The sequence below is a fragment of the Pristiophorus japonicus genome, chromosome 7, assembly GCF_044704955.1.
Source record: "Pristiophorus japonicus isolate sPriJap1 chromosome 7, sPriJap1.hap1, whole genome shotgun sequence".
Lineage (NCBI taxonomy): Eukaryota > Metazoa > Chordata > Chondrichthyes > Pristiophoridae > Pristiophorus > Pristiophorus japonicus.
In genome coordinates, this window is record NC_091983.1 from 46,289,639 (window position 1) to 46,361,727 (window position 72,089).

The 72,089-nt window shown below is 44.9% G+C and overlaps 1 protein-coding gene and 1 long non-coding RNA gene across 2 annotated transcripts; one reads left to right on the forward strand and one right to left on the reverse strand.

Annotated features, from left to right (window-relative positions):
- Nucleotides 1–13,770: 13,770 nt before the first annotated feature.
- On the reverse strand, nucleotides 13,771–46,995 carry tmem18 (transmembrane protein 18). The gene is made up of 5 exons (XM_070884353.1): nucleotides 46,898–46,995; nucleotides 31,792–31,909; nucleotides 23,036–23,090; nucleotides 15,471–15,564; nucleotides 13,771–15,373 (listed from the first exon to the last, which is right to left on the reverse strand). Exons 1-5 carry the CDS (start codon nucleotides 46,973–46,975, stop codon nucleotides 15,275–15,277), a joined length of 444 nt encoding a protein of 147 aa, XP_070740454.1. The 5' UTR covers nucleotides 46,976–46,995; the 3' UTR covers nucleotides 13,771–15,274.
- Nucleotides 46,996–47,058: 63 nt separating this feature from the next.
- LOC139266760 (uncharacterized) lies at nucleotides 47,059–53,356 on the forward strand. The gene is made up of 2 exons (XR_011593762.1): nucleotides 47,059–47,188; nucleotides 52,936–53,356. It is a non-coding gene; the product is annotated as an uncharacterized lncRNA (long non-coding RNA).
- Nucleotides 53,357–72,089: the final 18,733 nt, after the last annotated feature.

The following is a 72,089-nucleotide window of genomic DNA, read 5'->3' on the forward strand; positions in this document are numbered from 1 at the left end:
AAATATCATTCTGCCCCACTGCCAAATTGAACTATCAAACTTTTCTCAAAGTATTAAATTTTAAACTTCATAGCTTTTCTTTGTATATAGACCAATATTTATAATATAGTGAAGAAAGAGTTGCCCATGGGTTAAGATATTAGTGTAACTATTCTTCTCAATTCAGGAGTTCAGGTTGGCCAGTGGTATGTAGAGAGATGGTGAGGCAGCTGACAAAACATTTTCGGGAGTGTTAAACATGTCAGGACAGTATTAAGACAGAACATAAAATAAATAAAATTTCAATTAACTAGTCGTCAATGGCTTGAAAAACAAACTGAGTGTTCTATATCTATCTATTATCACTCAGATCTAATCCTTCCTTATTTTCCTTAGTACCACTGTTATTATATTACTTATATATTGGTCAAATAGTGCATATTAACAACTGCTATGTTTTCATTTAATTTTATATACTATGACCTTCAGTAGTCTCAATTTAATTCCTAGTAGAGATTCCAAGGCATACATTCATGATAAAATTGTCCATAATTTGGTACTCAATGATAGCAATCTGACAAGATCCCTGAAACAGCACATAAAATGGCTGGTATGGCAAATGTAAATTTGGTATTAAAGATAAGGCTAGAGTGGAGACGTATCTACAGGAATACAGAGATGAACAGGAACAGTTTTTAACATTGATTGTGATGGGTAAATGACTGTTCATGCTTTCACCTTTCCATAAATTCTTGGGTTTGACCAAGCACAACACTGAATTTTGAGCCGAAATTTAGGTTCCAGTTAAATTTCTGCTAATTTGGATCATACACTCCATGTTGAGCTGGACATCAAATAATCAATCTGTAATTTTCTGAATCTAAAATGTAGCTATTCACAACCAAGTATTCATACCAAATATTTACACTTCAGTATCAGGATTTCAATCATTCAAAGCTTTAATTTAAGTCCCTTATTAATAAAGCATTAATTCTATATGCTATGCAACAGCCTGGAAATTGCATCGCCTCCGAACCGCAAGTAAATTCTCTACTTACCTCGAGCTTCGGACTCTTGTAGTCCTGGGCCTGCAGGTGTACGCCTGCGTAAAGGCCCACCGATCCAAGGTGCACATGCGGTTAGTTCGCAAGCGTCCCTGGGATCACATGGGCCAGGCCAACCGATGATAAAGGGGGAATTCTATGATGCTTTTAGGGATTCTATTTACATACAGAATTCCCATAAGCATGATAGGAATCCCCTAAAGAACACAATCACAACACTGAAATAAAAATAAATAATCACAGGTTCAAAATTAATTAAAATAGCATTTAAACATTTAAAATAAAAATTTAATATTTTGAAAAATAAATGTAAACATTTTTAACCAGAACAAAATTGATCTAAACTAATTTTAAATATAAGTGAATGTTTAAATCATTTTAACAATTTTATTTTAACATTTATTTAAATCCTTATGCCGGCAAAAGGGCTTACGCATGCTTTTACCAGGCGTAAGGGTTTGCTGGGCAAATCATATCGAAATTTGCAGCACGGAAGGAGGCTATTTTGGCCAATTGTGTCCATGCCGACCGACAAAGAGCTATCCAGCCTAATCCCACCTTTCAGCTCTTGCTCCATAGCTTTGTAGGTTACTTCAAGTGCATATCAAAGTACTTTTTAAATGTGGTGAGGGTTTTTGCCTCTACCACCCTTTCAGGTAGTGAGTTCCAGATCTCCACCACCCTCTGAGTGAAAACATTTCTCTTCAAATTTCCTCTAAACCTTCTACGAATTACTTTAAATCTGTGCCCTCTGGTTGTTGACCCCTCTGCTAAGGGAAATAGGTCCTTTCTATCCACTCTATCTAGGACCCTCATCATTTTATACACCTCAAGTATATCTTCCTTCAGTCTCCTCTGTTCCAAAGAAAATAACCCCAGCCTATCCAATCTTTTCTCATAGCTAAAATTCTCCAGTCCAGGCAACATCCTCGTAAATCTCCTCTGTACCCTCTCTAGTACAATCACATTTTTCCTGTAATGTGGTGACCAGAACTGCACGCAATACTCCAGCTGTGGCCTAACCAGTGTTTTATCAGGTAACATGCACTCCCAGGTCCCTTTGTTCCTCTACACTTCAATGTCCTACCATTTATTGTGTAATCCCTTGCCTTGTTAGCCCTCTCCAAATGAATTACCTCATACTTCTCCAGTTTGAATTCCATTTGCCACTGTTCTGCCCACCTGACCACTTCATTGATATCTTCCTGCAGTCTACAGCTTTCTTCATTTTCAACCACACAGCCAATTTTTATATCATCTGCAAACTTCTTAATCATACCCCCTACATTCGAGTCTAAATTATTGACATATACCACAAAAAGCAGGGGACCTCGTATTGAGCTTTGCAGAACCCCACTGGAAACAGCCTTCCAGTCACAAAAACACCATCAACCATTAACCTTTGCTTCCTGCCTCAGACAATTTTGGATCCAATTTGCCACTTTGCCCTGGATCCCATGGCTTTTACTTTTGTGACCCGTCTGCCATATGGCACCTTATCAAAAGCCTTGGTAAAATCCATATACACTACATCAAACGTACTACTCTCATCGACCCGCCTTGTTACCTCCTCAAAAAGTTCAATCAAGTTAGTCAGACACGATCGACTCTTAACAAATCCATGCTGAAGGTCCTTGCTTAATCCATGTCTTTCTAAGTGAAGATTTGTCCTGTCCCTCAGAATCTTTGCCAATAATTTTCCCACCACCGAGGTTAGGCTGACTGGCCTGTAATTACTTAGTCCAACTCTGCACCATCAAAAGTGATTTTCCAGCAAATGGGACAATTTGTTAAGGAGAATCTTGACACATCAGAAGTTCTGGGTTTCTACGCATACGCATCTCGCACAGAAAGCCAGAACTTGTGGGGCATTTACAACGGCTTATGCGCACACAGGGCCAATAATAGAGGAAACTGGGCACCCCTCTGAATTACGATACAGTAATTGAATTAAAACCCTTTTCTCAGTTTGAGCTTATGACAGTAAAAGATATTAGATTCTGAATTTGAATTCTATGAAAGATATTGGGCATCATTTATACAAGATCATGACTTTTTCTTGTAAACTATATGGCCCATAATTTGTGGTCTGTGGCGAAACGAAGGCAATCACTGCTGAACTTGAAGAAAGCTGCCCAGGGATCTGCATGGCGCGAACTTTAGCTTCCTTGATGTGAAATGGATTATAGCGCTTTCAAAGGGGAACTCCAGTAGAGCAGTAATGAGGTCATCAAGCTGTCTAAGCAGCTAATCACATTGAAGAATTCTCAGTCAGCAAACCAGGAAATGAAAAGCACTGATTATGTGCACTTTTAAAAAAAAATGTTAGAGAGCGAAATAAACATTAGGACTTACACGCGAATAAGGTAGAAGCTGAAATATCATGAACAAATTTAAATATACATATATAAGAATTATATAATTTTTGACAATCCACAAATATAAAATTAGTATTTCAGGCCTGAACAGTTGTTTAGCAGTCAACATGCTGTTAAAACCCCAGTTATAACTATTCCAACAAGGCTTCACACTTAATGGGGTGTTTGACAGCGATATTGGAGCAGAAATTCTTAGGTTTTCATCAGTCCTATTGATTGCCGGTCAAGGCGGGCGGGTGGGGGGGCGCGGGAGTTCCACAGCACAGCCGGTGTTGGAGCAGTGAATGACTGACCGCAACTTCAGGATTTCACTTTTAACTGCACATGTGCAAAATCCTGAAGTTGCAGTCGGTTTCAGAGGGGTAATGATGGTGAATGCTGAGAGTTCGCCATCATTACCCTTCTTAACTTTCCGGTTGCTGTCCATTACTATTCAGCAAATATGCAACAACAGCAGCATACTTTATTTTAGTAACTATAACAATGTTGTTTATCGAGTACATGACAGAACTTCAATCACTTTTGAGAGTTAAGTCTCTAAGTATAGTGGATCAGTGGTAGCACTCTTGCCTCTGAGCTAGAAGGTTGTGTGTTCAAGCCTCACTCCAGAGACTTGAGCACTTATCTAGGCTGACATTTATTTAATTTCTGTTTGTGGGACCTTGCTGCGCACAAATTGGCTACATTACAACAGCTTTGGGATATCCTGCGGTCGCGAAAGGCGCTATGTAAATGCAGGTTCCTTCTCTCTTTTATTGATATGTGATTTAAGGATCTACAATTCACTTTACTTTTAACCATATGCCTGAGAAACATTTAAGACAAATTTATCAAAGCAGAATGCCACTGGTAAACTTTACATTGTTATTTCCTAAATATATCAGTTGGGTGCAAACTTGACCCAAGTTTAAGCAACTAATACTTTTGAATACACTGTTTCCTGAGTAACAATTTATTTCCATGTATTAAATCTTTAATCAATGTGCAGTTACTTTAATGCTTTATATTGTTTGTGTAGCATCAGAATTGTACAACTAGTTCACAAAAACATACTTTAATATACTATAAGAAACCTATAATCAGCTACTTTTAATAATTCAGCAAATGTGATTTTACAGAACATGTTCCCAATAAAAATACAGAATCACTTTACTACAACAAACACCCGAAATTAAATCCTCCAAATGGCAATAAATCTTTTCGATGGAAATCAGGTCGTCGACAACAAAGACATAATCAGAATCATTCCGGACACAATTCAAGCCGAGACTAATTGAAAGATAACCAATAGTAGTCCGAATCCCGCATGATTGATGCATTCATTCCCTGATGAGACGACCCACTGTCACAAAGTGACAGGACGCTAAATTTGAAGAAGCCCCTACACGAGCAATAATGAGATTATTTAATCAGTGACATTGCGTCAGGGATCGAATGAGGAAACCTCTGGTGATGATGTCGGGGAAGGCACAGAACTACTTATCCCTTCACTGGATGGGTTCAGCAATTGGGTGAAATGTTGCACGGTCATTATCTGGAACGGAGGATCTTTCTGGACGAGTTAACAATATAGAAGCAGCATGAATAATACGAAGCAATCTACCCTGTATAGTTTTCTTAACAGAATAAAATAAAGTTCAATTCAAGTTGGTGCTTTCTTCATTTTTCTGATGCAACGTATCGACAAACCCGACTATAGTGAACAGGGAATGGTAGCATAGTGGTCATGTTACTAGATGCCAGAGGCCTGGACTAATGATATGAAGACACGAGTTCAAATCCCACTATGGCAGCTGGGGGGATTTAAATTCAGTTAATTAAATAAATCTGGAATAAAAAGCTAGCATCAGTAATGGTGATCATGAAATTCCAGATGGTTGTAAAAACCCACCTGGTTCACGAAAGTCCTTTAGGGAAGGAAAGCCGTCATTACCTGGTCTGGCCAACATGTGACTCCAGATCCACAGCAATGTGGTTGACTCTTAACTACCTGCTGAAATGGCCTAGCAAGTTACTCAGTTGTAAAAAATCCTCTGCAAAGAACAGCAGTTCAAGGCGGCAGCTCACCACTGCCACCTCAAGAGCAATTTGGGACGGGCAATAAATGCTGGCCACGCCCACAGCCCATTTGGGGGTTCGTTATAGTAAAATTCAACTTTATGTGATAATTAGTCCTTGTGTGCATGGAACTTATTTCACGTATATGGAATACAAAACCAATGGGTACTCACCCAGCTTGTGTTTTAAACAAAACAACCCACCAACTGCTTTCTGCACCAGTGAGTCTGAGGAGAAAGCACAGAAACATGTGTGCAATGATTGAGAAGTGACACAAACCACCATGCTCCACTATAAAAGTTTTCCTTTAAATATTTAGCTGTCAAATAAAAACTGTGCACTGAAAGCTGCTGGATGCATAATCATAGGCGGTCCCTCGAACAAGGATGACTTAGAAACGTAGAAACATAGAAAATAGGTGCAGGAGTAGGCCATTCGGCCCTTCGAGCCTGCACCGCCATTCAATGAGTTCATGGCTGAACATGCAACTTCAGTACCCCCTTCCTGCTTTCACGCTATACCCCTTGATCCCCCGAGTAGTAAGGACTACATCTAACTCCCTTTTGAATATATTTAGTGAATTGGCCTCAACTACTTTCTGTGGTAGAGATTTCCACAGGTTCACCACTCTCTGGGTGAAGAAATTCCTCCTCATCTCGGTCCTAAATGGCTTCCCCCTTATCCTTAGACTGTGTCCCCTGGTTCTGGACTTCCCCAACATTGGGAATATTCTTCCTGCATCTAACCTGTCTAACCCCGTCAGAATTTTAAACGTTTCTATGAGGTCCCCTCTTATTCTTCTGAACTCCAGTGAATACAAGCCCAGTTGATCCAGTCTTTCTTGATAGGTCAGTCCCGCCATCCCGGGAATCAGTCTGGTGAACCTTCGCTGCACTCCCTCAATAGCAAGAATGTCCTTCCACATGAGTTCATAGATGGGTGAGTACCCATTAGTTTTGTATTCCATATACGTGAAATAAGTTCCATGCACACAAGGACTAATTATCACATAAAGTTGAATGTTTCTATGAAGGACCCGATGTCCTGAACTCGAATTGAAGGGGTGGAAGATGCCTGTGCGTGGATTTTTTTTTAAACATGTGGTGACCGTTGCACATCAGCCACCACATGGGCTTGACAGAGCTAGGCCGTTATCCAGTGATAAGGGTTAACTAGGACAACTGGAGACCTGCTCTGCTGCACGGATTGAGTGTGCACACATATCGCAGTGTGGGCTGGTCTGTGCTGCTCCGTACCCTCATTTGCCACTCCTCCGCCACACCCAACATTCTCTGGACCTCCGCCACAGTCACCCACCGAATCTCAGCCACGATTCCTTATCGCTCCTCCACCTCGATCACTCACCACACCTCTGCCATATCCTTCCCGCTCCTCTGCTTTACCAGGGCCCCGTCGATGCTCCTGCCCACGCTCCAAACAACTATATCCTATTGTAACTTTAAGTCACCCACACGTTTATGCCATCTTTGTCGCTGAAAAAAGACATTCTGCATTATTCTCTATATACTAAGCTACCCAACAAACCTCATTTATAGGATTATTGTGGAAAACTCAGAGCATATTGTTCTCCATTCACCAATGTTAGTGAAAATGTTGCATTTTTCACTAGGATCAGCAAATCATGGAAAAGTTCAATGATGAATCATTAAGTATAAAAGCTATCCCAAAATAAAACCCAATAAGTAAATTACAAGAAAATCCAGGAAGTTTGTGATCATCACTCATAATTGGGGAGCGGATCTATGCTCAACTATTTGTGCTTTCAGCGAGGGTTTTGGCAGAGCAGTGCAAACTCTCAGGAAATTATCGCACAATGTGAATAATGGCGTTACACCATCATTTCTTGGGAGTTTAACGTCATAAAACAAATCCAACATCCTACATAAAAAATGCTGGAAACACTCAGCAGGTCAGGCTGCATCTGTGAAGAGAGAAACTGGGTTAATATTTCAGGTCGATGACCCTTTTTCAGAACATCCTAGATGCATTGCCAGTGATAACCTCAGCCTTTGTAACTCTCTTTTGCCAAACCTGCCCAATTGAGCAACATGAGGTAGTCTGAAATAATGATGTTGTGAAATGATCTCCATGGGGATCGTTAAGGTTCTGTCTAACAAGCGACATCATAAAAGCTTTCATTTAACAAGAAACAATTACAAAAAATTGAACTGTCCCAAAGTCAGAGGTCAAAGAAGTCAGAAGTCACTCCCTTATACAGAGAGTAGCAATGCAGCAGGTAAGCTGTTAACAGTTCAGACCCTCTGTGCAGGATTTTATCATCAAAAGAGATGCAACAAGAATGTGGCCGTGGATTAAAAAGATAGCATTGGTGACACAGTGGTGAAGGAGTTAAGTATCAAGCTGTGCAAAGTATTTGCAACTATACAAAAATATTTAAATAGATTTGTGTAAGTATTTTTTTTTCAGGTACTGGTCTGCATTACCACATTTATGCTATGAATGTAAAACTATTTAGTGTTAACCAATAAAAAAAAAGAGCACCATGAGGAATACCTGTGAGTGAGGAGCAGGAGGTGGACTGCAGGTAGGCACTCAACTAGCATGAAATACTGCGTTTCGCAACGCCTCCTCCCTAAAGGCCCCGAGCAACTTCTCAGCGAAAGTTGGGCATCTCGGGGCCGAAATTGCCCCTTAGCGCAGGGCCAGTTAGCGCTCCAGACCGGCGCTAATGAGTTAGCATGCAGCAACCCCATCGACCCTCGCGGAATTGCCCCCAGGGCTCATGACGAAAAGTGGTTTGCACCGCACCCCACGATTGTTGTATTTCTTGCACCAGTCCCCGACATGGTATGAGCAAAGTGCCGCTCAGGGCCACGGCCCTCTCCTTCCACGCCGCCCACCTGACCTTTCTGCTGCGGGTGGGCGGGGCAAGTCCACCCCCCTCATCATCCCCAGCAGCCGCGCTCGCCGCCATTCAACTTGAGGTGTTCTCATCCCTCAAGTTCAAGGCCCTCTTTTTTGATTCTTTTTGCAACATATCTACAGAAATGGGGTTGTGCAGACTCCATGGAAATTACTTTAAGGCCTTTTACAGCAATTCACTGTTTAAAGCAATTTAGTGATATCAGACCAGGCACAAAATCCATCTTGGTACTTACCTCCCACTGCCAAGCCTCACTCTGAGCCATGTTCTGAGCATTTTATAGTGCCATGTGATTGGTTCTTGGGTCAAGCCATTGGCTGCGCTGAGATCCACTTGACCATTAATCTCGCTGCAGGAAATGTTGACGCAAGATATCAACGCGAGGATCGGAGGGCGGCATGATGTAATTAATGTCACTCACTCCATTCCAGGAAATCCCAGGCCATGTCTTTACTCCAACCAAAGACATAGAATACCATATTCACACCACTGTCCTGGGCTTATTAGAAATTGCTTCAGCAACCCAGAGATTTTCATGTAAGCAATAAGCTTTCACCTTTCGCTAGCTATTTTTCAGCCTAATTGGAAGCTTCCTACATGGTAAGCAAAGCTTCTAAAATATTACACTGGTACGGTTTACAAGCGAGTGTAGGGGAGCCAAATACCTATACAGAACAGACATCCAGCATTACTAAGCAAATTCAATCAGCACAAAACTTTGAAATTGACAAGACAGAATGGTAAATCGATTGCGGCCATATAGAGTGCAACTTTTACATCGATGACGGGGATTTCTTTGGTTTTCAAAGCTATCTGTTCCTGAAATCTTCTGAAGGTGTTCATCTCAGGGTGAGGAGACTGCGCTCCCAAGTGCAGGCGGGTATGTCACTGGGACCCTGTCCAATTTGGGCAAATGAATGAGAGTCCAGAAATGCTCCAGGAGCAGCAGCGGATCAGTGGAGTATGCACAATGCCCATCCGACCACCGTTCTGGGGCCTGTGCCTCAGAAAACTCGACTGTTCCTCAGCATTGCACTGGCTATCGATCAGAAAAATCCTCAACCGTTTTAAGTCTCGCACTTAACATTATTTCTTGACCTTTTTGTAATCTGATTTAATCTATCTTAAAATTATATATAATTTTCAAAGCTGAAATTCGGACGATATTTGGCTCCCCAAAAATTAAAGAGTCACACTTACCTCAGGTAGACATTTCTTCCCTCACTGCAGCCGCTACAGCTCGAACCGCAAGCTCTCACAGGTGGCCCCACTACAGCGCTGCATAGTGCTACATCTCGGGCGAGTTTCAAATTTTGAGCCGGTGTCGCAACCAGGGGTGGTGCACACCAGCTCGCCGCTCCAGGCGGTACTGCTCCGTACCCCCACAAAACCTGGCACGCAATGACCCGGCAAGGCGCTGGAAGCTGACTACCCGCCTGGAAATGTCTCCACCGCCATTACCGCCCAAGGAGTTGCAAAATGGGCCTGGATCTGGCATCAACACGTCCCAAGCCATTTCCCGACATCAGCCACCCTAGCTCCAGAAACAAACTTGTGGGACTTGAGGAAATTCTTGTCTCACAAATAAAAATATTTTAACTCAGGCATAAGTTGGTTTACTAAAGAAAAAAAGATTGTTGTTTTAAATGTTTGGATTGATTAATTGATCGATCATGTCTGCCTTAGCAAACCGCCAGAAAGTACAACTTTATATTAAGTATCAGGGTAAGTCAGCGGATTTAGGAATAAGAAGGGTTTATTTCTTCAAGGGTGAAAAGTAATAGCCACCCACATTCAGCCAAAGTGGATATGATTAACTTTAAAAAACATGCATTTTTATTTATGAACGTGCTAATCTTGACTTCAAAACTAATAAGCTGGAGCACTTTTTTCTTTTAAAGTGCCCTCATTGAAAACAAACAAAAACATGGAGGAAGTACAGTTTTAATGAATTATCAATCTAGTTACAGAACAGATGTATCAAATTTCTCAAATATCCATCAGATATATAGTTACAAGTATTTTTACACAAGATATACTGAAGCAGAAAATCTGTGGCCTTCCCACCATACGGTATGTCTGGCGAGAATTCGACATAATGGACAGAAATTTGGGCGGAACCCAGACAGGCCGGGTCCTGGACACCTCCGCCGGTTTCTATGAGGAGTTGTTAGGCCTGGATAGAAGCTCCATTCCAAAGAAGGGGAAGGAGACTCCCAGACATGAATTTCCTTGTGCTTGAACTGTAAATCTGCCAGTTAGTGGTAGGTAGAGTACGTCGAGAGATTGGTCAGTGCAGCCCATCCTACCTGGGGCTTCAAGGGGATCCCTCAAAGGCTTAGAAAAAAATTCAAGCTTTTTTGGCATCCGGTGTTGATATTTTAATGATGTAACCTTCACCTTTAATGATGGATTCTCTGGTGGGTTCCCAGTGAGAGCATCCAGTTATAGAGAGACATCGTCCATGTGGAAGTTCGGGGCTATTTTCCTTCTCAATCTGCTCTGAACGCAACTGTGTTTTTGCTATGCACCTCTTGCAAATACATGGATAAATAGCCTACCACACTTTTCAGATTTTTTGAGTCAAAGCTATTCAGTTGCCATATGGTGAGAGTTAATTAATCCCCCCTCCCCCTCACACACACACATACTCGGAGCAATGTTCCACCTAATGATGACCTTGCATTTCCAGGATCAGCTGCTTATTGCAGATAAAGAGAAGAGTGATAAAGACACTGATGATTACAGCAGATATAAAATACCACAGACTAGTATGTAATGTGCACCAACTCAAGACATGTTCAAATAATGGAATTCAGCATCATGTGAATTATGCACTGGAGTACTCAGTCATAAGGCTACAGGATGTCTTGGGACCTCAATGAAAATTATCCAAAAAGGTAAATTATTTATCTTCTACTAAACAGCTTCACATGCCAAGGGTGTATATCAGGAATTCAGGCAAATGCCACGCATCATTTTCTAGCTATTAGTTTTAGTGATACGTGCCCAGAATACATGAAGCCCTGCACTGGCAGTGCTCAAAACAAAACTGAACCCCAAGCCTTTGAGTTCTGAGTAACCAAGGCCAATTTTATCAGATAACTGATCCTATTAGTCAACCAGTTATGTCACCCAATATTTAACGAAGAAGCATATTCTGTGCTGAGATACCATTGAAGAGGGGTTTATAAAACCAAGGGATATATTTTCCTCAGTTCACTAATGCTACTGAGAAAGTCAGCATGGGTGTAAATAACAACTCGCATTGATATAGTACCTTCAACATCTCCCTAGTTTGTATTCAAGTGGATTTTTTCTAACATTAGAAAATGGAAGAAAACATAACCACAAATGATTGAGGGGTTTTATGCACAGGACTTAAAAACAAAACTGTTAAAAACATTTTTTTTTTTTAAAAGTCTCATGTGGTTTTCTTTTCCATTTCCTTGTTTGCCTTCTTTTTCTGCTTCAGTGACTTCAGTTCTGTCATTTCTGCCAATGTTCTGTATACCCACACAATCTAAGAAAACAGAAAATAGTTAAGATTGTGGGGGAAAAAAAATGCAAATTCTTGGATAATTGAAAGCACAAAAACAAATGGAATGAACTCATACCACAATGATCATTGTGTTCAGTAGAAGTGGAGTTGAAAAGACGAGTGAAATGAACATCCCATCTTGGTAACTTACCTCCCACTGCCAAGCCTCACTCTGAGCCATGTTCTGAGCATTTTATAGTGCCATGTGATTGGTTCTTGGGTCAAGCCATTGGCTGCGCTGAGATCCACTTGACCATTAATCTCGCTGCAGGAAATGTTGACGCAAGATATCAACGCGAGGATCGGAGGGCGGCATGATGTAATTAATGTCACTCACTCCATTCCAGGAAATCCCGGGCCATGTCTTTACTCCAACCAAAGACATAGAATACCATATTCACACCACTGTCCTGGGCTTATTAGAAATTGCTTCAGCAACCCAGAGATTTTCATGTAAGCAATAAGCTTTCACCTTTCGCTAGCTATTTTTCAGCCTAATTGGAAGCTTCCTACATGGTAAGCAAAGCTTCTAAAATATTACACTGGTACGGTTTACAAGCGAGTGTAGGGGAGCCAAATAGCTATACAGAACAGACATCCAGCATTACTAAGCAAATTCAATCAGCACAAAACTTTGAAATTGACAAGACAGAATGGTAAATCGATTGCGGCCATATAGAGTGCAACTTTTACATCGATGACGGGGATTTCTTTGGTTTTCAAAGCTATCTGTTCCTGAAATCTTCTGAAGGTGTTCATCTCAGGGTGAGGAGACTGCGCTCCCAAGTGCAGGCGGGTATATCACTGGGACCCTGTCCAATTTGGGCAAATGAATGAGAGTCCAGAAATGCTCCAGGAGCAGCAGCGGATCAGTGGAGTATGCACAATGCCCATCCGACCACCGTTCTGGGGCCTGTGCCTCAGAAAACTCGACTGTTCCTCAGCATTGCACTGGCTATCGATCAGAAAAATCCTCAACCGTTTTAAGTCTCGCACTTAACATTATTTCTTGACCTTTTTGTAATCTGATTTAATCTATCTTAAAATTATATATAATTTTCAAAGCTGAAATTCGGACGATATTTGGCTCCCCAAAAATTAAAGAGTCACACTTACCTCAGGTAGACATTCCTTCCCTCACTGCAGCCGCTACAGCTCGAACCGCAAGCTTTCACAGGTGGCCCCACTACAGCGCTGCATAGTGCTACATCTCGGGCGAGTTTCAAATTTTGAGCCGGTGTCGCAACCAGGGGTGGTGCACACCAGCTCGCCGCTCCCAGGCGGTACTGCTCCGTACCCCCACAAAACCTGGCACCCAATGACCCGGCGAGGCGCTGGAAGCTGACTACCTGCCTGGAAATGTCTCCACCGCCATTACCGCTCAAGGAGTTGCAAAATGGGCCTGGATCTGGCATCAACACGTCCCAAGCCATTTCCCGACATCAGCCACCCTAGCTCCAGAAACAAACTTGTGGGACTTGAGGAAATTCTTGTCTCACAAATAAAAATATTTTAACTCAGGCATAAGTTGGTTTACTAAAGAAAAAAAGATTGTTGTTTTAAATGTTTGGATTGATTAATTGATCGATCATGTCTGCCTTAGCAAACCGCCAGAAAGTACAACTTTATATTAAGTATCAGGGTAAGTCAGCGGATTTAGGAATAAGAAGGGTTTATTTCTTCAAGGGTGAAAAGTAATAGCCACCCACATTCAGCCAAAGTGGATATGATTAACTTTAAAAAACATGCATTTTTATTTATGAACGTGCTAATCTTGACTTCAAAACTAATAAGCTGGAGCACTTTTTTCTTTTAAAGTGCCCTCATTGAAAACAAACAAAAACATGGAGGAAGTACAGTTTTAATGAATTATCAATCTAGTTACAGAACAGATGTATCAAATTTCTCAAATATCCATCAGATATATAGTTACAAGTATTTTTACACAAGATATACTGAAGCAGAAAATCTGTGGCCTTCCCACCATACGGTATGTCTGGCGAGAATTCGACATAATGGACAGAAATTTGGGCGGAACCCAGACAGGCCGGGTCCTGGACACCTCCGCCGGTTTCTATGAGGAGTTGTTAGGCCTGGATAGAAGCTCCATTCCAAAGAAGGGGAAGGAGACTCCCAGACATGAATTTCCTTGTGCTTGAACTGTAAATCTGCCAGTTAGTGGTAGGTAGAGTACGTCGAGAGATTGGTCAGTGCAGCCCATCCTACCTGGGGCTTCAAGGGGATCCCTCAAAGGCTTAGAAAAAAATTCAAGCTTTTTTGGCATCCGGTGTTGATATTTTAATGATGTAACCTTCACCTTTAATGATGGATTCTCTGGTGGGTTCCCAGTGAGAGCATCCAGTTATAGAGAGACATCGTCCATGTGGAAGTTCGGGGCTATTTTCCTTCTCAATCTGCTCTGAACGCAACTGTGTTTTTGCTATGCACCTCTTGCAAATACATGGATAAATAGCCTACCACACTTTTCAGATTTTTTGAGTCAAAGCTATTCAGTTGCCATATGGTGAGAGTTAATTAATCCCCCCTCCCCCTCACACACACACATACTCGGAGCAATGTTCCACCTAATGATGACCTTGCATTTCCAGGATCAGCTGCTTATTGCAGATAAAGAGAAGAGTGATAAAGACACTGATGATTACAGCAGATATAAAATACCACAGACTAGTATGTAATGTGCACCAACTCAAGACATGTTCAAATAATGGAATTCAGCATCATGTGAATTATGCACTGGAGTACTCAGTCATAAGGCTACAGGATGTCTTGGGACCTCAATGAAAATTATCCAAAAAGGTAAATTATTTATCTTCTACTAAACAGCTTCACATGCCAAGGGTGTATATCAGGAATTCAGGCAAATGCCACGCATCATTTTCTAGCTATTAGTTTTAGTGATACGTGCCCAGAATACATGAAGCCCTGCACTGGCAGTGCTCAAAACAAAACTGAACCCCAAGCCTTTGAGTTCTGAGTAACCAAGGCCAATTTTATCAGATAACTGATCCTATTAGTCAACCAGTTATGTCACCCAATATTTAACGAAGAAGCATATTCTGTGCTGAGATACCATTGAAGAGGGGTTTATAAAACCAAGGGATATATTTTCCTCAGTTCACTAATGCTACTGAGAAAGTCAGCATGGGTGTAAATAACAACTCGCATTGATATAGTACCTTCAACATCTCCCTAGTTTGTATTCAAGTGGATTTTTTCTAACATTAGAAAATGGAAGAAAACATAACCACAAATGATTGAGGGGTTTTATGCACAGGACTTAAAAACAAAACTGTTAAAAACATTTTTTTTTTTTTTTTTTTAAAAAGTCTCATGTGGTTTTCTTTTCCATTTCCTTGTTTGCCTTCTTTTTCTGCTTCAGTGACTTCAGTTCTGTCATTTCTGCCAATGTTCTGTATACCCACACAATCTAAGAAAACAACAGAAAATAGTTAAGATTGTGGGGGAAAAAAAATGCAAATTCTTGGATAATTGAAAGCACAAAAACAAATGGAATGAACTCATACCACAATGATCATTGTGTTCAGTAGAAGTGGAGTTGAAAAGACGAGTGAAATGAACATCCCATTGGAGTCGAAGTACTGATACGTGGAAAATAATCTGGAATAAAAATCATTTTTACAACCTGAGCTCTTGTCCAAAATCCAGAAGTATAAGAATGTTTACTGCATCATATTACTAATTTCAACAAATGAAATAGAACTATAGCTAAAACCTAAAGAACAAAATAAATATTTGAAACAAGTTTTATTTTGTGCTTGCAGCTATATCTCCCCCCCGCCCCGCCCAAGGAGCAATATTACACGATTAAATAGAAATCTTCAGTTAATACACCCTATTAATGTAACATTTCAATATTTATAACAATACTCTCTTGGCCAATATTCAATCAACATAACAGAAAACAGATCTGGTCATTATCACATTGTTGTTTGTGGGAGCCTGCTGTGTGCAAATTGGCTGCCACGTTTCCCACATTGCAACAGTGACCACAGTCCAAAAGTATTTCATTGGTTGTAAAGTGCTTTGAGATGTCCGGTGGTCGTGAAAGGCACTATATAAATCCAAGTCTTTCTTTACTTGTTCTTGATTAGAACTTCTAACAACACTAATTTGGATTTTATAAAAAATGTTCTTTTAATAGTAAATACTAGATGCAAGTTGAGCTGCTTACAAAAGATAGTTTAGAATTACAATATAGAAACAGGCAGTTCAGCCCAACCAGTCTATATTGGTGTTTAACTCCCACGTGAGCAGTAGACCTAATCTTATGTGCCCAACCTTCCCTTTCACCTATCTAATCTATCAAATATGTTGCCATGGTCTCTGCTTCAAATTTCTGGTAGCACATTCATAAGAACATAAGAATTAGGAACAGGAGAAGGCCATCTAGCCCCTCGTGCCTGCTCCGCCATTTAACAAGATCATGGCTGAAGTGGCCGTGGACTCAGCTCCACTTATCCCCCCGCTCCCCGTAACCCTTAATTCCCTTATTGGTTAAAAATCAATCTATCTATCTGTGACTTGAATACATTCAATGAGCTAGCCTCAACTGCTTCCTTGGGCAGAGAATTCCACAGATTCACAACCCTCTGGGAGAAGAAATTCCTTCTCAACTCAGTATTAAATTGGCTCCCCCGTATTTTGAGGCTGTGCCCCCTAGTTCTAGTCTCCCTGACCAGTGGAAACAACCTCTCTGCCTCTATCTTGTCTATCACTTTCATTATTTTAAATGCTTCTAAGATCACCCCTCATCCTTCTGAACTCCAACGAGTAAAGACCCAGTCTACTCAATCTATCATCATAAGGTAACCCCCTCATCTCCGGAATCAGCCTCGTGAATCATCTCTGTACCGCATCCAAAGTGAGTATATCCTTCCTTAAGTAAGGTGACCAAACTGCACGCAGTACTCCAGGTGCGGCCTCACCAATACCCTATACAGTTGCAGAAGGACCTCCCTGTTTTTGTACTCCATCCCTCTCGCAATGAAGGCCAACATTCCATTCGCCTTCCTGATTACCTGCTGCACCTGCAAACTAACTTTTTGGGATTCATGCACAAGGACCCCCAGGTCCCTTTGCACCGCAGCATGTTTAATTTCTCCCCATTCAAATAATATTCCCTTTTACTGTTTTTTTTTCCCCAAGGTGGATGACCTCACACTTTCCGACATTGTATTCCATCTGCCAAACCTTAGCCCATTCGCTTAACCTATCTAAATCTCTTTGCAGTCTCTCTGTGTCCTCCACACAACCCGCTTTCCCACTAATCTTTGTGTCATCTGCAAATTTTGTTACACTACATTCTGTCCCCTCCTCCAGGTCATCTATGTATATTGTAAACAGTTGTGGTCCCAGCACCGATCCCTGTGGCACACCACTAACCACCGATTTCCAACCTGAAAAGGACCCATTTATCCAGACTCTCTGCTTTCTGTTCACCAGCCAATTCTCTATCCATGTTAATACATTTCCTCTGGCTCCGCGTACCTTTATCTTCTGCAGTAACCTTTTGTGTGGCACCTTATCGAATGCCTTTTGAAAATCTAAATACACCACATCCATCATGCTCGTTATATCCTCAAAGAATTCCAGTAAATTAGTTAAACATGATTTCCCCTTCATGAATCCATGCTGCGTCTGCTTGATTGCACTACTCCCATCTAGATGTCTCGCTATTTCTTCCTTAATGATAGTTTGAAGCATTTTCCCCACTACAGATGTTAAACTAACCGGCCTATTACTAACCTGACTTTTGTTTGCCCCCTTTTTTTTTTTTTAAAACAGAGGCGTTACATTAACTGCTTTCCAATCCGCTGGTACCTCCCCAGAGTCCAAAGAATTTTGGTAGATTATAACGAATGCATCTGCTATAATTTCCACAATCTCTTTTAATACCCTGGGATGCATTTCATCAGGACCAGGGGACTTGTCTACCTTGAGTTCCATTAGCCTGTCCAGCACTACCCCCCTAGTGATAGTGATTGTCTCAAGGTCCTCCCTTCCCACATTCCTGTGACCAGCAATTTTTGGCATGGTTTGTGTGTCTTCCACTGTGAAGACTGAAGCAAAATAATTGTTTAAGGTCTCAGCCATTTCCACATTTCCCATTATTAAATCCCCCTTCTCATCTTCTAAGGGAGCAACATTTACTTTAGTCACTCTTTTCCGTTTTATATATCTGTAAAAGCTTTTACTATCCGTTTTTATGTTTTGCGCAAGTTTACCTTCGTAATCTATCTTTCCTATCTTTATTGCTTTCTTAGTCATTCTTTGCTGTCGTTTAAAATTTTCCCACTCTATTTTCCCACTAACCTTGGCCACCTTATACGCATTGGTTTTTAATTTGATACTCTCCTTTATTTCCTTGGTTATCCACGGCTGGTTATCCCTTCTCTTACCGCCCTTCTTTTTCACTGGAATATATTTTTGTTGCGCAATATGCGAGAGCTCCTTAAAAGTCCTCCACTGTTCCTCAATTGTGCCACCATTTAGTCTGTGTTTCCAGTCTACTTTAGCCAACTCTGCCCTCATCCCACTGTAGTCCCCTTTGTTCAAGCATAGTACGCTCCTTTGAGACACTACTTCCTCATCCTCAATCTGTATTACAAATTCAACCATACTGTGATCATTCATTCCAAGAGGATCTTTTACTCGGAGATTGTTTATTCTTCCCGTCTCATTACACAGGACCAGATCCAAGATTGCTTGCTCCCTTGTAGGTTCTGTAACATACTGTTCTAAGAAACAATCCCGTATGCATTCTATGAATACCTCCTCCAGGCTACCCCGTGCGGTTTGATTTGACCAATCGATATGTAGGTTAAAATCCCCCATGATTATTGCCGTTCCTTTTTCACATGCCTCCATTATTCCCTTGATTATTGCCCTCCCCACCGAGAAGTTATTATTTGGGGGCCTATAAACTACACCCACCAGTGACTTTTTCCCCTTACTATCTCTAATCTCCACCCACAATGATTCAACATTTTGTTCATTAGAGCCAATATCATCTCTCACAACTGCCCTGATATCATCCTTTATTAATAGAGCTACCCCACCTCCTTTCCCTTCTTGTCTATCTTTCCGAATCGTCAGATACCCCTGTATGTTTAATTCCCAGTCTTGGCCACCCTGCAACCACGTTTCTGTAATGGCACAGCCTCCGAAACCTCTGTACAAGAAAAGGTTTTTTCTTGCACTTTATCGTAGCCATGTTCCCTTATTCTGAACTGGTCTATCATTGGAAACAGTTTGTTTCTATTTACTCTGTTCCAAACCTTCACAATTTTAAAACATCTTGATCAAATCACCCCTTAATCCCCTCTGTTCTAATGAAAATAGCACCAGGTTTTCATGTATTTTATTCATACCAGATGTAAAGGAATTCTACCTTATAACTTCTTAAAAAAAATAAGACAATTGTTGAAATAGCAGCGATCTGAATTGCCTAATTTGGATTCCCCATCGCAGAAACAAATGGCATCTGCCCTTCTGATCAGAGCTTGACAATCTAATAATCATCATCATCAACGTCGGTCCCTCAAACGAGGATGACTTGCTTCCACGTGAGTTCACAGATGTTTCGATGAAGGACCCGATGTTCCAGGCCTGATCTCCAATTGAAGACGTGAAAGATGCCTGTGCGTGGATTTTTTGAACGTGTGATGACCATTGCACATCAACCACCACACGGCCTTTGTCCTATGGCAAGGGTTAACTGGAGACGTGCTATGTTGCACGGACCTAGTGCGCACATACTTGCAGTGTGGGCTGGTCCGTGCTGACCTTAGGCCTTTGACTCTTCTGGGCCCAGTACCCTCATTCGCCGCACCTCCACCACGATCTCCCATTGCACCAAACATTCGCCGGACATCCGCCACAATCACCCACCGAATTTCAGCCACAATCCCTCATCGCTTGCCGTACCTCCGCCATGTCCTTCCCACTCCTCTGCTTTACCAGGGCCCCACCGATGCTCCTGCCCAGGCTCCAAACATCTATCTCTCATTGTAACTAGGTCACCTATACTTTTATGCCATCTTTGTCACTTCGTCTGTAGTTGAGAAGATGTTGCAGTCCATTATTAAAGAAGCAGTAAGTAGCAGGACATGTGGAAAAGCAAAATTCGGTCAGGCAGAGTTAGCATGGATTTATGAAGGGGATGTCACATTTGACAAATTTGCTGTAATTCTTTGAGGATGTAACGAACAGGGTAGATAAAGGGGAACCAGTGGATGTGATGTATTTGGACTTCCAGAAGGCATTTGACAAAGTGCCACATGAAAGGTTACTGCACAAGATAAAAGTTCACAGGGTTGGGGGTAATATATTAACATGGATAGACGATTGGCTAACGAACAGAAAACAGAGAGTAGGGATAAATGGTTCATTCTCGGGTTGGCAATCAGTAACCAGTGGGGTGCCGCCGGGATCAGTGCTGGGACCTCAACTATTTACAATCTAGCAAGTGATCAGGAAAGCCAATGGAATCTTGGCCTTTATTGCAAAGTGGATGGAGTATAAAAGCAGTGAAGTCCTGCTACAGTTGTACGGGGTATTGGTGAGGTTACACCTGGAATACTGCGTGCAGTTTTGGTTTCTATATTTACGAAAGCATATACTTCCTTTGGAGGCAGTTCAGAGAAGGTTCACAAGGTTGATTCCAGAGATGAGGGAGTTGACTTATGAGGAAAGATTGAGTAGGTTGGGCCTCTACTCATTGGAGTTCAGAAGAATGAGAGATGATCTTATCGAAATGTTTAAGATTATGAGGGGGCTTGACAAGGTGGATGCAGAGAGGATGTTTCCACTGATAAGGGAGACGAGAACTAGAGGGCATAATCTTAGAATAAGGGGTCGTACATTTAAAACTGAGATGAGGAGAAATTTCTTGGCTGAGATGGAATTCGCTGCCTCAGCTGTGGAAGCTGGGACATTGAATAAATTTAAGACAGAAATAGACAGTTTCTTAAACGATAAGGGAATAAGGGGTTATGGAGAGCGGGCAGGGAAGAGGACCAGAGTCTATCAGATCAGATCAGCCATGATCATATTAAATGGCGGAACAGGCTCGAGAGGCCGTATGGCCGACTCCTGCTCCTATTTCTTATGTTCTTAAAGAAAGACTATTAGTCTGCATTATTCTCTATATACTAAGCTACCCAACAAACCTCATTTATGGGATTATTGTGGAAAACTCAGAGCCTACTGTTCTCCATTCACCAATGTTAGCATGGACATTTGTGGACATAGTAGTTAGTTCGGCTAACTCGACTAAATGCCAAGTACCTACCGCATAAAACAAGACCAAATTCTTGGGACAATGCATTGTTATTGTATAACTACTTAAAAAAAGGACATGTTGTAACAACAGTCAAGTGCCCATCACACAAACAAATGGCATCTGCCCTTTGACCACAGATTGCAATATTACAATGGCCATATGGTGATTGTTGCATTCAGCATTCACTGTCAGCTAAAAAATAACTAGCTCTGCTTAACTTGGTCAACAAAAGACACTTGTGGCTAGCAAAAAAAACCCAAGAAGGATATAAATATTGAGCTCAATTGAGTTTTTTTTAGACCCACTTAGACAGGCATAAGTGTTTCTCAACTATCAGAGCAAGGTAGAAGGCATCGTGTCTGCTCTATAGTCTTCTATTACTCGGGGATTTAAGATAAATGCTACCTTGATAATTGATGGATATCCTGCTTAAACTGTAATAAAGTTTAGATTTAAAAGTTAGATTCTCTGCTCGAAATAAGATTTTATTTTCCACCTTTAAGAGCTGTTAACGCGGTGATTGACTGTCTCACCAACCGTAAATTGTAGATCGATTCTTTAATAAACCCCTATATATTTTAGAATTGTCTCTCAGTCTTCTGTATCATTAACTCACGAACCATATCTCTGTACACTTTTTTGGTGAAGTAGTACATTACTGAGGAGAGACTGCCCCCGAACCTTACAATATCCGGCACATTACAATCTGGCTGAAACTTAGTAAAAAGTGCTATCTGGATCACGGTAACATTCTCAGATGGTTCTTTTCCTTTAGGAAGAGATAGACCAGACCTTTAGACCCATTCAGTCTTTAGGATTTGGCTACCTCAACCTTAAGTTGATAGTGAACACTTGAGTAGTACGCCTAATCCAGGATATCCCCAAAGGGGCTAGGATTGTAAAAATCACCAGAGGCATCCCAGTAAATCTGCACTGTATCCTCTCTATCACCTCTACGTATTCCCTTTAGTGTGGAATCCAAAACTGAGTACTCTGGCTGTGATCTCAAGGGTTTTATATAGATTCATCATTACATCTTGATTAATATATTCTATTTCTCTTGCCATAAAACCCAATATTCCTTTAGCATTTTTTATGGCTTTATTCACTTGAAATGCTACTTTTAATATATTTTTAAACTGAACCCACAAATCCATCTGCTCTTCCACACCATCCAGCTTCCTCCCAAATTATAACTATTTTTAAAGCAAAATGTACCACTTCAGGTTTACTGACATTGAATTCCATCTGCCACTTTCTTGCCCATTCTGCCATCTTATCAATATCCCCTTTCTTTGGTCCTCAGAATTATTTACAGTGCCTCCTATTTTAGTATCATCTGCAAATTTGGATTCCGCTCTCCCTAGCCCTGTTTCCAAATCATTGATGTACAATGAACAGTAGGTAGTGGGGTTAGGCGGAAGTAACAACTAGGGACTCACAGGAAAAAGGGGCATAAAAAGTAGTAATGGAGTCAGAACCAGTAGTATTTAAAATCATACACTGATCCTGCATCAACATCTGCTTTTCTGATGCAATACAGATTAAACAATATTTCACAGTAATTCACAGCATTCAAAAACAATCCAACTGCAGGACTACACTCAACTCAAGCACAGAGCTAATCGATACACTACTCGATTAATACATTGTATTTGGTTCATATTCTTAGTGACTTTTTGATCTGTATATCCAGTGTCTAAATGTGAAAATTAATACAAGATTGATACAAGATGTTGCTTGTTTACATAATTTTAACATTATAAAGATTTCCATTGCCTTTACCTCCAGTTCATTGCTGCCATTTCGTTAATGTATTCTGCACAGTATACCAACACAACTGCAACAAAGAGAAGAGTAATGTGATGCAAATTAGATTAGAACTTTTAACTGCGAAGTTGAACTTACTTAGTTTTATTTCACTGTATGACCAACTTGCTGTGACCAGCAATTTTTAAATTCCAACATTTAAATAGTTCAATTCATTTAAAATATTTCAGGTTTTCAGCACTTGCAATTTAGTTTAAAAATTCTTAAATAATCTACAGACTCTGTTCATTATACTGGTGTGAAGTTACTATTGAAGGCATACCAGCTTCACATTAGTACAAAACCAGAATAAAAATTGTTTTAGTCCTTGGCTTCAGTTATTATTCTTCTTCGGCAGTCTCCCAGAGTCAAGGAAGTCTAAACCCATCAGTAACATCAGCTCAGCAGTTTTGTCTCACAACCTTGTGCACATGGAAATGTAGGAAGTAAGGTAACTTCAGGAACGTTTTCACTTTATTCTTAACATCCACTTTTTTTGGGGGGTTGGGGGGGGGGGGGGGGGGAAGGAAGGGCAGGGGTAGAAATCATGCAATAGATTGGAATCAGAATATTATGGAACTTCATACATGTCAATTGATGTTTATTTTCCCTCAAACTGGGCACACATGGTAGTAATTCTGCCATGGTAGTTCTTTCTCACTGCAAAAGAATGTGAGTACATATAGCATTAGTGCAAAGTTGTTCTGCTTTGCAATAACGCTAACTTTCTAATGTAAATAGTTAGTGTATGGCCAGAATATCCAGTCAGTGATGAGTTGTAAAAATAATCCACGTCAGGTCAGGCAAGGCAATTAACAGATTAGCAGAGTAATGTTAACATTGCATCTAACTAGCATCCCAATAATATCCTCAAAGCCCAACTACAATTACAGGATTTTCCACACTAGCCACCCTTGTGACCCCTGATCAAGTGCCAATTCAGAACCATATTATGGGCAGCTTTGTGCTATTGATTGCCACAGGAGAAAGACGTCTCCCTCATTTCATTCAGGATACTGTCAACTGTTAGAGAGGGAAAAAAAAGAAAAAAAAGAAAAAAAAAGAGCCTTTATTTTTACCAGTCTGAACTGGATTCAAACAATTTCCAGTAACACATTGTTTGCACTCAAGCACAGCCCAATCTATTCAATGTGCCGCATTTCCTGAGTAGGTTGCGAACATAAAATTTTACTTGCAGTGTATTGCATTTTTTCCTTAAAAAAAAACAGGGCGTTAGATATAATCTGGGTTAGATACTTTGTTTTACAAGATATAGTCCCAATTTCCATACAGTTAACCAGACAAAACTTCTTAAAAGTCAGTGAGAAAGACTGTATGCAGACAGTAATAGTCCAATTGAATTGTGAAACCATGGGCCTACAGAGTGGATGTTTATTTCATTCATATACTTAAAAATATGCAGCTCTTCTGCAGTATTGCTCATAAGTCATATGGAACTCAAATTATAGCATTTATACCATATTATGTGCAATGTAGTATTCTGCTACTAAGGTGCTGCTGTCTTTAGCTAGATCTGTATCCTTTAAGGCCACCAAAGTCTAATTGCTGTAAATGTGAGGTCCGGTGATCAATTACAAGTTAACAACTGATAGTGAAGGAAGTTTACAGACTGATGGGTGCTTGCAAATTTTCAGCTCAAGGTCAGAAGAAACCAGCAGAAAATGATTGCTTTTCTTTTCCATTTTCTATACTTTGGACCAACGTTCTCTCTAAGCTGCACAGCCGCGCATCTCTCTGCCAGTCCTGCACAGCCCGGGACCGGCTTTTCCAATGTTAAGTGTCGCACATGCTCGAAACTGTGAATGGGCCACACGGCCCCCTGCACCCAAAAACAAACTAGGGGAAACATTATCTTGGACACTTTCAAATGTGACATCTTAAGTGTGACTGTTCCAATACCCTTTAATTTCAAGTTTTGGAATAGAACAAATACTGTTCGCTTAATCCCAGAAATGCTACCCATGCACTCATCTTTAAGTAAAATGCATTTGCAGACAATTCGCATAAGGATTATATAAAGTACAGTTGTTTAATTCAGACTGATAAAAATTTTGAATTGACATAATTTAAATCAACTGATGTGTATAACTCAGTGCAACTCCTGAGATGCAGAACCTGGGTCAGATAAGTAATTTAATACTATTCTATACATCGTGTACCACCCCGAACTGTGTGAGAACACCACCTCAGATCAGGGCTATAAATAAAGCTGGAACGCCGAGCCTTGGAACACCGCGGGCGAAAGTGCGGCGAATGAGGGCACGGGGCCCAGAAGAGCCGAGGGCCCAGGGGCAGCACGGACCAGCCCACACTGCGATATGTGTGCGCACTAGTTCTGTGCAGCAGAGAAGTCTCCAGTCGTCCTGGTTCAACCCTTGCCACTGGATAAAGGCCTAGCTCCGTCGAGTCCGTGTGGTTGTTGATGTGCAACGGTCACCACATGTTTAAAAAAAAAATCCACGCACAGGCATCTTCCACTCCCTCAATTGGAGTTCAGGACTGGAACATCGGGTCCTTCATAGAAACATAGAAAATAGGTGCAGGAGTAGGCCATTTGGCCCTTCGAGCCTGCACTGCCATTCAATGAGTTCATGGCTGAACATGCAACTTCAGTACCCCATTCCTGCTTTCTCGCCATACCCCTTGATCCCCCAAGTAGTAAGGACTACATCTAACTCCTTTTTGAATATATTTAGTGAATTGGCCTCAACAACTTTCTGTGGTAGAGAATTCCACAGGTTCACCACTCTCTGGGTGAAGAAGTTTCTCCTCATAACATAAGAACATAAGAATTAGGAACAGGAGTAGGCCATCTAGCCCCTCGAGCCTGCTCCGCCATTCAACAAGATCATGGCTGATCTGGCCGTGGGCTCAGCTCCACTTACCCGCCCGCTCCCCATAACCCTTAATTCCCTTATTGGTTAAAAAACTATCTATCTGTGACTTGAATACATTCAATGACCTAGCCTCAGCTGCTTCCTTGGGCAGAGAATTCCAGAGATTCACAACCCTCTGGGAGAAGAAATTCCTTCTCAACTCGGTTTTAAATTGGCTCCCCCGTATTTTGAGGCTGTGCCCCCTAGTTCTCGTCTCCCCGACCAGTGGAAACAATCTCTCTGCCTCTATTTTGTCTATCCCTTTCATTATTTTAAATGTTGCTATAAGATCACCCCTCATCCTTCTGAACTCCAACGAGTAAAGACCCAGTCTACTCAATCTATCATCATAAGGTAACTCCCTCATCTCCGGAATCAGCCTCATGAATCGTCTCTGTACTCCCTCCAAAGCTAGTATATCCTTCCTTAAGTAAGGTGACCAAAACTGCACGCAGTACTCCAGGTGCAGCCTCACCAATACCCTGTACAGTTGCAGCAAGACCTCCCTGCTTTTGTACTCCATCCCTCTCGCAATGAAGGCCAACATTCCATTTGCCTTCCTGATTACCTGTTGCACCTGCAAACTAACTTTTTGGGATTCATGCACAAGGACCCCCAGGTCCCTCTGCACCGCAGCATGTTGTAATTTCTCCCCATTCAAATAATATTCCCTTTTACTGTTTTTTTCCCCCCAAGGTGGATGACCTCACACTTTCCGACATTGTATTCCATCTGCCAAACCTTAGCCCATTCGCTTAACCTATCTAAATCTCTTTGCAGCCTCTCTGTGTCCTCTACACAACCCGCTTTCCCACTAATCTTTGTGTCATCTGCAAATTTTGTTACACTACATTCTGTCCCCTCTTCCAGGTCATCTATGTATATTGTAAACAGTTGTGGTCCCAGCACCGATCCCTGTGGCACACCACTAACCACCGATTTCCAACCCGAAAAGGACCCATTTATCCCGACTCTCTGCTTTCTGTTAGCCAGCCAATTCTCTATCCATGCTAATACATTTCTAGTGACTCCGCGTACCTTTATCTTCTGCAGTAACCTTTTGTGTGGCACCTTATCGAATGCCGTTTGAAAATCTAAATACACCACACCCATCGCTACACCTCTATCCACCATGCTCGTTATATCCTCAAAGAATTCCAGTAAATTAGTTAAACATGATTTCCCCTTCATGAATCCATGCTGCGTCTGCTTGATTGCACTATTCCTATCTCGATGTCCCGCCATTTCTTCCTTAATGATAGTTTGAAGCATTTTCCCCACTACAGATGTTAAACTAACCGGCCTATAGTTATCTGCCTTTTGTCTGCCCCCTTTTTTTAAAAACAGAGGCGATACATTAGCTGCTTTCCAATCCGCTGGTACCTCCCCAGAGTCCAGAGAATTTTGGTAGATTATAACGAATGCATCTGCTATAACTTCGGGTCCTAAATGGCTTACCCCTTATCCTTAGACTGTGACCCCTGGTTCTGGACTTCCCCAACATTAATAAGAACATAAAAACATAAGAACATAAGAATTAGGAACAGGAGTAGGCCATCTAGCCACTCGAGCCTGCTCCGCCACCCAACAAGATGACGGTTGATCTGGCCGTGGACTCAGCTCCACTTACCCGCCCGCTCCCCATAACCCTTAATTCCCTTATTGGTTAAAAATCTATCTATCTGTGATTTGAATACATTCAATGAGCTAGCCTCAACTGCTTCCTTGGACAGAGAATGCCACAGATTCACAACCCTCTGGGAAAAGAAATTCCTTCTCAACTTGGTTTTAAATTGGCTCCCCCATATTTTGAGGCTGTGCCCCCTAGTTCTAGTCGCCCCGACCAGTGGAAACAACCTCTCTGCCTCTATCTTGTCTATCCCCTTTATTATTTTAAATGTTTCTATAAGATCACCCCTCATCCTTCTGAACTCCGAGTTTCATTTAAACATGTGTGAACTCTTGTGGAAGCAAGTCATCCTCATTCAAGGGTCTGCCTATGAATGATACTTCAACAGAATAAGTGCCAAAGCTAGCATAAAAACTGCAATAGCATATTCAGCCTACTTTGCGGAATGCAATCTTAAAGAAAATTACTTTTTTAAAAAAAATGACTAGATTGCTCATTTGTCTAAAAAAGGCATCTGAAGCTACTTATACAATGATATCATACCATTTGCCTGATGAGAATATCAGCAAACACCACTTAGTCTAATCAAAAAAAGAGCATAAAAACCAAACTGTAGATCAGGTGCCAAACCCATGACCCATGGGAACTATGAGCAGTGACTGTACAGACTGTTGACCCACCAATATCCATGGTATCACCTTCCTGCAGCACCTCCCATTTTATCTGTTTTTGCAACCAGCTCTGACACTTTCATCAAACCCAGTGTCATTGTAACATGACATCCAAATTCAACCTCCACACTTAGTCTAAAGGTCTCGCACATTCCCATCAATATTAAATTACATGTACATTTTTAAATTAAAATGAAAAATTACCTCAGAAGCCAGAATGCACCATGAGCTCCAAGCATGTACTCCATCACACTGACAACCAACAGTCAGTGTTAGAATTATTTTTTTTTTTAAGTGTGAATAAAAATTCAAGTAGTTGCAGATTTTCTTTACTGCTGTGAATAAGTGCTTCAGTAAGAGACACAGTATCACAGGGATTTACTACTCAACAGCAGAGAAAGTCCATCATTACTTCCAACATAGACAAGTTGGATAACGATGAGCAGTGTCATGTTTCACTGTAGTTATGGTGCAGCTCTATACTTGGACGAATAAGCACTGAAAACAAATAAAACTGATGGTTTTAGTTTAATTCTGGCAGTTTTTGTGGGTGGGCAAAGTGGCGCTATCTTCATTTAAAGTGTTCCTTGAATTTGGTGTTTTAGATTACAATTATTTAAATGTGCTCCATGGTAAATAACTAAGTTGTCGAAAAGTTTGGATATCACTGAAGTCAAGCTCCAAAGTGGCTCTTTGACAAAGCAGATTCTCGGCTGGAATGAAACTCAGAAGCATGAATCCACTCAGCCACCAACATCATCACAGACTCTCGCTGCACAAGTTTTTAAAGTCGGTTTACAGTATTACAATATATGGTTTTTAATTTGTATCCTAATGGTTAAGATTCACAGTGCCAGCATATTTGGCTGTGGAAAATGTATTTTACCAAAGGAAATGACTCAACAATAAATAATTATTAGTGCTCCTCACTATATCTTACATAACATGCACTGCTATAGTTCCCTGTTGAATTGAAAGTTCATATACAGCAAAACATAATCTTCTTCATTAGTTTACTTCAACACATTTCTGGAAGATTACCAAAAAACAGCCTTATAACAACATAAAGTTAAAAAAAAAAAGAGATGTCACCTAAATACAAATACTGAACTAAAATAGACAATTAAACTATAACAAAGTAAGGAATCTATGAATATTGAGGGTTGTTGAATGCTGAAGGGAAAGGGATTTTAAAGCTGATGGGGAAGTGAGTCAGGATAACAGAAGCATCATGAGGTACATGCAGGTCATACAAATCTATTAGCTTTCTCAGCCTTATATATCTGATAGATCTTTTCATAATGAACCATGAACATTATAGATAAGTATTAAATTATATTGGGCTGGATTTTGCATCTTCTGCTGCCCCCCTTCGCGATCCGGAGGGGCCGCCTGTGAAAGCGGCCGCAGTTTGTCAAGTAATGTCGACCTCAGGTAAGCGTGATTGCTTTTTATTTTTATTTTTTGCGATTTATATTATGTTGTGGTGGCGCGAGTTATTTATTTGGAATGTTTTTGGTGTTTTTCTTCCAGGTTTCCCCCCCCACCGCCCTCCCAGAGCACTCCAGAATTGTCACTTGGTCAGCCGGCCTAGTGTCTTAAAAGAGGTGGGTATTGCCTTCCTTAGCGCTCTGCTCCAAACCAAAGACCCAGCTGATTAATTTTGCTGACTGAGGCGCAAACCTTACCGCCCTGCCGCCATTACCGCACCAAAATGAGCAGGACCAAAAATCCAGCCCATTTGGGTCTATAGATTCTGTGTACATACACGGCAATTAAGATCTGGACAGCTGGTGACTAATACCAGTTGGTCAGGATTCCCTCCACCCAGTTTCCAAGACAATGGCTCGATTTTTTCAAAACATTGATCATAGTACTAAATATTAAAATGTAGGCGTGTATTAAAAGGTTAAGTAATTGCGGTTCAGTTAGATAAATAGCTTAGATTTCAATTAAGTTACTGTCTTGAAACATCTTGCCATTATTTAATAGGTTATTTGTACCTGTATAGTACTTCCATGTCAACTAAAATAGATTTGCAGGACATTGATAAAGCACCACACTGACCTCTAGTGGCAATAACCATACTGCAATGCCAAGCATTACTGCAAAGTTACAAAGGCAGTTGGCCTGCAGCACTATTTTCAGTGTTTCCCAATTCACATGAATTATTCAAAACTGTGCGTTTGCCCTACATGCATATCTACCCCATATTGTGTAAGACTATATTTTTGCATACACATTCCCCATAGAAACATTAATTAATGTTATATACTAGATAGTGTGGGTACCACTAACTCAAAAAAGCACAGAAGAATGTTATTGAAGATGGAGGAACATTATTCAGTGAAGCTCAATTTTGTAACTGATATTTGTTTTGCTACACAACAGCCTTGAGGTACTTAAATAAAATCAAAGTTTGAGGGGGTGCAACAAATTCTAGATTGATTCAAGGGATGGTGGGGATTGTCCTACGAGGAAAGATTGAGTAGAATGGACCTATATTCTCTACAGATTTGAAGAATGAGGTGATCTCATTGAAATATATAACATTCTTAAGGGGCTTGACAGGGTAGATGCAGGGAGGATGTTTCCCCTGGCTGGAGAGTCTAGAACTTGGGGTCAAAGTCTCAGAATAAGGGGTTGGCCATTTAGGACTGAGATGAGGAGCAATTTCTTCATTTAAAGGGTTGTGGATCTTTGGAATTCTCTACCCCAGAGGACTGTGGTTGCTCAGTTGTTGAGTATATTAAAGACAAATCAAAGGAATCAAGGGATATGGTGATAGGGTGGGAGAGTGGAGTTGAATGGCGGAGCAGGCTCAAGGGGCCGAATGGTCTCCTCCTGCTCCTAATTCTTATGTTCTTTTTTAACATTTTGTGGCTTGCGGCTTTCAATGAGTGAGTGATGGATCTTGTAAAACTTTAACTGAGGTTATCCAGGTATCACTTCAGCACGAGCCACAGCCACACTTCCAGGTGCTTTGCAATTTATTTACAGTAAATTAGAGAAGGACTAGGGCTGTGCAGGAGCCCTGGTGTCAGAGAGAACGGACAGTTAACCATGATCCAAGCCAGATCAGGGAGGCAAGGACAGAAGAACTTAAAAAAAAACTATCACAACAAAGCAAGTCTCCAACCATGCAAGCAAGATTCAGATTTTAGATGTCCCCTGTGGTATAATATAAAATTGTGTTTAACTGATATCATCTGACAGAAATGCAATCATTTTTTAAAAACTATTTTTAAGTATGTTGATAGTCTACATTGAAAAATAATTATTTGGCCTTCCAAGTGTTCTGGTGTTGATACGGGTCAGGACATCCTAGAACAACTAATTCTTGGTCGTTTTTGGGCAGGTTTAAAAATACTGGAAAAGGTGCAAGCAGAATCTATACGCAACAAATATGTGCGCCATCCATCTCACTCACAGCTTTCACATAAGTGTTGTATGAGGCCCTACGCCCTGACTAAATACCCAATGCAACCTCAATCATACATTTTTCATACCAATACAAACATAAAAAACACTTACGCATAAAAAGGAAGTGGGCAATCTGCAGTCTGTAGAATTTAACTGTTGTCAGGGTAAGTAGAAAGCAAAGGGCATGAAAAGCTAGCAGCCCAATCAGCCATGGCTCTGACCACTGAACCTGTAACACAAAGAAAACACTCGTGCACATTTACAAAATAACCATCTTATTTCAGTTTTTTTTTTAAAAAAAGACTTCCGATACAAATCTCTACAGTTTACTAAATTAATCTCTCAAGTAAAAGATCTTTGGGTGGACTTAACACGGGCCACACATTCGGCACACAGACCGACACATTCAAGTTCCCAATGTGAGTTCAATTGTGCGCAGCTCTGCACTGGAGTTAAATCGTAAAATCGATATATTTTGCACTAATTTCTTTTTGCCGTCAACTACCCAATTGTGTTGCCACATTCTGTTCATACATATTAAGGAAATAATTTGGCTCAATGATAGCACGCTCAGTTCGGAGTCCGAAGGTTGTGGGTTCAAGGCCCACTCTATGACTTCACTACACAATCTCACACGACATTGCAATGCAGTACTGAGAGTCCACGAATTAACTGTCACATTTGCCAAGTAACAACAGTGACTACACTAAAAATTATCGCCTGCAAAGCATTTTGCGATGTATTGAGGACATGGAAGAAGCTATATGAATACAAGTTCTTCTACATCATAAGAAATGAGGCTGGAGATTTATTGCCATCTCATTCCCGATTTGTTACTCTCTCTAGTATTTTTCAGTGACATTTCATTTAAAATATTGAAGCTGTATAATTGTTTTTTTTTTAAATCCTATTTTGGTTGTCAGTTGGGTGGTAGGTTGAGATTAGTGGTAGTCATCATAACTGAATCACTTGTTTTGACAAGCAGTGGTGGTGCAGTTTGTTTTGCTGATTGGACAGGACAGAGTGCTGTTGAGAACACCATGAGATGCACTTTGACAGAGGACTGATGGTGTTGTTATTGGAACATGCTTGAAATGGTTACCTGAATGGGTGAATAGCTTCAACAAGTAGGGGCCGAGTGCTTTATATTGCAAGCACAGTGTCAGAACAGAGAATGAATGTACTGTTGTGATTTACATAGAAACATAGAAATTAGGTGCAGAAGCAGGCCATTCAGCCCTTCAAGCCTGCACCGCCATTCAATAAGATCATGGCTGATCATTCAACTTCAGTACCTCTTTCCTGCTTTCTCTCCATACCCCTTTGATCCCTTTGGCCGTAAGGGCCATATCTAACTCCCTTTTAAATATATCTAACAAACAGGCCTCAACAACTTTCTGCGATAGAGAATTCCACAGGTTAACCACTCTCTGAGTGAAGAAATTTCTCCTCATCTCTGTCCTAAATGGCCTACCCCTTATTCTTCAACTGTGACCCCTGGTTCTGGAACTCCCCAGCAACGAGAACATTCGTCCTGTCTCTAACCAGTCCAATCCCATCAGAATTTTATATGTTTCTATGAGATCCCCTCTCATTCTTCTAAACTCCAGTGGATACAAGCTCAGTTGATCCAGTCTCTCCTCATATGTCAGTCCTGCCATCCCAGGAATCAGTCTGGTGAACTTTTGCTGTACTCCCTCAATAGCAAGAACATCCTTCCTCAGATTAAGGGACCAAAACTGAACATAATATTCCAGGTGTGGCCTCACCAAGGCCCTGTACAACTGCAGTAAGACCTCCCTGCTCCTATACCCAAATCCCCTAGCTATGAAGGCCTGCATGCCAACTTTCAATGATTGATGAACCATGACACCCAGGTCTCGTTGCACCTTCCCTTTTCCTAATCTGACACCATTCAGATAATATGCTGTTTTCCTGTTTTTGCCACCAAAGTGGATAACCTCACATTTATCCACATTATACTGCATCTGCCATGCATTTGCCCACTCACCTAACCTGTTCAAGTCACCCTGCAGTCTCTTAGCATCCTCCTCACAGCTCACACTGCCACCCAGCTTAGTGTCATCTGCAAACTTGGAGATATTACATTCAATTCCTTCATCTAAATCATTGATGTATATTGTAAAAAGCTGGGGTCCCAGCACTGAACCCTGCGGCACCCCACTGGTCACTGCCTGCCATTCTGAAAAGGACCTGTTTATTCCGATTGGCTGCTTCCTGTCTGCCAACCAGTTCTCTATCCACGTCAATACATTACCCCCAATATCATGTGCTTTAATTTTGCACACCAATCTCTTGTGCAGGACCTTGTCAAAAGCCTTCTGAAAGTCCAAATACACCACATCCACTGGTTCTCCCTTGTCCACTCTACTAGTTACATCCTCAAAAAATTCTAGAAAAGTTGTCAAGCATGATTTCCCTTTCATAAATCCATGCTGACTTGGACTGATCCTGTCACCGCTTTCCAAATGCGCTGCTATTTCATCTTTAACAATTGATTCCAACATTTTCCCCACTACCGATGTCAGGCTAACTGGTCTATAATTCCCCGTTTTCCCGCCCCCCCTTTTTTAAAAAAGTGGTGTTACTTTAGCTACCCTCCAGGAACTGATCCAGAGTCAATAGAATGTTGGAAAGTGATCACCAATGCATCCACTATTTCAAGGGCCACTTCCTTAAGTACTCAGGGATGCAGCTTATCAGGCCCTTCAATTCCATCAATTTCCCTAACACAATTTCCTGACTATTAAGGATTTCCTTCAGTTCCTTCTTTTCGCTAGACCCTCGAACTCCTAGTATTTCCAGAAGGTTATTTGTGTCTTCCTTAGTGAAGACAAATCCAAAGTATTTGTTCAATTGGTCTTCCATTTCTTTGTTCCCCATTATAAATTCACCTGATTCTGACTGCAAAGGACCTACGTTGGTCTTCACTAATCTTTTTTTTTTCACATATCTATAGAAGCTTTTGCTGTCAGTTTTTATGTTCCCTGCAAGCTTCCTCTCATACTTTATTTTCTCCATCCTAATTAGACCCTTTGTCCTCCTCTGCTGAATTCTAAATTTCTCCCAGTCCTCAGGTTTGTTGCTTTTTCTGGCCAATTTATATGCCGCTTCCTTGCATTTAACACTATCCCTAATTTCCCTTGTTAGCCACAGTTGAGCCACCTTCCCCTTTTTATTTTTAACTCCAGACAGGGATGTACAATTGTTGAAGTTCATCCATGTAATCTATAAATGTCTGCCATTGCCTATCCACTGTCAACCCTTTAAGTATTATTTGCCAGTCTATCCTAGCCAATTCACGTCTCATACCATTAAAGTTACCTTTCCTTAAGTTCAGGACCCCAATCTCTGAATTAACTGCGTCACTCTCCAGCTTAATGAAGAATTCTACCGTATTATGGTCACTCTTCCCCAGGGGGCCTCGCACAACAAGATTGCTAATTAGTCCTCTCTCATTACACAACACCCAGTCTAGGATGGCCAGCTCTCTAGCTGGTTCCTCGACATATTGGTCTAGAAAGCCATCCCTAATATACTCCAGGAAATCCTCCTCCACCACATTGCTACTAGCTTGGTTAGCCCAATCTATATGTAGATTAAAGTCGCCTATGATAACTGCTGTACCTTTATTGCAAGCATCCCTAATTTCTTATTTGATGCCATCCCCAACCTCACTATTACTGTTTGGTGGTCTGTACACAACTCCCACTAGCGTTTTCTGCCCTTTGGTGTTCCGCAGCTCTACCCATACAGATTCCACATCATCCAAGCTAATGTCCTTTCTTACTATTGCGTTAATTTCCTCTTTAACCAGCAACGTTACCCCACCTCCTTTTCCTTTCTGTCTATCCTTCCTGAATGTTGAATATCCCTGGATGTTGAGTTCCCAGCCTTGGTCACCCTGGAGCTATGTCTCAGTATATTATAATCGTCAATAGCTGCCTGCGCAGTTAATTCATCCACCTTATTACGAATACTCCTCTCATTGAGCCACAGCCTTCAGGCTTGTCTTTTTAACACTCTTTGTCCCTTTAGAATTTTGCTGTAATGTGGCCCTTTTTGATTTTTGCCTTTGATTTCTCTGCCCTCCACTTTTACTATTCTCCTTTCTATCTTTTGCTTCTGCCCCCATTTTATTTCCCTCTATCTCCCTGCATAGGTTCCCATCCTCCTGCCATATTAGTATAACACCTCCCCTTACAATCTCGTTTCTGATGACTAGGACGGAGAAGGTCCTTACAGCACAGTGAGTGAAAACCATAGCAATGGCCTGTATTGGTGGGTGGGCTGAGTTCATAAACAACGGTATAACAACTTGCATTTACACAGCATCCAATACATAGTAGAACATAATAAGACACTCCACAAAAGGAGCCACAAAGGGGACTGTATACATGCAACTTTTTCTTCTATCCTGTGTAATGCCTTGTCTGATTACTCTGTAACCGCGTGTGTTGACGGACAGCCTGCTCCCACCTTGTCTGATTACTCTGTAACCGCGTGTGTTGACGGACAGCCTGCTCCCACCTTGTCTGATTACTCTGTAACCGCGTGTGTTGACGGACAGCCTGCTCCCACCTTGTCTGATTACTCTGTAACCGCGTGTATTGATGGACAGCCTGCTCCCAACCCTCGACAATTCCTGTAGTTGACTGCCAGGAGAGAGCATGACATTGCCGTGGGGCGATTTGCTCTGATTTTTTTTCTCCCTTTCCTTTGAAAAGCGGTTCAATTCTGATCAACACAACCTCTCTCTGACTGCCAGTCACAGGACAAGACTGAAAGTCAACGAGAATCAACCTGCATCCTACTGCTGTGGTGTACTGGGGCATCTTATTATCAAGCTTTCTCTGCAACACAAACCTGTCTGAACTCACCACAAAATCTGGAGCACAAGTCACACCATGAAGCACATTTTTTTTTTTTTTTTTTAAATGTACAGGTGTGGCAATGAGATTTTATTTAAAAAATGGATGAACCCTAGTGTAGGGGTCACAAAAATACTGTTGCTTTTTGTTCATTTTTATTTTTTTTAAATAAATAACTTCCAATATTTATCTCTTCAGTCAGTCCCTCTGCAGACCAACATTTCTCATCCATCCCCACCAATACTTTATCTTTGCACTTTACCTAGCCTACAACAGGACTTGGATAATATCCGGGCTTGGGGTGACAAGTGGCAAGTAACATTTGCGCCACATAAAATGGCAAGTAATGACCATTTCAAAATGATAGAAATTCCAGCCATCACCCTTTGACTTTCAATGACACCAGCAGTGCCAAGTCCCCACCATCAACAACTTGGGGGTCATCACTGACCAGAAGCTGAACTGGACCAGTCACACCAACAACATGGCTACAAGAACAAGGGCAGAGACTGGGTACTCTGCAACAAGTGACTCGCCTCATGACTCCCTCAAAGCCTCTCCACCACCTACAAGACACAGGTCAGGTGCGTGATGGAATATATACCATTCACCTGCAGGGGAGCAGCTGCAACTCAAGAAGCTGAACGCCATTGTGGACAAAGCAGTTGGTTTGATTGGTGCCCCATCACTGGACTCGATAGCCACCTCTTTTACCACCAGAACGCTGTGGCTGCAGTATGCATGACCCACAGGATGCACTGCAACAACTTGCTTCCCTGTGACCTCTACCACCCAGAGGCTGGGCAGCAGCAATGCCATGGGATCATCACTTCCATGACACACGCCTCAATTAGACATATGTCATTCCGACATTGTCGCTGTGTCAAGTTAGCTAGAGAATTAAAAGGATATTAACTCCATTGTGGGAAAACTATTGACACAACCACAAGGAGAAGGAGAAGGCTGCCCCCCCCCGCTCCCCCCTCCACCACCACCTCAGGAAAACTAGGGATGGGCAATAAATACAGCATTGCCAGTGTCGGCCAAATCACGGGAACAGATTTCAGAGCTCCATCAGCAACACTATTTGCAGCATTGTCCAGTCTCTCATTTTCAGTCAATACAAACAAGACAAAACAAATAAAGTGCTGACATCAGCAGATGAACTAAAATAACTGCTTACCAATATAACAGACATCATTCATGTCTCATATAGAGACCATTAGCGTAGCATTGCTCTATATTTATGGCTCTTGAAGGTCCTCAAGTAAATAAACAATTAATTATTAAAATGAATTCTCCTGTTTTCTGTAATCTTTAGTAGTAATTTTCACTCATTAATAATGTAGTCTACTTCTGTAACTCCGCCTTTCACTGGGACAGCTGAACTGAAGGGAGCCACATCAGTCAACCCAAAATGGGCACAGTACATATTGGTGAAAAATACTAACCCTATCGCTGGCTCTCTGTAGTCTTTTTTTTTTAAATGGCAATTGTTTAGCATATATACTGGCCAGACCATATATTCTTCAGCTACAGATTATCATTTAAAAATACTTAATATGATTATTAATAGTTCCCCAATGGCTAAAAGGGCTCACTGTTCAGCCAGAAGCTGACTACCAAAGACACTTATGTCAAGCTTAATTTTGAGAGAAGCTGACTTTTACAGAAAGCGCAAATAAAAAGCAATGAGTACCCCGAACTGCAACACCAAATACAGTTGTGCAAGAGGCATTAGTCTGCATACTGTAGGAATGTATAACAGTATCTCCTAAACAGATTTAATTACAAAATGATCACTTTGGACTAGAAATTCGGTTCTCTGCGATAATTGTCTTTTTCGCCAAAATTATAGTTATCGCAACGCTATCGCTATGAGGCAGTAAATTCAAGGTTTCATTTGATCAGTGGGAAAAATCAGCGCCGCACGAGGAGTAGGAGCTCCAGCTCTGAATTCTGAGATGACAGTCAGCGGGATACTCACGTCGTGTGTGGGGGTGGGGGTGCCCCCCCACCCATCCATTATATGGGTTGCCATAAAGGACTAACCACCCTATCGGTCAGTATAAAGATGGTTACGGCCATGGAAGGTGCGTTAACGCAAGCAGTCAGATTGTTAATCAGCCTGCGAATCCTTCCACTACTTCACACTATTCTCCAAGGGAACAGCGAGAAGGTACGACATGAGGAGGACAGAGATGTAATCAGACAAAAATAGACAGCAAGGCAAAGATGGAGATCCCACCAAAAGCTTAGTCAAAGACATACATTTTAGGGAGGGCAATGAAGGGAGAGGGAGGTGGAGGGATTTAGGGAGCAAATTCCAGAGTGTTGGGCCTGGACCGCTGAAGGCACAGCCACCAATGGTGGCGTGCACCTTGGCGGGGACGGGAGAAGTAATGACAGGGAACAGAGAGTTTGGTGGGAGGCTTGTAGGACTGAAGAGGTTACGCAGATAGGGTGGGGCAAGGCTATGAATGGATTTAATCACAGGAGAATTTAAGCTTGGGATGTCGGGGAACCAGAAGCCAATATAGGTTAGCAAGGGCAAGAGTGATGGGTGAGTGGGACTTAGTGTGGGAGAGGATATGGGCAGCAGAGTTTTGGATGAGTTGAGGTTTATGAGGGTGAAGAATGGTGGATCTCCCATCCTAGATTAAGAATGCCCATGCAAATGTAGTTTTGTGTTCAATCGTTTTTAAACAAAATGACCATCAGTGGAAAGGTTTCAAAAATAAGATTCAGCTAAAGGACAATTCAATGTTGCTGGTGGATCTAATTTCAGAACATAAGAAATAGGAGGAGTTAGGTCACCTGGCCTGCTCTCATTTAATAAAATCATGGCTGATCTGATCATGGACTCAGCTCCACTTCCCTGCCCACTCCCCATATCCCCTTATTCCCTAATCGCTCAAAAATCCATCTCCGCCTTAAATATATTCAACGACCCAGCCTGCACAGCTCTCTGGGGCAGAGAATTCCATAGATTTGCAATCCGCAGAAGAAATTCCTCCTCATCAGTTTTAAATGGGCACGCCTTTATTCTATGGCCCCACTTTTCCCCAAAGGAAAAAAAGGCCTTAACTTACCTGGACGTCTTTTTTTTAGGCCCCTCAGTGCTGAAAATAAAAATGCTTGGTTTCCTCACCACATGCACACCCCCTGGCGCCGGCACTACCCGATTCAACTTTCCTGGATGGAGCCTCCAATATGCGCTAAACGGCACAGCGCATGCAAGGAAAAAAAATTCTAACCCCACTGCGCATTTGCACAAAAATAAGACCCACCTGCACATGAAAAAAAACAGCACGTGTGGATCACCATTGAGAATCCATTGGTGGCAGAGGTGGGTTCGAAAGTAGGAAGTACAGCTTCGTTCACGAGATGGCTGCAATGGAAGGGCGCAGTGAAGACGAAAGGGTCGGAGTCGGAGAAGGGGAAACCGTAAGGACAAAGAGATTTCTCGCGGGGATGAAATTGAGCGCCTAGTAGACTTAATCGAGAGTAGATGGGGAGTTCGAGAACAAGGGGAGCTTCGGTAAAAATAAGCTTAAACCATCTGCACTCGCAATAGTTTGGGACCAGGTCGGTCACGTTTAATGGAATTTCCATGACCCAGAGAACCAGTGCGCAGCTGAAAAAGTAGCAGGACCTCGGACAAGCAGTGACTGTAAGTAATACGTTAAACTTACATTTATTTCGGCTTTAAAATATATGTATATTTATGCACTGCAATAACATCTGTAAATGTGATCAGTGCCTGTGTGTGTGTGTTCAGAAGGACCCTCTCAAAGTTCCATTTGCATTTTTGCAGAAGATGGTGTCATAGATCAACCGAGAACGGTCACAAACTGGAGGAGGTCCGCCAAGTAGGCTACAACTAACAGCCGTGAAGCAAAGGATAGTGTCAACGATTGAATGTCACAGGAGAAGACCAACAATCAATGTGGAAGCTGGGCCCAATTTTCCATTGGAGGGTAAGCCCTGCAAATTGCAGTCTGCTTTGGCTAAATGTTACGTCATGTGTGTGCTTCCTGCACTACTTCTTCCTCAATGCTGCTAACCAAGCATCTATCTTTTGTTCCATAGAGGTTGAGCATCAGGAGGATACAGAAAGTGCACCTGAAGTTGAAGGAAAGAATGATCAAGAAAACGCCATGCCAGATATTCCAACTCAGGACAATGATGGGCAGCAAGAAGTCACAGACGACGAAATGGTTACCCTGGATTTGGAGGTGCTGAACCCCTCGAGGATTCCAAGCCCTTTCATAAGTGAATCAAGCGAGAGGACTTTTCTAGGTGTGACGTCTGAGGCTGCGGGTACAAGTCTGTTGTAGCAAGCCACACCTGCGAGACGTCCGTAGAAAAGCAAGCTCCAGACCTGATGCAGAAACACTGGACTCTGAGAACATAGGACACCTTGTGGGGATGAGCGGGGAGAACATCCAACAATCTCGATTGCTCCTGGAAGCCTTTGGTGGGGCGAGGGCAGGAGTTGGGGGGACAGTCATTACAGGTTGAAAGACGTTCAGGGCGGTTGAAGGAGGTAGTATCGGCAATACGGGGGGGGGGGGGGGGGCTCACCCAGGCTGTCCTTAATGTGAGGAGTGCTTTCCACTCTGCACCAAATTCAAGGGTTGATCCTGAGGATGAGGTTGATGACGAAGAGGAACCCAGGCATTCCACTATGACACATTTTGGCTCTGTCCCTGTTGTAGCCCAGCATCAAGAAACACCACGCCGGAAAAGGAACAGATTACACCTGGGGGTGCGGAAGGAATCAGAAGTCTGCAACTATGGGCAAGCGCAGGGGTAGCAGCATCTACTGGGGCAGAATTGGCACACAGCGCTAAGGAAGAGGATAGATGTCTTGTTTGTTTTTTGGTTGATTTAGTTGATTGTTCTTTGTAAAGTTTGCCACGGCTCTGAATAAAGTTTTAAAAATTTTAAAGACTGAAACATAAGTAAAGTCACGCTAATTACAACGGTGCTATACAAATATTTAATAAACATTTTAATTTTGGACTTTTAATCTGACTCCTGCACTTCATTTTTTAATGCTGCACTAATAAATATTACAGGATAACCGGCCTCAACATGTAAAATGGTCTCACCCCTTGTAACCCGTTGGTTTAAATGATACAGGGGCAGGTTCCAGTACGAAGGTGTTCATGGATCCTGTCTTGTTCTGGGTCACTGATACATGCCCCATGGTCCTTCGTTGCATGTATCAATGATCCTCACCCAGTCTGGATCCATGAGCAACTTCGTCTTATTGTCCACCTATGCACTCCAACAGGCCAAAACTTAATTTAAACATTCAAGATTTGTGCTGGGAATATTTAATAAACATAACGTAATGTCCACCTAAACACTCCAACACTCCTTTGAAACATAAAGTGTGCGGTGGCAACATTTAATATAAATTATATATTTTCCATTTAAGCACTTCAACACTCCATAAAACCTAAAAGATTTGTGGTGGGATTATGGTTTTTTTTCAACTTAAAAGTACCACCTTTAATAGAGATCGCTGCTGCTTGCCTCGGAGCCTGGAGTGTCTTGCACTGTCCTTCGGCCTGGGCTAGCAGCAGGCCGCGTAGGAGGAGGACCTTCGGCCGGGGTTCTAGCAGCGGCTCTATTCAACGTCAAAGAGGGGAGAAGGCTGCACTGCATTGCAGAAGAGGAGGTTTGGTATGCTGATTCTACATTTTTGGAACTTTTTAATGTTTTCTTTCAACTATTTGCATTATTTTGGGCCGTGAGGACATCGCTGGAAAAAGGTAAGGCTTTTAAAATTTTTTGCCATCATTCTTTCATCGCAGGAGCATGGGTAAGTTTTTAATTAATTTTTTATTTTATACTGGCTTATAGTTTAAATTTGGTCTTTAACTTACCTTAGAGATTAATTGTAAGCTAAATGGGAAGTCCCTTCGGCCAGGAATAGGAGCGGGCCAGCGCAGATTCTCTAACTGCAGGCAAGGGTTTATCCGACGGTGTTTCTGTGCCAATTTTAAAAATTTTGTTGGTAGGGAGTTTTCCTTGTATGAAGAAATGGCACGGAACATTCTTTTACAGGTACTCCAGCACCAGAATGTTTGGCGCCAAGCATTCTGGTGCTGATAGTAGATGCCGGCAACCCAACACTGGAGAATCTTTGGAATGAGGTTTGGCGCCTAAAAATTCACTGGCCGCCGAGTGATGGACAAAATTGGAGCCGATATCCCCGAGTTTTAGTTTCCCCTGAGTGGAAATATCCTCTCTGCATCCACCTTGTCGAGCCCCCTCATTATCTTATATGTTTCAATAAGATCACCTCTCATTCTTCTGAATTCCAAATGTGTTTTGGCCCAACCTACTCAACCCATCTTCACAAGTCATCTCTGGAATCAACCTAGTGAACGTTCTCTGAACAGACTCCAATGCAAGTATATCTTCCTTAAATACGTAGACCAAAACTGTACACAGTACTCCAGGTGTGGCCTCACCAATACCCTGTACAGTTGTAGCAAGACTTCCTGCTTTTATACTCTAACCCCTTCCAATAAAGGCCAACATTCCATTTGCCTTCCTGATTACTTGCTGTACCTGCATAATCACTTTGTGTTTCATGCACAAGGACCCCCCCAGGTAGTGTAGGTACATTAAACTTGGTCCCTTCAACACACTTAATCCCTTCATCCAAGTCATTAATAAATTGTAAATAGTTGAGGACCCAGCACCGATCCCTGCGGCACCCCACTAGTCACTGCTGCTTGCCAACCAGAAAATTACCCAGTTATCCCGACTCTCTGTTTTCTGTTAGTTAGCCAATCCTCTACCCATGCTAATATATTACCCCAACCCCGTGAACTTTTATCTTGTGCAGTAACCTTTTATGTGGCACCTTATCAAATGCCTTCTGGAAATCCTAATACACCACATCTACTAGTTCCCCTTTATCTACCCTGCTCGTTACGTCCTCAAAGAACTCCAGCAAATTTGTCAAACATGATTTCCCTTTCATAAAACCATGCTGATTCTGCTTGAATTATGCTTTTCCAAATGTCCCACTACTGCTTCCTTACTAATGGATTACAGCATTTTCCCAACAATAGATGTTAGGCAAACTGGTCTATAGTTTCGTGCTTTTTATCTGCCTCCTTTTTTCAAAAAAAAATAGGGGCGTTACATTTGTGGTTTTACAATCTGCTGGGACCGCCCTAGAATCCAGGGAATTTTGGTAGATTGCAACCAATGCATCCACCATCTCTGCAGCCACTTGATTATCCACAATTGGGATGTTTTTAGTGCCTTCTACTGTGGATACAAAATACTTGTTTAACATCTCTGCCATTTCCCTGTTCTCCATTTGCCCAGTCTCATCCTCTAGGGGACCAACATTTACTTTAGCCATTCTTTTCCTTTTCATGTACCTGTAGAAACTCTTCCTACCTGTTTTTATATTTCGTGCTAGTTTACTTTCATAATCTATCTTCCCTCTCTATCATTTCATGAACTTACTCTCTGTATAAATGATTCATAAGCCATCATGCATGGATTATAGTTCCAGTTATCACCTATAAACCAAATAAATTTTACAAAATGGTTGTTACCCACACTCCTACATAGCTTTCAGTGCAACACTGACACTGCAGTTAACGTGTAATTGCAGCCAGAGTCCAGATTCACAGACTGATTGACACCAGAGCATACAGAAACAATACTCCCTGGAGGAGGATGTCTCACTCCACTTCAGTTCATGGTGAATTAGGACCCAGACAAGTGATTTAAACGCTACAAGTTTAGCGTCAGTGCAAAACCATCATTGCTTCACACCAATGTTTAAAAACTTGAGGCCACCATAGGACTGACCCAGAGCAGTTCCATTAGCCACTACTTCTTCCTCTAGAAAAGGAAGGCAGGGTGGGGAACATGCTCACATACAATAATCTCACTTTAGTAGCGAAGACCACTGCTAAACAAGAGTTTGTGATCCTTCAACAGCTTCACTGCTGATCATCACAGCACTGTCTGATACAAAGGGGCAAAGTTGCCAACATTGTGAGTGATATCTCAAGGAATAAAGGATTTGCATGTCCCAAAGCACTTTACAGACAATTAAGTACTTTTTGAAGTGTAGCCACTGTTGTAATGTTGGAAAACACGGCAGCCAATTTGGAGACAGCAAGCTCCCACAAACAGCAATGTGGTAATTATCAGATATTTTTGGTCGGTAATGGCTGCAGGGCAGTAAAGTTTGTGCCCAGGAACAGTCTGCACTTCAGTCAGCAAAATTGGACAGCTGCGCTCTGAATGTGGGGCGGAACGCTAAAGAAGGCGTTGTACACCTCTTAAGGCGCTAGGCCGGCTGAGCATGCAAAAATCCTGAGCTAAACAGCCGACCTCTGAGTGCTCGAAGAGGGGCCTGGGGGGGGAAAAACCCTGAAAAACAAAACCCACCAAAAACATTCCCAATAAATACCACAATATAAATCGCAAAAAAAACATCACTTACCCGAGGTCGACATTAACTTATGTCACTGCAGTTGCGACAACTCGGACCGCCTACTTTCACAGGCGGTCCCAGCACGGCGCTCTACGGAGTACTACTGATTGGGCGGGAGCCAAAAAAAAAACGAGCCGGTGTCGCAACTAGGGGACGAAATCGCCCCCGAAAATCCCGGCAGGGTGCCGGAAGCTAGCCGCTAGAGTTTACCGCCGCCATTGCCATCCCTCCGGGGCAAAAACACAGGCAGCAACAAGATGAAAATCCAGCCCAAATTTTTAATGATTTTGGCCAGAACCACTGCTCTTCATCAAATAGTGCTATGGGATCTTTTATGTCAACCTGAGAGGGCAAAGGGGTCTGGACAGAGTAGATAGAGCGAAACTGTTCCCATTGGCAGAAGGGTCAAGAACCAGAGGACACAGATGTAAGGTGATTGGCAAAAGAACCAAAGAAAAGCTTTTAATGCAACAAGTGGTTAAGATCTGGAATGCACTGCCTGAAAGGGTGATGGAGGCAGTCTCAATTTTATCCTTCAAAAGGGAGTGGATAAGTATCTGAAGAAAAAAAATTGCAGCGCTACGGGGAAAAGAGCAGGGGAGTGGGATTAGCCGAGAGCCAGCATGGGCTCAATAGGCCTTATTTCGTGTTGTAACCATTCTATGATTCCATGGGGCCTCAGCTTAAAACCTTATCAGAAAGGCGGCATAGCCGATGGTGCAGCGTTCCCTCGATAATGCACTGGAGTGTCAGCCTGAATTATGTGCTCAAGTTTCTGAGTACGCCTAGACTGCTACCATTCAGCCAATGCGGACACACTTTTATTCACACTTGGGACTTGAACCCATGACCTTCTGACTCAGAGGTGCGAGTGCTACCCACTGAGCCACAGAGAGCAAAGGTAATGAACTAAAGTGAATGCACAAAGTTGTATTGATAAAAGACTTGGATTTTTATAGCACTTTTCATGACCACCGAACGATTCAAAGCATTTTACAGCCAATTAAATTTTGGAGTGCAGTCATTGTTGTTATGTAGGTAATTGTAATGTCGACCAGCTCCTTTGGGCAGGCCACATTGTCCGCATGCCCGACACTAGACTCCCAAAGCAAGCGCTCTACTCGGAACTCCTACATGGCAAGAAGGCCCCAGGTGCGCAGAGAAAATATTTCAAGGTCACCCTCAAAGTTTCCTTGATAAAATACAACATTCACACCAGCACCTGGTAATCCCTGGCCCAAGACCGTCCAAGGTGGAGGAAGAGCTTCCTGGAGGGCATTGAGCACCTTGAAACTCGGCGCCGAGAGCATGCAGAAAGCAAGCGCTGGCAGCGGAAGGAGCATGCGGCAAACCAGACTCCCCACCCACCCTTTCCTTCAACCACTGTCTGTCCCATCTGGGTCAGAGACTGTAATTCCTGTATTGAACTGTTCAGTCACCTGAGAACTCACTTTTAGAGTGGAAGCAAGTCTTCCTCGATTTCGAGGGACTGCCCATGATGATGATGATGTAGGTAATGTTTATTTCTAAAAATGGACACACTGCAATCTGCCAATCCTTGTTGGTGGATGCAACTTCTTTGACATTTTTTTTAATATTGCTCTCTTGCAACTCAGCACAGCTGCAGCTCCGGCTCCCCCCGAGGCCGAGGGGGCGCCACGGCTCGGGCTCTCCCCGAGGCACAAAGAGCTGACGTGACATACGGTCGCAGAGAGATGACGCCACCTTAGCAACGGCCGAGCCCGCGTCACCCGGATGTCAGCCGCTGCACCGTGTCCGCGCCCGATGGCCCCCAGCGCCCGCCCCTCACTCACTCACTCACTGACTGACTTACGGACGATAGGACAATCCAGACACCCGTAGTATGCAGCTGACTGATCGGCACCGCCGTCGCTTCCTCCTCCCTCTCCATGGCGGCCTTACACCGGAATTCCCGCCTGAATTCATTCCTTCCGGTGCAGGGACACGTCACAGGCTGTGCCGTACCCGCGATGCCATTGGTCGGTGCCGCTGTCAATCAGGCTCGGGAGCTGGGGCGTGCAGCGCCTGCTGGAAGCACCTCTCTGTGTCTCTGCACCCATCCCACTGCTTTCACTCGGCAATCTCGCCATTACCTTTGTTACAAGTAAGTTCTGCAAACTAATGGCCAAACTTTTAAATTGGCCCGAAATGCAACCACTGCTGAAACTCAGACTGGAAACTGACCGATATAATTATAGTGAACAGCACAGAAACCGGCCATTCGACCCAGCCAGGCCCATGTTGTTGTTTACCCTCCATACCAGAAAACTATCACACTTACCTGCACTGTTCCCATATCCTTTATTCACTTTTATACATTTATCAATATTAACAGTATTACTCAGTTACATAGATTACAAAGATATATGTAACTCAGTTATTGATAAGCCACCACGAAGAAGCACTTTCTCCACTGGGTTCGTGAGATCACTATAACTCTATTTTGTTATCTTATGAAAATTATTTTTTCCTTTTTTACTTGTTATCTCACCAACTGAAACTACTAATGCTAATCTGTATTTAATTTTATATCATGCAGCACTGGTCCATGATTCTACTCTCTAATCAAAAAGACAATGATCTTAATAACCCGTACCCAATGGAAGGGCAAGAGTCAGGAGGAGGTTAAAAATTAAACATCAAGGAACCCATTCTGAATCTGTTGTGTGTATGTGCCTGCTGCCATTTTTACTGGCGGGTCACTTCATTATATTTAAATCAGGCACCCACAGTACCGTTGGGTGCCTGATTTAAATTTAGCAGCTGCCGGCTGAGTTTCCCAGAGCTTGGGAAACCCAATGAAATAGAGGCAAGAGTTGTCGGCTCCAGCAAGTTAGTGCTTATTAGAGCACGAATTGTGAGCAGGAGTGCTGCCTGGCTCATCAAGAAATCCTTCAATCTCCCTTATGTCAATCGCAGCCCCTCTGGGTTCTGAGCTCCCCCTCCTCCCCATCACCCACTTTGTGCGCTCCAATCCTGAACCCCCAATCTCACTCAATTGCAAGGGACAGTTCCCGCCTGCAGCCTCCTACCACTGGTTTTCGGCAGGACCTCTGCGTCCCCAGGCTTTCTGGGTTTTAGATGCACTCCCGTGCTCCCCCGTACCCTCCCTGTAGCTATCAAGGCCAATGCTTTATCCAGATGCGTTGTTCTGGCAATTATTTAAGTGTAATAATTCTCTCAAACTTGGGACCAGTACCTCTCCAATTAACTTAACAGCCGATGCAGTAACGGTCAGTTCTCAGTTCAAAAGCTCGGTGGTCACCATCTGTACAAAATTACGACATTACAATTTAAGAATCATACTTCCCCATTTAAAAAAATGCTTAAAAGTTATTATGCGATATAAACAAATCTATAACTGTATTATGTTAGTGCACATCATCAGATCACTTCAAGTCAGTCGGAAAACTCTGCTACCAGAATTATTAACACTTTCCTTACAAGACTAAGGACAGATCTAGCAGTCCAAAATTGAGTGTGATGCACTTTGAGCTATCAGCTGCAGCAGGATGGTATACCATCACAGTTATGTATGTAAACCTGTAATTACCATGTGTAACCACCAGAGGGTTTATCCCCTGGAGTCCCAAGGGATCCCACAATCCCTTGGGAGCACCTGTGTATAAGGAGGATTCACAGGCTGGAGAGGCACTCTGAGATCTGTAATAAAGGACTATGGTTACACATACTTTGTGGTTGCAATATCTAGTCTGATCCCTTATCTAAGACATATCAACTGGCAACGAAGTACAGATGACGAACCCCAACGCAGCAATGCAGAGAACTGTGGGCATCCTGGAGAAATTTTCGGAGGGAGATGATTGGGACACCTTCGTGGAGCGACTTGACCAATACTTTGTGGCCAACGAGCTGGAAGGAGAAGCGAATGCTGCCAAACGAAAGGCGATCCTCCTCACCTTTTGCGGGGCATCAACATATGGCCTCATGAAAAATCTGCTCGCTCCAGCAAAACCCACAGACAAGTCGTACGATGAGTTGTACACACTGGTCCGGGAGCATCTCAACCCGAAGAAAAGTGTTCTGATGGCAAGGTATCGGTTCTACACGTGCAAGAGGTTTGAAGGCTAGAAAGTAGCGAGCTAAGGCGCCTTGCACGACATTGCGAATTTGAAGGAAACTTGGAACATATACTCAGGGACTTCTTTGTATTTGGCATTGGCCATGAAGTAATACTTCGCAAACTTTTATCTGTGGAGACCCCAAAATTGAGTAAAGCCATAGCGATAGCCCAGGCGTTTATCTCCACCAGTGACAATACCAAACAAAGTTCCCAGCACACTAGTCCTGCAGCAAGTTATGTGAACAAAGTAACAGTGTTTTCGAATCGAAATGTACATGGCAGGACGTACACGCCTGTAGCTGCACGTCTGCAGATGACTCAGAGTCCGCCATCAAGGGTGGTGAATACAAGGCAATTAACACCTTGTAGGTGCGGGGGTGATCATCGATTCCATTCACGCTGCTTCAAAGGAAACATTTGCAAGGGCTGTGGAACAATGGGACACCTCCAACGTATGTGCAAGCGAGCTGCAAACCCTGCTAATCCTGCAAACCACCCTGTTGCAGAGGAGGACAGATCCACGGTGGATCACGACGGACCAGAGCCTCAGACCGAGGAGGCAGAGGTATATGGGGTGCACACGTTTACCACAAAGTGCCTCCCGATAATGCTGAAGGTTGAATTAAATGGACTCTCGGTGTCCATGGAGCTGGACACGGGCGCAAGCCAGTCCATAATGAGTAAAATGACTTTCGATAAGTTGTGGTGCAACAAGGCTTCAAGGCCAGTCCTGACTCCCATTAATACCAAAGTTAGAACGTACACAAAGGAACTGATTCCCATAATTGGCAGTGCTACCGTAAAGGTCTCCTACGATGGAGCGGTGCACGATTTACCACTCTGGGTGGTACCGGGCGATGGCCCCATGCTGTTCGGCAGGAACTGGCTGGGAAAGATACACTGGAACTGGGAGGACGTCCAAGCGCTTTCGTCTGTCCTAAACAAGCTATTCGAACCAGGCATTGGGAAATTCCAAGGAGCAAAAGTGCAGATCCATTTGATTCCAGGGGCGTGACCCATCCATCACTAGGGGAGAGCGGTACCTTACATGATGAGAGAGAGGGTGGAGAGTGAGCGGGACAGACTGCAACGAGAGTGCAACATTTCGCCAATCAAATTCAATGAGTGGGCCAGTCCGATTGTTCCAGTCCTAAAGGGAGACGGCACCGTCAGAATCTGTGGTGATTACAATGTACCTATCAATCGCTTTTCACTGCAGGATCAATACCTGCTACCGAAGGCAGACAACCTATTTGCGACGCTGGCGGGAGGGAAAACGTTCACGAAGCTGGACTTGACCTCGACCTGCATGACGCAGGAGCTGGAGGAATCTTTGAAAGTCCTCACCTGCATCAACACGCACAAAGGTCTTTTCATTTACAACAGATGCCCGTTTGGGATTCGATCAGCCGCGGCGATATTCCAGAGGAACATGGAAAGCTTACTGAAGTCAGTCCTGTGCACCGTGGTCTTCCAGGCGACATCTTGGTTCCAGGTCAGGACACTGTCGAGCACCTGCAGAACCTGGAGGAGGTTCTTATTCGGTTTAATCGTCTGGGGCTCAGGTTAAAACACTCGAAGTGTGTTTTCCTGGTGCCTGAAGTGGAGTTCCTGGGGAAAAGAATCGCGGTGGATGGCATCAGGCCCACCGACTCGAAGACGGAGGCAATCAAGAATGCACCAAGACCACAGAACATGACGGAGCTGCGGTCGTTTCTAGGACTCCTGAACTATTTTGGTAACTTCTTACAGGGTCTTAGCACATTGTTAGAACCCCTGCACTCTTTACTGTGTAAAGGAGATGAATGGGTATGGGGTAAAAGCCAAGAAAATGCCTTTGAGAAAGCTAGGAAGCTGTTATGTTCAAACAAATTGCTTGTGTTGTACAATCCATGTAAATGTTTGGTATTGGCATGTGATGCGTCGTCATACGGGGTTGGGTGTGTATTGCAACAAACTAATGAATTTGGGACATTGCAACTGGTTGCTTATGCATCCAGAAGTCTGTCTAAGGCTGCGAGGGCCTATAGTATGATCGAAAAAGAAGCGTTAGCGTGTGTTTATGGGATAAAGAAAATGCATCAATATCTGTTCGAGCTCAAATTTGAATTGGAAACCGACCATAAACCGCGTATATCCCTCTTTTCTGAAAATAAGAGGATAAATACAAATGCATCAGCCCGCATCCAGAGATGGACACTCACATTTTTTTTTTAAAAATTCGTAGCCAACCTTTCCAATTCTTTGTCAAATCACAAACGCCAGAGGTCACCTTGCACACATCAAGGATCACTCTGCGCCAATGCTCTTAGCCAAAAGGCCGAGAGCCACTGCACCGTTCCTGGAAGTACTGCAATACCAGGTTCGTGCCATGGAGGTGGATGGGTCAGGCCCCCCACACACCTCCGTGGAGGTGGATGGGTCAATCCACCCCACCCAGAGATGGACACTCACATTGTCCGCATACAACTATGCCATCCGCCACAGGCCAGGCACAGAAAACTGTGCCGATGCTCTCAGTAGGCTACCATTGCCCACCACTGGGGTGGAGATGACACAGCCTGAAGATTTAGTTATGGTAATGGAAGCATTCTAGAGTGAGCAATCATCTGTTACCGCCCGACAGATAAGAACCTGGATGAGCCAGGACCCCTTACTGTCCTTAGTAAAAAACTGTGTGCTTCACGGGAGTTGGTCCAGTGTCCCGTTAGAGATGCAGGAAGAAATAAAGCCGTACCAGCGGCACAAAGATGAAATGTCTACACAGGCAGACTGCCTCCTATGGGGTAATCGGGTAGTTGTGCCAAAAAAGGGCAGGGACACTTTCATTAGTGATCTCCATAGTACCCACCCAGGCAATGTAATGATGAAAGCGATAGCCAGATCCCACGTGTGGTGGCCCGGTGTCGATGCAGACTTAGAGTCCTGTGTGCACAAATGTAATACATGTTCACAATTAAGCAATGCACCCAGGGAGGTGCCACTAAGTTTATGGTCTTGGCCCTCCAAACCGTGGTCTAGGGTTCATGTCGACTATGCAGGCCCATTCTTGGGAAAAATATTTTTAGTGGTTGTAGATGCATACTCCAAGTGGATTGAATGTGTGATAATGTCGGCAAGCACGTCCGCTGCCACCATTGAAAGCCTACGGGCCATGTTTGCCACACACGGCCTGCCTGATGTCCTTGTAAGTGACAATGGGCTGTGCTTTACTAGTGCCGAATTCAAGGAATTTATGACCCGCAATGGGGTGAAACATGTCACGTCTGCCCCGTTTAAGCCAGCATCCAACGGTCAGGCAGAACGAGCAGTTCAAACAATCAAGCAGAGCCTGAAAAGGGTAACTGAAGTCTCACTGCAGACTCGTTTATCCCGAGTCCTGCTTAGTTACCGCACAAGACCTCACTTGCTCACTGGGGTTTCTCCCGCTCAACTGCTCATGAAAAGGGTACTTAAGACAAGGCTCTCGTTAGTCCACCCTGATCTACACGAACAGGTAGAGAGCAGGCGGCTTCAACAGAATACTTATCATGATCGTGCAAATGTGTCACGTGAAATTGAAGTAAATGATCCTGTATTTGTGTTGAACTATGGACAAGGTCCCAAGTGGATTGCTGGCACTGTTTTGGCCAAAGAGGGGAGTAGGATGTTTGTGGTCAAACTCGCAAATGGACTCACCTGCAGAAAACACTTGAACCAAACCAAACTCAGATTTACGGACTTTCCAGAACAACCCACAATAAACTCTACCTTTTTCGACCCTCCAGCACACACACAAGTGGCAACTGACCCAGTGGTTGACCACGAAACGGAACCCATCACCCGCAGCAGCCCAGCAAGACTTACCACCCTCAGCAGTCCAGCAAGGCCTGCTGCGCAGCAGCCCAGCGAAGGCCCAACAAACAACTCACCAACACCAGCATTTGCACCGAGACGATCAACCAGGGAAAGGAAGGCCCCAGATCGACTCACATTGTAAATAGTTACACGATTGACTTTTGGCAGGGGGCGCGAGTGTTGTTATGTATGTAAACCTGTAATTACCATGCCTAACCACCAGAGGCTTATCCCCTGGAGTCCCAAGGGATCCCACAATCCCTTGGGAGCATCTGTATATAAGGAGGCCTCACAGGCTGGAGAGGCACTCTGAGATCTGTAATAAAGGACTACAGTCACACCTTACTTTGAGCTTGCAGTATCGAGTATGATTCCTTATCTAAGACATAACAACCACAATCTGTAACTCATGGATTAGCACAAACCTCATTCCTTGGTCACTAGTAAGCCAGGAGACCAACACTGGTGCAATGTGGAGCGTAGAAGGGTGTGCCAGGAGCAGAACCAGCAATATGTTAGAATAAGTTACAAACCTAGTAAAGCTATTACACAGGCTTACAAATTGCATGCTTAACACCAGAGGTAGTGGGCTATAGATGGAGCAAAGTTGTCTCATAACGAATACATCATAACAAAGCTTTCTACCCTACCACACCCATTCACGAATGATGTGGTAACCAGGCAGCTAACAAGAGGATAAGGTTTCATGAACATCCTCATCCTCCAGCATGGTGGAATCTCGCACATGATTTCAAGAGACAAGGCTGAATTGTTTGAAAGTATTTTTGGCCAAAGGTATTAAGTGGATAATCCTATTTGATCTACTTCTGAGGTCCCCATCAGCACAGATATCAGTGTCCAGTCAATATGGTTCATTCCACAAAGTGGCTGACATAGGAAAGGCAATGGACCCTGACAACATATGCTGGCTACAGTACTCAAGACTTACGTACCAGAGCTAGAGTGATGACATATATTTTACCACAGTGCTTCTCTGGTGCACAACAGGTACACAAATCACTAAAAGCTAGTGCACAGATTTAAAAAGCAATCAAAAAGGTTAACGGAATGTTGGCCTTTATCTCAAAAAGGGAATGTTAAAAGTTTCCGATAAAGTAGATAATGATAACCTATTTTGTTTGGTGGGGGAATCTAGAACAAGGGGTCATAATCTTAAAATTAGAATTACGACATTCAGGAGTGAAATCAGGAAGCACTTTTTCACACAAAGGGTAGTGGTAATGTCGAATTCTCTCCCTCAAAAGTCTGTGGATGCTGGGAAAAAAAATTTCAAGACTGAGCGCAACATATTTTTATTAGGTAAGGTTATCAAGGACTATGGATCAAAGACGGGCAAATGGAGTTGAGGTACAGGTCAGCCATGATCTAATTGAATAGCAAAACTGGCTGAAGGGTTCGAATGTCCTCCTCCTGGTCAGAGATAGGGCTGTAACACCATAGGGTCGATTCTGTGACCTTGCAAAATTACAACTGAAGTTCGAAAAATTGGTTCCTTCGCTTTTTAGACAACAAGGGAGTTTGGCACCACTAAATGGTATATATTTCAATGCAAGGAGTGTAGGAATAAGGCGGATGAGCTGAGAGCCCAGATAGATACTTGAGAGTACGATATTATAGCTATTACTGACACATGGCTGAAAGAAGGGCAGGTGTGGCAGCTCAACATTCCTGGTTACAGAGTTTTCAGATGGGATAGAGAGGGGGGTAAAAAAGGAGGGATGATTGCAGTATTGATTAAAGAAACAATTACAGCTGTGAGAAGGGATGATATGTTAGAGGGGTCAACAAATGAGGCAAATGGGTTGAATTGAAGAACAAAAAAGGGGTGATCACAGTACTGGGAGGGTACTATAGACCCCAAACAGTCAGAGGGAGATAGAAGAACAAATTTGTGGGCAAATTGCTGCGAAGTGCAAAAACTAAGGAGCTGTAGTAGTGGGAGATTTCAACTACCCTAATATTAACTGGGAAAAAAGTTGTGTGAATGGTGAGAGGGTGAGGAATTCCTCAAATGCATTCAGGAGAACTTCTTTAGCCAGTATGTAACAAGCCCAACAAGGGAAGGGGCAGTTCTGGATATGGTTTTGGGTAATGACGAGGGGCAGGTGGAAAGGGTTTTGAGAGCATTTTAACGCCAGTAATCATAATTCAGCAAGAGTTATGGAAAAGGACAAAGGTGGACCAGAAAAAAAAGTTCTCAATTGGGGTAAAGCCAATTTTGCTAGCTGAGATGGGATTTGGCCAAAGTGGACTGGAAATGGCTATTTGAATGGCTATTTGATGGTAAATCAGTGTCAGAGCAGTGGGAGGCATTCAAGGAGGAAATCCTAAAGTTACAGAGCAAGTATTTTCCTTTAAAGAAAAAAGATGGGGCTAACAAATCTAGAGTCCCCTGGATGTCAAGGGACATACAGGGTAAGATAAAGAAAAAAAAGGGAAGCTTATGACAGATACCGAGAACTGAAAACTGCAGAAACTCTAGAGGAGTATTCTTATACAAATACTAATACAAAAGCAAAATACTGCAGATGCTGGAATCTGGAATAAAAATAGAAAATGCTGGAAATCTCAGCAGGTCAGGCAGCATCTGTGGAGAGGAAGCTGAGTTAAAGTTTCGGGTCAATGACCCTTCGTCAGAAATAAGAAGTGCAGGGGTGCAATTAAAAAAGGTATCAGGAAAGCAAAGAGAGAGCATGAGTGAATGTTGGCAAGTAAAATCAGGCAAAACCCAAAGATTTTTTATAAATATATTAAGAGCAAGAGGATAACTAGAGAAAGAGTGGGGCCTATTAGAGACCATAAAGGAAATCTGTGTGTGGAGGTATGATTCTTAATGAATACTTTGCATCTGTTTTCACAAAAGAGAGGGGCGATGTAGACTTTGCAATGAGGGAGGAGGAGTGTGAAATATGACATGAGATAGACATAGTGAGAGAGGAAGTATTAAGGGGCTTAGCAGCTTTGAAAATGGATCAATTCCCAGGCCTGGATGAAATGTATACCAGGCTGTTAAGAGAAGCAAAGGAGGAAATAGCAGAGGCTCTGACCATCATTTTCTAATCCTCTCTGGCTACAGATGTGGTGCCAGATGATTAGAGGGCTGTTAACCTTTGTTTAAAAAGGGAGAAAGGGATAGACCGAGTAATTACAGGCCAGTCAGCCTAACCTCAGTGGTGGGAAAATTATTCGAATAAATCCTGAGGGACAGGATAAATCTTCATTTGGAAAGACATGGTTTAACCAAGGACAGTCAGCATGGATTTGTCAAGGGAAGGTCATGTCAGACTAACTTGATTGAATTTTTCAAGGAGGTGACTAGGAGAGTTGATGAGGGCAGTACGTAAGATGTAGGTTCTCGGCGATAATTGTATTTTTTCGGCCAAGTTATTGTTATGACAACGCTATCGCTATGAGGCAGTAAATTCGAGCTTCAATGCACAGCAGTAAAAATCGGCGTTACACAAGGATTTGTGGCGCAAACCATGAATATTCTGCAACTTTTCTCCGAGGCCGATACATAGAAACATAGAAAATAGGTGCAGGAGTAGGCCATTCGGCCCTTCGAGCCTGCACCGCCATTCAACAAGATCATGGCTGATCACCCATCCCAGCACCTCCCCCCCACGCCCCCTCCACACCCTCCGACCCCCGCAGCCGCAAGGGCCACATCCAACTCCCTCCCGAACACATCCAATGAACATCCAATGGCATCAACAACTCTCCGCGGCAGGGAACCCCACAGGCCCGAGTGAAGAAGTCTCTCCCAATCCCAGCCCCAAACAGCCTACCCCCCCCACCCGGCTCCGGACCCACCCAACACCGGGAACACTCCCCTCGCACCCAACCCGCCCCGTCCCGTCAGAATCCTTCCCAAATGTCGAACACCCCCGGATGTCGAGCCCCCAGCCCCGGCCATCCCGGAGCCACGCCCCCGCGATGCCAACCACACCACATCCACCAACCGCCATCTGCGCAGTCAACCCGTCCACCCCACTCTGAACAACCCCCGCACCGAGGCACAGAGCCCCCAGGCCCAACCCTCCAACACACTTCGCCCCCCCACCCCCCAGACCTCCGTTGCAACGTGGCCCCTCCTGTTCCCCGCCCTGGGTTTCTCCGCCCCCCACCTCCACCACTCTCCCCTCCATCCCCCGCCCTCGTCTCCCCTCAACTTCCCTCTGCCTCCCCGCACAGGCTCCCATCTTGGGGGCGGTGAAGTCCTGCTCTTGCCGCAGAATTGGCCTTACCACCCCTCAATGGAAGCGGAGTACAATATCCCACACTCCACTTCCCTTGGGGGCAGTTACCGGGGTATGACTGGATGCTCCTGTGACAGTTGGAACTGGTGCTCTCCACTCTCCCGTCCTGCGACAGTTTGAACTGGTGCTCTCCACTCTCCCGTCCTGCGACAGTTTGAACTGGTGCTCTCCACTCTCTCTCCTGTGACAGTTTGAACTGGTGCTCTCCACTCTCTCCTGTGACAGTTTGAACTGGTGCTCTCCACTCTCTGTCCTGCGACAGTTTGAACTGGTGCTCTCCACTCTCTCTCCTGTGACAGTTTGAACTGGTGCTCTCCACACTCTCTCCTGTGACAGTTTCAACTGGTGCTCTCCACTCTCTCTCCTGTGACAGTTTGAACTGGTGCTCTCCACTCTCTCTCCTGTGACAGTTGGAACTGGTGCTCTCCACTCTCTCTCCTGTGACAGTTGGAACTGGTGCTCTCCACTCTCTCTCCTGTGACAGTTTGAACTGGTGCTCTCCACTCTCCTGTGACAGTTTGAACTGGTGCTCTCCACTCTCTCTCCTGTGACAGTTTGAACTGGTGCTCTCCACTCTCTCTCCTGTGACAGTTTGAACTGGTGCTCTCCACTCTCTCCTGTGACAGTTTGAACTGGTGCTCTCCACTCTCTCCTGTGACAGTTTGAACTGGTGCTCTCCACTCTCTCCTGTGACAGTTTGAACTGGTGCTCTCCACTCTCTCCTGTGACAGTTTGAACTGGTGCTCTCCACTCTCCCGTCCTGTGACAATTGGAACTGGTGCTCTCCACTCTCTGTCCTGTGACAGTTGGAACTGGTGCTCTGCACTCTCTCTCCTGTGACAGTTGGAACTGGTGCTCTCCACTCTCTCTCCTGTGACAGTTTGAACTGGTGCTCTCCACTCTCCTGTGACAGTTTGAACTGGTGCTCTCCACCCTCTCTCCTGTGACAGTTTGAACTGGTGCTCTCCACTCTCTCTCCTGTGACAGTTTGAACTGGTGCTCTCCACTCTCTCTCCTGTGACAGTTGGAACTGGTGCTCTCCACCATCTCTCCTGTGACAGTTGGAACTGGTGCTCTCCACTCTCTCTCCTGTGACAGTTTGAACTGGTGCTCTCCACTCTCTCCTGTGACAGTTTGAACTGGTGCTCTCCACTCTCTCCTGTGACAGTTTGAACTGGTGCTCTCCACTCTCTCCTGTGACAGTTTGAACTGGTGCTCTCCACTCTCCCGTCCTGTGACAATTGGAACTGGTGCTCTCCACTCTCTCTCCTGTGACAGTTTGAACTGGTGCTCTGCACTCTCTCTCCTGTGACAGTTGGAACTGGTGCTCTCCACTCTGTCCTATGACAGTTTGAACTGGTGCTCTCCACTCTCTCTCCTGTGACAGTTTGAACTGGTGCTCTCCACTCTCTGTCCTGTGACAGTTTGAACTGGTGCTCTCCCTCTCTGTCCTGCGACAGTTTGAACTGGTGCTCTCCACTCTCTCTCCTGTGACAGTTTGAACTGGTGCTCTCCACACTCTCTCCTGTGACAGTTTGAACTGGTGCTCTCCACTCTCTCTCCTGTGACAGTTTGAACTGGTGCTCTCCACTCTCTCTCCTGTGACAGTTGGAACTGGTGCTCTCCACTCTCTCTCCTGTGACAGTTGGAACTAGTGCTCTCCACTCTCTCTCCTGTGACAGTTTGAACTGGTGCTCTCCACTCTCTGTCCTGTGACAGTTTGAACTGGTGCTCTCCACTCTCTCTCCTGTGACAGTTTGAACTGGTGCTCTCCACTCTCTCCTGTGACAGTTTGAACTGGTGCTCTCCACTCTCCCGTCCTGTGACAATTGGAACTGGTGCTCTCCACTCTCTGTCCTGTGACAGTTGGAACTGGTGCTCTGCACTCTCTCTCCTGTGACAGTTGGAACTGGTGCTCTCCACTCTGTCCTATGACAGTTTGAACTGGTGCTCTCCACTCTCTCTCCTGTGACAGTTTGAACTGGTGCTCTCCACTCTCTGTCCTGTGACAGTTTGAACTGGTGCTCTCCCTCTCTGTCCTACGACAGTTTGAACTGGTGTTCTCCACTCTCTCTCCTGTGACAGTTTGAACTGGTGCTCTCTCTCTCTGTCCTGCGACAGTTTGAACTGGTGCTCTCCACTCTCTCTCCTGTGACAGTTTGAACTGGTGCTCTCCACACTCTCTCCTGTGACAGTTTGAACTGGTGCTCTCCACTCTCTCTCCTGTGACAGTTTGAACTGGTGCTCTCCACTCTCTCCTGTGACAGTTTGAACTGGTGCTCTCCACTCTCTCCTGTGACAGTTTGAACTGGTGCTCTCCACTCTCCCGTCCTGTGACAATTGGAACTGGTGCTCTCCACTCTCTGTCCTGTGACAGTTGGAACTGGTGCTCTGCACTCTCTCTCCTGTGACAGTTGCAACTGGTGCTCTCCACTCTGTCCTATGACAGTTTGAACTGGTGCTCTCCACTCTCTCTCCTGTGACAGTTTGAGCTGGTGCTCTCCACTCTCTGTCCTGTGACAGTTTGAACTGGTGCTCTCCCTCTCTGTCCTGCGACAGTTTGAACTGGTGCTCTCCACTCTCTCTCTTGTGACAGTTTGAACTGGTGCTCTCCACACTCTCTCCTGTGACAGTTTGAATTGGTGCTCTCCACTCTCTCTCCTGTGACAGTTTGAACTGGTGCTCTCCACTCTCTCTCCTGTGACAGTTGGAACTGGTGCTCTCCACTCTCTCTCCTGTGACAGTTGGAACTGGTGCTCTCCACTCTCTCTCCTGTGACAGTTTGAACTGGTGCTCTCCACTCTCTCTCCTGTGACAGTTTGAACTGGTGCTCTCCACTCTCTCTCCTGTGACAGTTTGAACTGGTGCTCTCCACTCTCTCCTGTGACAGTTTGAACTGGTGCTCTCCACTCTCTCTCCTGTGACAGTTTGAACTGGTGCTCTCCACTCTCTCTCCTGTGACAGTTTGAACTGGTGCTCTCCACTCTCTCCTGTGACAGTTTGAACTGGTGCTCTCCACTCTCTCCTGTGACAGTTTGAACTGGTGCTCTCCACTCTCTCCTGTGACAGTTTGAACTGGTGCTCTCCACTCTCCCGTCCTGTGACAATTGGAACTGGTGCTCTCCACTCTCTGTCCTGTGACAGTTGGAACTGGTGCTCTGCACTCTCTCTCCTGTGACAGTTGGAACTGGTGCTCTCCACTCTGTCCTATGACAGTTTGAACTGGTGCTCTCCACTCTCTCTCCTGTGACACTTTGAACTGGTGCTCTCCACTCTCTGTCCTGTGACAGTTTGAACTGGTGCTCTCCCTCTCTGTCCTGCGACAGTTTGAACTAGTGCTCTCCACTCTCTCTCCTGTGGCAGTTTGAACTGGTGCTCTCCACACTCTCTCCTGTGACAGTTTGAACTGGTGCTCTCCACTCTCTGTCCTGTGACAGTTTGAACTGGTGCTCTCCCTCTCTGTCCTGCGACAGTTTGAACTGGTGTTCTCCACTCTCTCTCCTGTGACAGTTTGAACTGGTGCTCTCCACTCTCTCTCCTGTGACAGTTGGAACTGGTGCTCTCCACTCTCTCTCCTGTGACAGTTGGAACTGGTGCTCTCCACTCTCTCTCCTGTGACAGTTTGAACTGGTGCTCTCCACTCTCTCTCCTGTGACAGTTTGAACTGGTGCTCTCCACTCTCTCTCCTGTGACAGTTTGAACTGGTGCTCTCCACTCTCTCTCCTGTGACAGTTTGAACTGGTGCTCTCCACTCTCTCCTGTGACAGTTTGAACTGGTGCTCTCCACTCTCTCCTGTGACAGTTTGAACTGGTGCTCTCCACTCTCCCATCCTGTGACAGTTTGAACTGGTGCTCTCCACTCTCTCTCCTGTGACAGTTTGAACTGGTGCTCTCCACTCTCTCTCCTGTGACACTTTGAACTGGTGCTCTCCACTCTCTCTCCTGTGACAGTTTGAACTGGTGCTCTCCACTCTGTCCTATGACAGTTTGAACTGGTGCTCTCCACTCTCCCGTCCTGTGACAATTGGAACTGGTGCTCTCCACTCTCTGTCCTGTGACAGTTGGAACTGGTGCTCTGCACTCTCTCTCCTGTGACAGTTGGAACTGGTGCTCTCCACTCTGTCCTATGACAGTTTGAACTGGTGCTCTCCACTCTCTCTCCTGTGACACTTTGAACTGGTGCTCTCCACTCTCTGTCCTGTGACAGTTTGAACTGGTGCTCTCCCTCTCTGTCCTGCGACAGTTTGAACTAGTGCTCTCCACTCTCTCTCCTGTGACAGTTTGAACTGGTGCTCTCCACACTCTCTCCTGTGACAGTTTGAACTGGTGCTCTCCACTCTCTGTCCTGTGACAGTTTGAACTGGTGCTCTCCCTCTCTGTCTTGCGACAGTTTGAACTGGTGTTCTCCACTCTCTCTCCTGTGACAGTTTGAACTGGTGCTCTCCACTCTCTCTCCTGTGACAGTTGGAACTGGTGCTCTCCACTCTCTCTCCTGTGACAGTTGGAACTGGTGCTCTCCACTCTCTCTCCTGTGACAGTTTGAACTGGTGCTCTCCACTCTCTCTCCTGTGACAGTTTGAACTGGTGCTCTCCACTCTCTCTCCTGTGACAGTTTGAACTGGTGCTCTCCACTCTCTCTCCTGTGACAGTTTGAACTGGTGCTCTCCACTCTCTCCTGTGACAGTTTGAACTGGTGCTCTCCACTCTCTCCTGTGACAGTTTGAACTGGTGCTCTCCACTCTCTCCTGTGACAGTTTGAACTGGTGCTCTCCACTCTCCCGTCCTGTGACAATTGGAACTGGTGCTCTCCACTCTCTGTCCTGTGACAGTTGGAACTGGTGCTCTGCACTCTCTCTCCTGTGACAGTTGGAACTGGTGCTCTCCACTCTCTCTCCTGTGACAGTTTGAACTGGTGCTCTCCACTCTCCTGTGACAGTTTGAACTGGTGCTCTCCACCCTCTCTCCTGTGACAGTTTGAACTGGTGCTCTCCACTCTCTCTCCTGTGACAGTTGGAACTGGTGCTCTCCACTCTCTCTCCTGTGACAGTTGGAACTGGTGCTCTCCACCATCTCTCCTGTGACAGTTGGAACTGGTGCTCTCCACTCTCTCTCCTGTGACAGTTTGAACTGGTGCTCTCCACTCTCTCCTGTGACAGTTTGAACTGGTGCTCTCCACTCTCTCCTGTGACAGTTTGAACTGGTGCTCTCCACTCTCTCCTGTGACAGTTTGAACTGGTGCTCTCCACTCTCCCGTCCTGTGACAATTGGAACTGGTGCTCTCCACTCTCTCTCCTGTGACAGTTTGAACTGGTGCTCTGCACTCTCTCTCCTGTGACAGTTGGAACTGGTGCTCTCCACTCTGTCCTATGACAGTTTGAACTGGTGCTCTCCACTCTCTCTCCTGTGACAGTTTGAACTGGTGCTCTCCACTCTCTGTCCTGTGACAGTTTGAACTGGTGCTCTCCCTCTCTGTCCTGCGACAGTTTGAACTGGTGCTCTCCACTCTCTCTCCTGTGACAATTTGAACTGGTGCTCTCCACACTCTCTCCTGTGACAGTTTGAACTGGTGCTCTCCACTCTCTCTCCTGTGACAGTTTGAACTGGTGCTCTCCACTCTCTCTCCTGTGACAGTTGGAACTGGTGCTCTCCACTCTCTCTCCTGTGACAGTTGGAACTGGTGCTCTCCACTCTCTCTCCTGTGACAGTTTGAACTGGTGCTCTCCACTCTCTGTCCTGTGACAGTTTGAACTGGTGCTCTCCACTCTCTCTCCTGTGACAGTTTGAACTGGTGCTCTCCACTCTCTCCTGTGACAGTTTGAACTGGTGCTCTCCACTCTCCCGTCCTGTGACAATTGGAACTGGTGCTCTCCACTCTCTGTCCTGTGACAGTTGGAACTGGTGCTCTGCACTCTCTCTCCTGTGACAGTTGGAACTGGTGCTCTCCACTCTCTCTCCTGTGACAGTTTGAACTGGTGCTCTCCACTCTCCCGTCCTGTGACAATTGGAACTGGTGCTCTCCACTCTCCCGTCCTGTGACAATTGGAACTGGTGCTCTCCACTCTCTGTCCTGTGACAGTTGGAACTGGTGCTCTGCACTCTCTCTCCTGTGACAGTTGGAACTGGTGCTCTCCACTCTGTCCTATGACAGTTTGAACTGGTGCTCTCCACTCTCTCTCCTGTGACACTTTGAACTGGTGCTCTCCACTCTCTGTCCTGTGACAGTTTGAACTGGTGCTCTCCCTCTCTGTCCTGCGACAGTTTGAACTAGTGCTCTCCACTCTCTCTCCTGTGACAGTTTGAACTGGTGCTCTCCACACTCTCTCCTGTGACAGTTTGAACTGGTGCTCTCCACTCTCTGTCCTGTGACAGTTTGAACTGGTGCTCTCCCTCTCTGTCTTGCGACAGTTTGAACTGGTGTTCTCCACTCTCTCTCCTGTGACAGTTTGAACTGGTGCTCTCCACTCTCTCTCCTGTGACAGTTGGAACTGGTGCTCTCCACTCTCTCTCCTGTGACAGTTGGAACTGGTGCTCTCCACTCTCTCTCCTGTGACAGTTTGAACTGGTGCTCTCCACTCTCTCTCCTGTGACAGTTTGAACTGGTGCTCTCCACTCTCTCTCCTGTGACAGTTTGAACTGGTGCTCTCCACTCTCTCTCCTGTGACAGTTTGAACTGGTGCTCTCCACTTTCTCCTGTGACAGTTTGAACTGGTGCTCTCCACTCTCTCCTGTGACAGTTTGAACTGGTGCTCTCCACTCTCTCCTGTGACAGTTTGAACTGGTGCCCTCCACTCTCCCGTCCTGTGACAATTGGAACTGGTGCTCTCCACTCTCTGTCCTGTGACAGTTGGAACTGGTGCTCTGCACTCTCTCTCCTGTGACAGTTGGAACTGGTGCTCTCCACTCTCTCTCCTGTGACAGTTTGAACTGGTGCTCTCCACTCTCCTGTGACAGTTTGAACTGGTGCTCTCCACCCTCTCTCCTGTGACAGTTTGAACTGGTGCTCTCCACTCTCTCTCCTGTGACAGTTGGAACTGGTGCTCTCCACTCTCTCTCCTGTGACAGTTGGAACTGGTGCTCTCCACCATCTCTCCTGTGACAGTTGGAACTGGTGCTCTCCACTCTCTCTCCTGTGACAGTTTGAACTGGTGCTCTCCACTCTCTCCTGTGACAGTTTGAACTGGTGCTCTCCACTCTCTCCTGTGACAGTTTGAACTGGTGCTCTCCACTCTCTCCTGTGACAGTTTGAACTGGTGCTCTCCACTCTCCCGTCCTGTGACAATTGGAACTGGTGCTCTCCACTCTCTCTCCTGTGACAGTTTGAACTGGTGCTCTGCACTCTCTCTCCTGTGACAGTTGGAACTGGTGCTCTCCACTCTGTCCTATGACAGTTTGAACTGGTGCTCTCCACTCTCTCTCCTGTGACAGTTTGAACTGGTGCTCTCCACTCTCTGTCCTGTGACAGTTTGAACTGGTGCTCTCCCTCTCTGTCCTGCGACAGTTTGAACTGGTGCTCTCCACTCTCTCTCCTGTGACAGTTTGAACTGGTGCTCTCCACACTCTCTCCTGTGACAGTTTGAACTGGTGCTCTCCACTCTCTCTCCTGTGACAGTTTGAACTGGTGCTCTCCACTCTCTCTCCTGTGACAGTTGGAACTGGTGCTCTCCACTCTCTCTCCTGTGACAGTTGGAACTGGTGCTCTCCACTCTCTCTCCTGTGACAGTTTGAACTGGTGCTCTCCACTCTCTGTCCTGTGACAGTTTGAACTGGTGCTCTCCACTCTCTCTCCTGTGACAGTTTGAACTGGTGCTCTCCACTCTCTCCTGTGACAGTTTGAACTGGTGCTCTCCACTCTCCCGTCCTGTGACAATTGGAACTGGTGCTCTCCACTCTCTGTCCTGTGACAGTTGGAACTGGTGCTCTGCACTCTCTCTCCTGTGACAGTTGGAACTGGTGCTCTCCACTCTGTCCTATGACAGTTTGAACTGGTGCTCTCCACTCTCTCTCCTGTGACAGTTTGAACTGGTGCTCTCCACTCTCTGTCCTGTGACAGTTTGAACTGGTGCTCTCCCTCTCTGTCCTGCGACAGTTTGAACTGGTGTTCTCCACTCTCTCTCCTGTGACAGTTTGAACTGGTGCTCTCCCTCTCTGTCCTGCGACAGTTTGAACTGGTGCTCTCCACTCTCTCTCCTGTGACAGTTTGAACTGGTGCTCTCCACACTCTCTCCTGTGACAGTTTGAACTGGTGCTCTCTACTCTCTCTCCTGTGACAGTTTGAACTGGTGCTCTCCACTCTCTCCTGTGACAGTTTGAACTGGTGCTCTCCACTCTCTCCTGTGACAGTTTGAACTGGTGCTCTCCACTCTCCCGTCCTGTGACAATTGGAACTGGTGCTCTCCACTCTCTGTCCTGTGACAGTTGGAACTGGTGCTCTGCACTCTCTCTCCTGTGACAGTTGCAACTGGTGCTCTCCACTCTGTCCTATGACAGTTTGAACTGGTGCTCTCCACTCTCTCTCCTGTGACAGTTTGAGCTGGTGCTCTCCACTCTCTGTCCTGTGACAGTTTGAACTGGTGCTCTCCCTCTCTGTCCTGCGACAGTTTGAACTGGTGCTCTCCACTCTCTCTCTTGTGACAGTTTGAACTGGTGCTCTCCACACTCTCTCCTGTGACAGTTTGAATTGGTGCTCTCCACTCTCTCTCCTGTGACAGTTTGAACTGGTGCTCTCCACTCTCTCCTGTGACAGTTGGAACTGGTGCTCTCCACTCTCCTGTGACAGTTGGAACTGGTGCTCTCCACTCTCTCTCCTGTGACAGTTTGAACTGGTGCTCTCCACTCTCTCTCCTGTGACAGTTTGAACTGGTGCTCTCCACTCTCTCTCCTGTGACAGTTTGAACTGGTGCTCTCCACTCTCTCCTGTGACAGTTTGAACTGGTGCTCTCCACTCTCTCTCCTGTGACAGTTTGAACTGGTGCTCTCCACTCTCTCTCCTGTGACAGTTTGAACTGGTGCTCTCCACTCTCTCCTGTGACAGTTTGAACTGGTGCTCTCCACTCTCCTGTGACAGTTTGAACTGGTGCTCTCCACTCTCTCCTGTGACAGTTTGAACTGGTGCTCTCCACTCTCCCGTCCTGTGACAATTGGAACTGGTGCTCTCCACTCTCTGTCCTGTGACAGTTGGAACTGGTGCTCTGCACTCTCTCTCCTGTGACAGTTGGAACTGGTGCTCTCCACTCTGTCCTATGACAGTTTGAACTGGTGCTCTCCACTCTCTCTCCTGTGACACTTTGAACTGGTGCTCTCCACTCTCTGTCCTGTGACAGTTTGAACTGGTGCTCTCCCTCTCTGTCCTGCGACAGTTTGAACTAGTGCTCTCCACTCTCTCTCCTGTGACAGTTTGAACTGGTGCTCTCCACACTCTCTCCTGTGACAGTTTGAACTGGTGCTCTCCACTCTCTGTCCTGTGACAGTTTGAACTGGTGCTCTCCCTCTCTGTCCTGCGACAGTTTGAACTGGTGTTCTCCACTCTCTCTCCTGTGACAGTTTGAACTGGTGCTCTCCACTCTCTCTCCTGTGACAGTTGGAACTGGTGCTCTCCACCATCTCTCCTGTGACAGTTGGAACTGGTGCTCTCCACTCTCTCTCCTGTGACAGTTTGAACTGGTGTTCTCCACTCTCTCCTGTGACAGTTTGAACTGGTGCTCTCCACTCTCTCCTGTGACAGTTTGAACTGGTGCTCTCCACTCTCTCCTGTGACAGTTTGAACTGGTGCTCTCCACTCTCCCGTCCTGTGACAATTGGAACTGGTGCTCTCCACTCTCTCTCCTGTGACAGTTTGAACTGGTGCTCTGCACTCTCTCTCCTGTGACAGTTGGAACTGGTGCTCTCCACTCTGTCCTATGACAGTTTGAACTGGTGCTCTCCACTCTCTCTCCTGTGACAGATTGAACTGGTGCTCTCCACTCTCTGTCCTGTGACAGTTTGAACTGGTGCTCTCCCTCTCTGTCCTGCGACAGTTTGAACTGGTGCTCTCCACTCTCTCTCCTGTGACAGTTTGAACTGGTGCTCTCCACACTCTCTCCTGTGACAGTTTGAACTGGTGCTCTCCACTCTCTCTCCTGTGACAGTTTGAACTGGTGCTCTCCACTCTCTCTCCTGTGACAGTTGGAACTGGTGCTCTCCACTCTCTCTCCTGTGACAGTTGGAACTGGTGCTCTCCACTCTCTCTCCTGTGACAGTTTGAACTGGTGCTCTCCACTCTCTGTCCTGTGACAGTTTGAACTGGTGCTCTCCACTCTCTCCTGTGACAGTTTGAACTGGTGCTCTCCACTCTCTCCTGTGACAGTTTGAACTGGTGCTCTCCACTCTCCCGTCCTGTGACAATTGGAACTGGTGCTCTCCACTCTCTGTCCTGTGACAGTTGGAACTGGTGCTCTGCACTCTCTCTCCTGTGACAGTTGGAACTGGTGCTCTCCACTCTGTCCTATGACAGTTTGAACTGGTGCTCTCCACTCTCTCTCCTGTGACAGTTTGAACTGGTGCTCTCCACTCTCTGTCCTGTGACAGTTTGAACTGGTGCTCTCCCTCTCTGTCCTGCGACAGTTTGAACTGGTGTTCTCCACTCTCTCTCCTGTGACAGTTTGAACTGGTGCTCTCCCTCTCTGTCCTGCGACAGTTTGAACTGGTGCTCTCCACTCTCTCTCCTGTGACAGTTTGAACTGGTGCTCTCCACACTCTCTCCTGTGACAGTTTGAACTGGTGCTCTCCACTCTCTCTCCTGTGACAGTTTGAACTGGTGCTCTCCACTCTCTCCTGTGACAGTTTGAACTGGTGCTCTCCACTCTCTCCTGTGACAGTTTGAACTGGTGCTCTCCACTCTCCCGTCCTGTGACAATTGGAACTGGTGCTCTCCACTCTCTGTCCTGTGACAGTTGGAACTGGTGCTCTGCACTCTCTCTCCTGTGACAGTTGCAACTGGTGCTCTCCACTCTGTCCTATGACAGTTTGAACTGGTGCTCTCCACTCTCTCTCCTGTGACAGTTTGAGCTGGTGCTCTCCACTCTCTGTCCTGTGACAGTTTGAACTGGTGCTCTCCCTCTCTGTCCTGCGACAGTTTGAACTGGTGCTCTCCACTCTCTCTCTTGTGACAGTTTGAACTGGTGCTCTCCACACTCTCTCCTGTGACAGTTTGAATTGGTGCTCTCCACTCTCTCTCCTGTGACAGTTTGAACTGGTGCTCTCCACTCTCTCTCCTGTGACAGTTGGAACTGGTGCTCTCCACTCTCTCTCCTGTGACAGTTGGAACTGGTGCTCTCCACTCTCTCTCCTGTGACAGTTTGAACTGGTGCTCTCCACTCTCTCTCCTGTGACAGTTTGAACTGGTGCTCTCCACTCTCTCTCCTGTGACAGTTTGAACTGGTGCTCTCCACTCTCTCCTGTGACAGTTTGAACTGGTGCTCTCCACTCTCTCTCCTGTGACAGTTTGAACTGGTGCTCTCCACTCTCTCTCCTGTGACAGTTTGAACTGGTGCTCTCCACTCTCTCCTGTGACAGTTTGAACTGGTGCTCTCCACTCTCTCCTGTGACAGTTTGAACTGGTGCTCTCCACTCTCTCCTGTGACAGTTTGAACTGGTGCTCTCCACTCTCCCGTCCTGTGACAATTGTAACTGGTGCTCTCCACTCTCTGTCCTGTGACAGTTGGAACTGGTGCTCTGCACTCTCTCTCCTGTGACAGTTGGAACTGGTGCTCTCCAATCTGTCCTATGATAGTTTGAACTGGTGCTCTCCACTCTCTCTCCTGTGACACTTTGAACTGGTGCTCTCCACTCTCTGTCCTGTGACAGTTTGAACTGGTGCTCTCCCTCTCTGTCCTGCGACAGTTTGAACTAGTGCTCTCCACTCTCTCTCCTGTGACAGTTTGAACTGGTGCTCTCCACACTCTCTCCTGTGACAGTTTGAACTGGTGCTCTCCACTCTCTCTCCTGTGACAGTTTGAACTGGTGCTCTGCACTCTCTCTCCTGTGACAGTTGGAACTGGTGCTCTCCACTCTGTCCTATGACAGTTTGAACTGGTGCTCTCCACTCTCTCTCCTGTGACAGTTTGAACTGGTGCTCTCCACTCTCTGTCCTGTGACAGTTTGAACTGGTGCTCTCCCTCTCTGTCCTGCGACAGTTTGAACTGGTGCTCTCCACTCTCTCTCCTGTGACAGTTTGAACTGGTGCTCTCCACTCTCTCCTGTGACAGTTTGAACTGGTTCTCTCCACTCTCTCCTGTGACAGTTTGAACTGGTGCTCTCCACTCTCTCTCCTGTGACAGTTGGAACTGGTGCTCTCCACTCTCTCTCCTGTGACAGTTGGAACTGGTGCTCTCCACTCTCTCTCCTGTGACAGTTTGAACTGGTGCTCTCCACTCTCTCTCCTGTGACAGTTTGAACTGGTGCTCTCCACTCTCTGTCCTGTGACAGTTTGAACTGGTGCTCTCCCTCTCTGTCCTGCGACAGTTTGAACTGGTGCTCTCCACTCTCTCTCCTGTGACAGTTTGAACTGGTGCTCTCCACACTCTCTCCTGTGACAGTTTGAATTGGTGCTCTCCACTCTCTCTCCTGTGACAGTTTGAACTGGTGCTCTCCACTCTCTCTCCTGTGACAGTTGGAACTGGTGCTCTCCACTCTCTCTCCTGTGACAGTTGAACTGGTGCTCTCCACTCTCTCCTGTGACAGTTTGAACTGGTGCTCTCCACTCTCTCTCCTGTGACAGTTTGAACTGGTGCTCTCCACTCTCTCCTGTGACAGTTGGAACTGGTGCTCTCCACTCTCTCCTGTGACACTTTGAACTGGTGCTCTCCACTCTCTGTCCTGTGACAGTTTGAACTGGTGCTCTCCCTCTCTGTCCTGCGACAGTTTGAACTAGTGCTCTCCACTCTCTCTCCTGTGACAGTTTGAACTGGTGCTCTCCTCACTCTCTCCTGTGACAGTTTGAACTGGTGCTCTCCACTCTCTGTCCTGTGACAGTTTGAACTGGTGCTCTCCCTCTCTGTCTTGCGACAGTTTGAACTGGTGTTCTCCACTCTCTCTCCTGTGACAGTTTGAACTGGTGCTCTCCACTCTCTCTCCTGTGACAGTTGGAACTGGTGCTCTCCACTCTCTCTCCTGTGACAGTTGGAACTGGTGCTCTCCACTCTCTCTCCTGTGACAGTTTGAACTGGTGCTCTCCACTCTCTCTCCTGTGACAGTTTGAACTGGTGCTCTCCACTCTCTCTCCTGTGACAGTTTGAACTGGTGCTCTCCACTCTCTCTCCTGTGACAGTTTGAACTGGTGCTCTCCACTTTCTCCTGTGACAGTTTGAACTGGTGCTCTCCACTCTCTCCTGTGACAGTTTGAACTGGTGCTCTCCACTCTCTCCTGTGACAGTTTGAACTGGTGCTCTCCACTCTCCCGTCCTGTGACAATTGGAACTGGTGCTCTCCACTCTCTGTCCTGTGACAGTTGGAACTGGTGCTCTGCACTCTCTCTCCTGTGACAGTTGGAACTGGTGCTCTCCACTCTCTCTCCTGTGACAGTTTGAACTGGTGCTCTCCACTCTCCTGTGACAGTTTGAACTGGTGCTCTCCACCCTCTCTCCTGTGACAGTTTGAACTGGTGCTCTCCACTCTCTCTCCTGTGACAGTTGGAACTGGTGCTCTCCACTCTCTCTCCTGTGACAGTTGGAACTGGTGCTCTCCACCATCTCTCCTGTGACAGTTGGAACTGGTGCTCTCCACTCTCTCTCCTGTGACAGTTTGAACTGGTGCTCTCCACTCTCTCCTGTGACAGTTTGAACTGGTGCTCTCCACTCTCTCCTGTGACAGTTTGAACTGGTGCTCTCCACTCTCTCCTGTGACAGTTTGAACTGGTGCTCTCCACTCTCCCGTCCTGTGACAATTGGAACTGGTGCTCTCCACTCTCTCTCCTGTGACAGTTTGAACTGGTGCTCTGCACTCTCTCTCCTGTGACAGTTGGAACTGGTGCTCTCCACTCTGTCCTATGACAGTTTGAACTGATGCTCTCCACTCTCTCTCCTGTGACAGTTTGAACTGGTGCTCTCCACTCTCTGTCCTGTGACAGTTTGAACTGGTGCTCTCCCTCTCTGTCCTGCGACAGTTTGAACTGGTGCTCTCCACTCTCTCTCCTGTGACAGTTTGAACTGGTGCTCTCCACACTCTCTCCTGTGACAGTTTGAACTGGTGCTCTCCACTCTCTCTCCTGTGACAGTTTGAACTGGTGCTCTCCACTCTCTCTCCTGTGACAGTTGGAACTGGTGCTCTCCACTCTCTCTCCTGTGACAGTTGGAACTGGTGCTCTCCACTCTCTCTCCTGTGACAGTTTGAACTGGTGCTCTCCACTCTCTGTCCTGTGACAGTTTGAACTGGTGCTCTCCACTCTCTCTCCTGTGACAGTTTGAACTGGTGCTCTCCACTCTCTCCTGTGACAGTTTGAACTGGTGCTCTCCACTCTCCCGTCCTGTGACAATTGGAACTGGTGCTCTCCACTCTCTGTCCTGTGACAGTTGGAACTGGTGCTCTGCACTCTCTCTCCTGTGACAGTTGGAACTGGTGCTCTCCACTCTGTCCTATGACAGTTTGAACTGGTGCTCTCCACTCTCTCTCCTGTGACAGTTTGAACTGGTGCTCTCCACTCTCTGTCCTGTGACAGTTTGAACTGGTGCTCTCCCTCTCTGTCCTGCGACAGTTTGAACTGGTGTTCTCCACTCTCTCTCCTGTGACAGTTTGAACTGGTGCTCTCCCTCTCTGTCCTGCGACAGTTTGAA

Coding starts and splice junctions, on each gene's coding strand:
- tmem18 (XM_070884353.1), bottom strand. CDS start 46,975: ATGGAGAGGGAGGAGGAAGCGACGGCGGTGCCGATCAGTCAGCTGCAT. Junction 31,910..46,897: donor TCTGGATTGTCCTATCGTCC/GTAAGTCAGTCA, acceptor TTTGTGTTACAG/GTTCAGTGGTCAGAGCCATG. Junction 15,374..15,470: donor TGAACACAATGATCATTGTG/GTATGAGTTCAT, acceptor TTGTTTTCTTAG/ATTGTGTGGGTATACAGAAC.